Source organism: Lolium rigidum, chromosome 1, assembly GCF_022539505.1.
Source record: "Lolium rigidum isolate FL_2022 chromosome 1, APGP_CSIRO_Lrig_0.1, whole genome shotgun sequence".
In the NCBI taxonomy this organism is placed as follows: Eukaryota; Viridiplantae; Streptophyta; class Magnoliopsida; order Poales; family Poaceae; genus Lolium; species Lolium rigidum.
This window is the reverse complement of record NC_061508.1, coordinates 338,728,916-338,801,004: the sequence shown is the minus strand read 5'-3', so window position 1 is coordinate 338,801,004 and position 72,089 is coordinate 338,728,916. Positions and strand designations below refer to the sequence as shown.

Here is a 72,089-nt window from a genome sequence, read left to right as displayed (position 1 = left end):
GTCTTCTCCTTGTTATGCTTCATTGTTGGATCTTGTGAGCTGCCTAACATGATCAAGATCATCTATCTGTAATACTATATGTTGTGTTTGTCGGGATCCGATTGATAGAGAATACTATGCTATGGTAATTATCAAGTTATTACATATGTGTTGTTTAAGATCTTGCATGCTCTCCGTTATTAGTAGAGGCTCTGCCAAGTTTTTACTCTTAACTCCAAGAGGGAGTATTTATGCTCGATAGTGGGTTCATGCCTCCATTGAATGCGGGACGGTGACGAGAAAGTTCTAAGGTTGTGGATGTGCTTGTTGCCACTAGGGATAAAACATTGATTCTATGTCTAAGGATGTAGTTGTTGATTACATTACGCACCATACTTAATGCAATTGTCCGTTGCTTAGCAACTTAATACCGGAGGGGTTCGGATGATAACTCTGAAGGTGGACTTTTTAGGCATAGATGCGGTTGGATGGCGGTCTATGTACTTTGTCGTAATGCCCAATTAAATCTCACTATATTTACCATGTCATGTATGTGCATCGCGGTGCCCTCTCTATTTGTCAATTGCCCGACTGTAATTTGTTCACCCAACATGCTTTTATCTTATGGGAGAGACACCTCTAGTGAGCTGTGGACCCCGGTCCAATTCTCTTTACTTGAAATACAATCTACTGCAATACTTGTGTTTTACTTGTTTTCTTTGCAAACATCTTCCACTCGATACGTTTAATCCTTTGTTACAGCAAGCCGGTGAGATTGACAACCTCAACTGTTTCGTTGGGACAAAGTACTTGGTTTGTGTTGTGCGGGTTCCTAGTTGGCGCCGGAATCCCTGGTGTTGCGCCGCATCACATTTCGCGACCATCAACCTTCAACGTGCTTCTTGGCTCCTCCTGGTTCGATAAACCTTGGTTTCTTTCTGAGGGAAAACTTGCCGCTGTGCGCATCATACCTTCCTCTTGGGGTTCCCAACGGACGTGTACATCTACGCGCATCAAGCAACTTTTTACGGCGCCGTTGCCGGGGAGATCAAGACACGCTGCAAGGGAGTCTCCACTTCTCAATCTCTTTACTTTGTTTTTGTCTTGCTTTATTTTATTTACTACTTTGTTTGCTGCACCTAAACAAAACACACAAAAAATTAGTTGCTAGTTTTACCTTATTTACTGTCTTGCTCTCTATATCGAAAACACACAAAAAATTAGTTACTTGCATTTACTTTATCTAGTTTGTTTTATTTACTGTTGCTAAAATGGCCAACCATGAGAACACTAAGTTGTGTGACTTCACAACCACAAATAATAATGATTTCCTATGCACACCTATTGCTCCACCTGCTACTACAGCAGAATTCTTTGAAATTAAACCTGCTTTACTAAATCTTGTCATGAGAGATCAATTTTACGGTATTAGTTACGATGATGCTTGCTGCCCATCTCAATAATTTTGTTGAACTTTGTGAAATGCAAAAGTATAAAGATGTAGATGGTGATATTATTAAATTGAAATTGTTTCCTTTCTCATTAAGAGGAAGAGCTAAAGATTGGTTGCTATCTTTGCCTAAGAATAGTATTGATTCATGGACTAAATGCAAGGATGCTTTTATTGGTAGATATTATCCTCCCGCTAAAATTATATCTTTGAGAAGTACCATAATGAATTTTAAGCAATTAGATACTGAACATGTTGCTCAAGCATGGGAGAGAATGAAATCTTTGGTAAAGAATTGCCCAACCCATGGACTGACTACTTGGATGATCATCCAAACCTTCTATGCAGGACTAAATTTTTCTTCGCGGAATTTATTGGATTCAGCTGCTGGAGGTACCTTTATGTCCATCACTTTGGGGGCGGTGATGACCCACAAGTATAGGGGATCGCAACAGTCTTCGAGGGAAGTAAAACCCAAATTTATTGATTCGACACAAGGGGAGGTAAAGAATACTTATAAGCCTTAACAACTGAGTTGTCAATTCAGCTGCACCTGGAAAAGCACTAGTAACAGGGGTGATGTGAAAGTAACAGTAATATGAGAGCAATAGTAACAGTAACACAGCAGCAGTAGTAGCAATATGAGAGCAATGGTACCAGAAAATAGTTGACATGTAGAACGAGTATATGATGATGAAAGATGGACCGGGGTTCCCAGCTATCTACACTAGTGGTAACTCTCCAATAAGTGACAAGTGTTGGGTGAACAAATTACAGTTGGGCAATTGATAGGAATCAAAGCATTAAGATAGAACATCAAGATTATTAATCATGTAGGCATGTTTTCCGTATATAGTCGTACGTGCTCGCAATGAGAAACTTGCACAACATCTTTTGTCCTACCAGCCGGTGGCAGCCGGGCCTCAAGGGAAACTACTGGATATTAAGGTACTCCTTTTAATAGAGTACCGGAGCAAAGCATTAACACTCCGTGAAAACATGTGATCCTCACATCACCGCCATCCCCTCCGGTTGTCCCGATTCTTCTCACTTCGGGGCCTTTGGTTCCGGACAGTGACATGTGCATACAACTTGTAGATAGAATCTAAGCAATAAGTATAGAGCTCAAATCTAAGATCATGCCACTCGGGCCCTAGTGACAAGCATTAAGCATAACAAGATTGCAGCAACAATAACTTCACAAACTTTATAGATAGACTAATCATAATGTATCATCCATCGGATCCCAACAAACACAACACCGATTACATCAGATGAATCTCAATCATGTAAGGCAGCTCATGAGATCATTGTATTGAAGTACATGGGGGAGAGAATACCAACTAGCTACAGCTAGAACCCGTAGTCCATGGGGGAACTACTCACGGAGCATGATGGAGGCGGTGGCGTTGATGGAGATGGCTTCGGGGCACTTCCCCGTCCCGGCAGGGTGCCGGGACGGAGACTTCGTCCCCCGGAGTGGAGTTTCGCGATGGTGGCGGCGCCCCGGAGTCTTTCCGGAGTTTCGTCAAGTGGTACGGTGTTTTTAGGTCGAAAGGGCTTAAATAGGCGAAGAGGCGGCGTCAGAGGGGCACCAGGGCGCCCTCCTCATAGGCCGGCGCGGCCAAGGGCCTGCCCGCGCGGCCATGTGGTGTCGGGGCCCTGGGCCTCCTCTCCGTCTCCCCTTCGGTGTTCTGGAGCCTCCCGGGAAAAATAAGATCTTTGGCGTTGATTTCGTCCAATTCCGATAATATTGCCCGAACAGCCTTTCTGGAACCAAAAACGGCAGAAAACGAGAGCTGCACTTGTGGCATCTTGTTAATAGGTTAGTTCCGGAAAACGCATAAAAACATCATAAAGTGCAAGCAAAACATGTAAGTATTGTCATAAAACAAGCATGGAACGACAGAAATTATGGATACGTCGGGGACGTATCGGCATCCCCAAGCTTAGTTCTGCTCGTCCCGAGCAGGTAAACGATAAAAAGAATAATTTCTGTAGTGACATGCTACTTACATAACCTTGATCATACTATTACAAAGCATATGAAATGAATGAAGTGACTCAAGGCAATGATCTATAGTTGCTAACAAATAGATAACATATAGCAAAACTTTTCATGAAGAGTATTTTCAAGACAAGCATCAAAAGTCTTGCACAAGAGTTAACTCATAAAGCAATAAGTTCATAGTAAAGGCATCGAAGCAACACAAAGGAGGATATAAGTTTCAGCGGTTGCTTTCAACTTTCAACATGTATATCTCATGGATATTGTCAACATAGAGTAGTATGATGAATGCAAATATGCAAGTATGTAAGAATCGATGCACAGTTGACACAAGTGTTTGCTTCTAAGGTGGAAGGAATTAGGTAACTGACTCAACATAAAAGTAAAAGAATGGCCCTTCTACGAGGGAAGCATTGATTGCTATATTTGTGCTAGAGCTTTGGTTTTGAAAACATATAGAGAGCATAAAAGTAAAAGTTTTGAGAGGTGTTTGTTGTTGTCAACGAATGGTAGTGGGCACACTAACTACCTCATCAACCGGACTCCCAAGAGCGGCTCCCATTTTATTTATTTTTGGGTGGCACTCCTTCCAACCTTTCTTTCACAAACCATGGCTAACCGAATCCTCGGGTGCCTGCCAACAATCTCATACCATGAAGGAGTGCCTTTTTATTTAAGTTTTATTATGATGATGACACTCCCCCAACCTTTGCTTACACAAGCCATGGCTAGCCGAATCCTTCGGGTGCCGTCCAACAATCACAAACCATGGAGGAGTGTCTATTTAAATTAATTAATTCGGGATCGGGAATCCCATTGCCGGCTCTTTTTGCAAAATTATTGGATAAGCGGATGTGCCACTAGTCCATATGAGAGTCCGTCAAAAGTAAATGACAAGGTTGAAAGCTAAACACCACATACTTCCTCATGAGCTATGAAACATTAACACAAATTGAGAAGCATTTTGAATTATTTAAAGGTAGCACTCAAGCAATTTACTTTGGAATGGCAGGAAATACCACATAGTAGGTAGGTATGGTGGACACAAATGGCATAGGTTTTGGCTCAAGGTTTTTGGATGCACGAGAAGTATTCCCTCTCGAGTACAAGGTTTAGGCTAGCAAGGTTGTTTGAAGCAAACACAAGTATGAACCGGTACAGCAAAACTTACATAAGAACATATTGCAAGCATTATAATACTCTACACTGTCTTCCTTGTTGCTCAAACACTTTTACCAGAAAATATCTAGACCTTAAGAGAGATCAATTATGCAAACCAATTTTAACAAGCTTTACGGTAGTTCTCCACTAATAGGTTTAAACTACATGCAAAAACTTATGATCTACTTGAGAGCTCAAAACAATTGCCAAGTATCAAATTATCCAAGACATATGAGGCATTTTCTTTTCCCAACCAAATAAAGATAAATATTGTAGCTTCCAACTTTTATTCATTGAACATTAAAAGTAAAACGAAGAACAAGTGTTCATATGAAAAAGCGGAGCGTGTCTATCTCCCAAACAAGGATTGCTAGGATCCATCTTTATTCAAACACAAACAAAAATAAAAACACACAGACGCTCCAAGTAAAGCACATAAGATGTGACCGAATAAAAATATAGTTTCAATAGAAGAAACCTGATAAGTTGATGAAGAAGGGGATGTCTTGGGCATCCCCAAGCTTAGACGCTTGAGTCTTCTTGAAATATGCAGGGATGAACCACGGGGCATCCCCAAGCTTAGACTTTTCACTCTTCTTGATCATATATCATCCTCCTCTCTTGACCCTTGAAAACTTCCTTCACACCAAACTTCTCATAAACTTCATTAGAGGGGTTAGTACTCAAAAAACTTTAGTCCACCTTGGTCCTGTAGTGACACATTGCAAGAACTCAATAAAACATTAGCTACAGCTCTCCACGTCTAGAAAGCCTCACATAAAGTCCACAAGAGACAATGCAAAAAACAGAGACAGAATCTGCCAAAACAGAACAGCCAGTAAAGACGAATTTTAATAAAATACTTCTGTTGCTCAAATCAGAAAACTCAAAACTAATCAAAGTTGCGTACATATCTGAGGAACACGCACGTAAATTGGCATATTTTTCTGATTTTCCTACAGAGAAAACAGCCCAGATTCGTGACAGATAGAAATCTGTTTCTGCGCAGAAATCCAAATCTAGTATCACCCTTCGATTAGAGGCTTCACTTGGCACAACAAAACACAAAACTAAGATAAGGAGAGGTTGCTACAGTAGTAAACAACTTCCAAGACACAAATATAAAACAAAGTACTGTAGCAAAATAACACATGGGTTATCTCCCAAGAAGTTCTTTTCTTTATAGCCATTAAGATGGGCTCAGCAGTTTTAAATGATGCACTCGCAAGAAATAGTATTTGAAGCAAAAGAGAGCATCAAAAAGCAAATTCAAAACAAATTTAAGCCTAACATGCTTCCTATGAAAAGGAATCTTGTAAATAAACAAGTTCATGAAGAGCAAAGTAACAAGCAAAGGAAGATAGAACAAGTGTAGCTTCAAAAATTTCAGCACATAGAGAGGTGTATTAGTACCATAAAAATTTCTACAACCATATTTTCCTCTCTCATAATAATTTTCAGTAGCTTCATGAACAAACTCAACAATATAACTATCACATGCAGCATACTTCTCATGATTTCCAAACACATAATTTTTATCAATCTCAAGAATAGTGGAATTAAAACTTTCAAACTTACTTTTATTAATAATATAACAAGGTAAATGATCAATCTCAAGAGATATGGGACACATAGATAATGTCAAGGACTCTCCAATCCCATTTTTATTAGTAGTACAATTAATATTATCAAGTAACATAGGACCATCATCTAGAGCTTTATCATAAACATTTGCCAAGCAAAATTCTTTAGTACCATGCATTTCGACATCAGGCACAAACAAAGCATTATCATAAGATTTATCAAAGTAGCATGGATTATCATAAATAACAGTAGCATAATCATTCTCACAAGTATTACTCATAGGTACTATTTCAAGAGAATCCACAGGAACGTAACATTCAACCTCTTCCGGTAAGCATGGAGGACAATCAAATAGTGTAAGAGATAAAGAGTTACTCTCATTAGAAGGTTGACATGGGTAGCTAATCCATTCTTCCTCCTTTTGTTCGTCGCTCTCTTCCTCTTTTTCATCCAATGAGCTTTCAGGTTCATCAATTTCTTCTTCCACCGGTTCCTGCAAATTGTGAGTGCATTCTTGTGCATTAATGTGTCTCTCTTTATAATCAAGGATATAAGGATTCCTACTTGTAGCATTCTATGCAAGAATTAAGGATAGTAGAGACATAATCTTTAAGGTCCTTACAAATAGCACAAGTTTCATAATTCTCAACCATGAAGGATTCTATCTCGGAGGCTCCCATAAATAAGACAAATTGTTCTACCTCTTCGAACCCATAATGAATATAGCAATTCCGATTATAGTTCTTAATTAAAAATTCCTCACTAGAGCCACATTGAAATTTAAGATGTTCAGTATCCTGTTGAGAGCAACAGTTTATATCATGGCGTCTAAGCAAGTTTCTAGCCATTGTATTCAATTTTTCTATCATAGCACTCATTATTTTACCAGTTCTTGATTCTCTATAATTATTATAACATTCTATAAGATCCAAGTAGGTTGTAGGTTCTCCCATAACAGCAGTTTTTAATTTTTTGGTTTTTCAAATTTTTATGGATTTTTGGGTATATGAGGAAAATAAAACAAGACAAAAATAAACTAGACAAAAGTAAACTAAGCAAAGTAAAACTAGACAGAAATAAACTAAGCACAAATAAACTAGATAGAAATAAACTAGCAAGACAAAATAAAATAAAAGCAGAGAGAGAGGTAGAGTGTACTCCCCAGGTGAACTTATGAGTAGAGCTATGCCTCCCCGGCAACGGCGCCAGAAAATAGTCTTGATGACCCACAAGTATAGGGGATCGCAACGAGTCTTCGAGGGAAGTAAAACCCAAATTTATTGATTCGACACAAGGGGAGGTAAAGAATACTTATAAGCCTTAACAACTGAGTTGTCAATTCAGTTGCACCTGGAAAAGCACTAGTAACAGGGGTGATGTGAAAGTAACGATAATATGAGAGCAATAGTAACGAGTAACACGAGCAGCAGTAGTAGCAATATGAGAGCAATGGTACCAGAAAATAGTTGACATGTAGAACGAGTATATGATGATGAAAGATGGACCGGGGTTCCCAGCTATCTACACTAGTGGTAACTCTCCAATAAGTGACAAGTGTTGGGTGAACAAATTACAGTTGGGCAATTGATAGGAATCAAAGCATTAAGATAGAACATCAAGATTATTAATCATGTAGGCATGTTTTCCGTATATAGTCGTACGTGCTCGCAATGAGAAACTTGCACAACATCTTTTGTCCTACCAGCCGGTGGCAGCCGGGCCTCAAGGGAAACTACTGGATATTAAGGTACTCCTTTTAATAGAGTACCGGAGCAAAGCATTAACACTCCGTGAAAACATGTGATCCTCACATCACCGCCATCCCCTCCGGTTGTCCCGATTCTTCTCACTTCGGGGCCTTTGGTTCCGGACAGTGACATGTGCATACAACTTGTAGATAGAATCTAAGCAATAAGTATAGAGCTCAAATCTAAGATCATGCCACTCGGGCCCTAGTGACAAGCATTAAGCATAACAAGATTGCAGCAACAATAACTTCACAAACTTTATAGATAGACTAATCATAATGTATCATCCATCGGATCCCAACAAACACAACACCGATTACATCGGATGAATCTCAATCATGTAAGGCAGCTCATGAGATCATTGTATTGAAGTACATGGGGGAGAGAATACCAACTAGCTACAGCTAGAACCCGTAGTCCATGGGGGAACTACTCACGGAGCATGATGGAGGCGGTGGCGTTGATGGAGATGGCTTCGGGGGCACTTCCCCGTCCCGGCGAGGTGCCGGGACAGAGACTTCGTCCCCCGAATTGGAGTTTCGCGATGGTGGCGGCGCCCCTGGAGTCTTTCTGGAGTTTCGTCAAGTGGTACGGTGTTTTTAGGTCGAAAGGGATTAAATAGGCGAAGAGGCGGCGTCAGAGGGGCACCAGGGCGCCCTCCTCATAGGCCGGCGCGGCCAGGGGCCTGCCCGCGCGGCCTTGTGGTGTCGGTGACAAAGGATTAACTTGTCAATGCCTACAGATTGTAGACTAGAGTTTTGCTAGAAGTAGAGGGCAAGTAGATCTCGAAGGTTTAGGCGAAAAGTACTCGACGATTATGAAAACTAGGGTTCTGTTGACAATAGATTCGATCCTTTCTTTGTCCCTCGACTCCCCCTTATATAGGAGGTGGAGCCGAGGGTTTCGTTTTGTACAAGTTACAGAGTCCGGAACGGTTTCTAACTCATCCCGCCAGATTACAAATAACTCTTCCTATTACAACTCTAGCTTTCCTTAATATATCTTGGACTCTCGAATCTTCTTATTCTTCGGATAATGGGCCTTCAGTAAACTCCGGGTACTATCTTCAGCAGGCCCATTTGGGATGCCTATATATGTCAGTAGCCCCCGAGATTTTGCTTGAATCGTAGAGTCAGGGAAAATCTCGACTGTTTTATTCGAGAGCTTTTATTTATGCTTCTTCACATAAAATTCTATATTGTACAGGGATAATGGTAGTTGGGGTTAGTTCATCTGACGGATCAGGTACTAGTTAACTGCTCTAGTGGCAATCCGCAAAAACCTACTTCAAGATCACGTCCCTGGACATGATCTCGGGATACTGGTGTAAACTTCGACAGGTGCCGCTTAAGGTCTTACCATTCCGTCGAGTCCCAGTCAAATTTATCGGGTACCTAACGCGTCCGTTAGGATTCTTCTTCGTATCTGTTGATACGGATAAAAGTAGCAGAGCGCGAGTCTTTGGCGATGCCACGCCCAGCGAACGGATCCGGGGTCTTACCTTCGCAAATTTGCGGCATTCAGAAATTGATCGCAACTTTGGCGTTCGAGAATATATTGTCGAGTGCTTTTCGCCTTTGGAATAGCACATTTTATCGAGTCATATTTGATGACTTATTTTGTCTTCCCGATGGGAGTATATGTAGAGTTATCTGTGTAACTCGAAATATACTCACTTCTGTTTCTGTATTTTTTCAAAAAATTCATCGGGCACGCGAACAGCGTTCCCGATGGGAGTAGCCCCCGAGGCTACAGCCAAGAACTTGTGCTTGGGTGTAGGCTCCACAGATTAGTATCCTTTGCCGCTATATTTATAATCCTTCTCGATATTTTTATATTTATCGGGTGCGCGACCAGCGCTCCCGATGGGAGTAGCCCCGAGGCTATGAACAAATTCTTGAATTTGGTCATAGGCTCTCGCCATTTCTATATTGTCATACTCGAAATTTTCTATTTTTCCAAAGTAGCCCCCGAGCGTTTGGGCAAAAACTTGTATTTGATCAAAGGCTCCAAAAGTATTCAAATGATTTACCCTGTCGCCATTCTCTTTTTATTTTTCTTGTCGACATATTTTCCTTTGTCAAATTCTCTTCATCTCTATCAATAATTGGGATTTTTTCTGCCTTGTGGGTCCATTGTTCCCACCACGTTGACACGTCGTGCAAGTGGGGGACACACGTCCTCCGCTTTTCCTGGCGCACGTACAGTAATGCCTGTTCCATTCCTTCCCAGTAAAAATACCTTTTTACCCTTGTATGTACGAGATTCTTTTTCACCACACGATTTCTTCATCCAACGGTGCACTGCTTCGTCCGAATCCTATATAAACCTTTCTTCAACCTCGGTCCAGTCCTTCGCTTGCGCCGCACATCTGTTCCTCTCTGCAAAAACTTCCCCTGCGCCCAACTCTGTTTGATCTTCCGCACGCCCAACCATTGCGTTGTCCACTGCCGTTGATGCCACCACGCACGCGTCTCACTCGCCACAGCACTCCAGAATCTGAGATGGCCGCCGAAGATCTTGAGTGGGAGAGATCTAAAATCTGCAACCAAGACCTCAACATGATGAAGAAGCTTGGCCTGATGAAGAAGGAAGATGCCATCCGCTTTCCCAGCGAAGAAAGCTATCCCAACCCTCCAATGGAGTATCGGGTTAGTTTCGTCGATCACCTCATCCGCGGCCTTTCTGCCCCAATTCACGATTTCCTCCGTGGCCTTCTTTTTGTTTATGGGATTCAACTGCACCAATTGACCCCCAATTCCATCCTCCACATTTCCATTTTTATCACGCTGTGCGAATGTTTCCTTGGAATCCCTCCTAACTGGGCTCTTTGGAAACGTATTTTCCTTCTCCGCCGCAATGCCTCCCGCAATGCCACTTATAACATAGGCGGCGTTGTTATCTGTGTCCGAACTGACGTTGATTACTTCGATGTTAAATTTCCCGATTCTGTCCAAGGGTGGCGCAAAAAGTGGCTCTACATTCACGAAGAAAGTGCCAACTCTGTGGAACACAACATAATCCCCTTCGACGGAAATGCCAAAATTCAGCGCCGCCGTTCCTGGGATGCTGAAGCTTCCGAAGAAGAGAAAAAGGCGACAGAAGCACTTATGTCTCGTATTCGTCAGCTTCAAAATACTCGAGGCAAAGAGCTATCTGGTGTTCAAATCACTGCCTATTTTCTTAGAATTAGAGTGCAGCCTCTTCAGGCTCGCAAAAATCCCCTTTAGACATATCTTTGGTGGAAACGACGCCAATAGGCTCTCCAGTGATCTTTCTGCAAAGGACTTGGAGAAGCTGATTCGAAAAATTTCCCGTTTAAACAAGAAAGATCCTGTTCCTTCCTCCTGCCGCGTGGAACCATACAGCTCCACCAATCCTCTTCCCGAGGTATTTGTCTTCTCGAATTTTTATCTTGTTCCAAATGTTCCCTGCATCTCACTGTATTGATATCTCGCTAATTTTTCTTTTGTCGCTATTTTTTTGCAGAACCATCCTACTATGGCTTCTCTTCCTCCCCTTCCTGAGGATGGAGAAGTCGAAGAACAAGCTATTGTTGCCGAAGACAATCAAGGTTCTTCTCTTCATGAAAGTGAAGTCGCAGGTTCTCACAAATCTGCGGCTTCCCATGAAAAGGAAGTTGAATCTGAAGCCAGCGAGTCGACGCAATCCCTTCCTCCTGCTGTTTCCCCAAAGAACAAAAGGAAAAGGGATGACGCCGAAACTTCCGGCACCTCCAAACCCGAAGAAGCTGTTCCTTCTCATCCGAAGTCAGCTTATGATCCATACCTCGGAACTCTCATCAGTTCGTAAGTCCTTTTTCTATCTTTTTTTTTGTATTTGAACATTCGTGTCTATCTTGCTGTTTATATTGTCGACATTTTACTTGTAGTGATGAAGAAGAAGAAGTACCAGCCGCTGATGTGGCTGCTCGAACGAGTACGTCACATACATTAGTCGCCTCGGAGACGCCAGTTGAAGGAGAAGAAACTTCGCCTCCTCGACAGAACGTCGACACTGCTACTCCTCCAAGCCCCCGAGCCCCTTTGTCGAAAAGGGCGAGGACCGAGATCATCCCGGAGCCTACTCTCCAATTGAGTAGCTCCTCTAACCCTCTTTTGGAGGATGTAAGTTCTTAACTTCCTTGTCATTGTTTATGTCTTCTTTGTTGATTTCTATGTACCATTATGTTTTTCTCATACCGCCATTTCCTTCTATCCCCTTTTTTTAACAGCCTTTGATAAAGGATCTTCTTCGCATCGGTACCCAATTTGTCGGGTACCGTGAATATGCTAGTAAAGCTGAAGGTAATGCTTTACTCCTTTTGCTTCTTTTCTTTTGCTCCTTTGTTGTCGAGATTTTTAACTATATTTATCTTCCTTGGTAGAAAAACTGGCGGAAACCAATGAACGTGCCAACACACTTGCTCAACAATTAGAGCAAAGTGAAAAGGCTCGCAAAAAGGCTGAGTCGGATCTTGTTGGTGCTCGAGCAGAGGCTGATAAGGCCAAGGCTGATGCTGCTGGTGTCGAAGATCTCCGGAAGAGACTTCACGATGCCGAAACTTCGCTGAGTGAACATATAACTGCTCAATCTGCTCGCGAAGAGGCGATCCTTAAGCGCTTAAGGACACAAAGCCGCCGCTTCGTCGGTAAGTACCACTTATTATTTTTTGTATTTCCTTCTCTGCGCTCGTTTGTTGCTCAATAAGTTTCTTTTTTTTTTGACAGCTAGAACAGCTCAAGAGTTTCAACTTGAAGAACCCGCCAATGATCCTCTCCTTGACGCCCTGTCATTCCTCGAGGTTCATGGATCAGAGGCACGCGAAGGCATTGATCAGGCCAAAGCAGGGTTGTCGCGGCTTTTTCCTTATTTTTTCCCAAAGAAAGAGGAACCCGCAACTTTCCTTGACCCCGCCAAGAGCTTCAATTCAGCAGAAGACCTTGGACTGAAAATGCGCCAAGAGAACATGAAGGTTGCTGTCGAAAGTACTGTTGCCCTGGTTGCTGACAGCCGACAAACTGTTGATTGGATGAAGGTTGGCGACACCAATCAAATAGAACAGTCGAGGTGGAGGTCGCTGATTAAGGCAGCCAAACCCAACACGAAGAAAATCTTGGCATATCTCGGGATCAAGCCATCCTCGACTCCCAGCTCATCAAGGCCGGAGGTCTAGTTTCATATTCTTTTGCTTTGTTTTTAGTTTACCTCCTCCTTTTGGTACTGTCGCTGTAATGCCCCTGGCGATGATTAGGTCTTGTAGAGGTCCTTCTTTTGTAATAGATATGTATATACTACAAGAATGAATGGAAGTCGAACTTTGTCTCAATGATTGATGTCGACGTTTTTCTATTTTTCAGTTAATTTTTGACAATTATTCGTCAATTCCTGGTCCTCCCGAAGTTTTTCCTTCGTCCCGTTCGAAGAAGTCTTCTGTCCCTGTTAACCTTGATGATTCTTCGAGTATGGATCTGACAGTGGAATTGAAAGAACTTCGAGTACAACTCCAGTCCGTGAAGAAGCAGTCGCTTATACTTATGGAGCAGTCTCGAGAATCTTCTCAAAGGGAGAAAATTGCGCTCCAACAAGCTCAAGATGCCATGACTGAGAAGGACGCTGCTGTTGCTGAAGCTGCTGCAGCTACGTCTCGAGAAAATTCTATGCTCCAACTATTAATAGATGCTAGCTTGGATATGGCGGGTAAGTTTCATTGTCTTCGCCTTGCTTCTTCTTTTCCTTTTTTGCTTGCCTCTTTATTCCCCTCTGACTTGTTTTATGAAACAATAGGTGCTTTTTTGGATACTGCAACTGAAAATGAACGTGTCGAGGCTCGTTCCAATGTCCTTCTTCGGCTTGCACGTGAACATGGGTCGACTTTTTGGGGCACGCCTGATCGGACTCGCCAGATCGTGAAGTTTCAAGATCGCGCGCTTCAGGTTCGCGGGTATCTTGACTTTTGTACCAAGACCCTCTCTATGGTTTATAACTCTATGTTTCCTCGGAACATTCAACCAAAAACTCTTCCCGGGTTAATGGAGAAGTTTAAGGATGCCCACAGGATCCATCACTTTGTCAGAGCTCAACTGGTAGCTGGCGCCAGATTTGCCCTTATAATGCTTCAGATCTGCCACTCAAAACTTGATCTGACCCAAGTTGTTGAGAAAGTTCACGAGAAGGTACGGCGCCGAAAAGTTGGTATCGATCGTATTAACACGAAGGTTTCTCCTATAGCCGAAGAAATGATTGAAGATCTTCTTCGGATGGATGCCGACTTTTTTGCTGATGGTCATTATGCTGATTTTCTTGGCGCTGCTCCTGAAGAAAACAGAGTGACCCTCGATGATATATTGAATCAAGACTAATTATTTTCCTTTGGTAGATAATTCTCCTGTGTAAATCATGATTATGATTCTATTATGAAGCAAACAGCATATTTCTATATTTATCTAGCCCCCGAGTATTTTCGGTGGCTATTCGCTGTATTTGTATAATGCGAGGTTTTTAAACCAAGGCAAGATAATATACACTGTATACTATTTTTGTGGGTGTAAGCCCCCGAGTCTTTTGTTGATCACTATTTTGTCTGTATCTTTTTTTTTATTTTGGCGAGGTATTTTTACCACGGCAAGATGCTTCTTTTGCGTTTGTCGACACTGTGTTTATATATATATATTGTATCATGTAGGGGAGAACCCCTGATCTTGTCCAGAAAAAGATATATGATTCCACTATCTTTATTGTATTGCAGCACCGCGAGCCCGCCTCATTAAAAACCTTTCCCGGCCCCACTCGGTGCCCCGAAAAAGGAAAAGAGTGCGTCTGAAAACTCGCGGGCGTTTCAGTACATTGTAGCTTTACAAAGGAGGACTATATTTTCGACAAGTAGGCGTAGAAACGCCTGAGCTGTGCCACGTTCCAGGGATTTGGCTCGTCGATCCTCGTCTTCTTGTCTTTGATTACGTATGCTCCTCCTTCTATTACTTCTGTGACAATGTATGGTCCTAGCCACGGTGACTCGAGTTTTTCATGGCTTTTTTGATTGAGTCGTAAAACCAGGTCACCAACTTGGAAAGATCTTGGCCGCAATCGTCGACTGTGATAGTTTTTCAGGTCCTGTTGATATTTGGCGACTCGTGACAGGACTTCGTCTCGAGCTTCATCGAGTGTGTCGACATCATCTTCTAAAGCTTTTCTCGAAGTTTCTTCGTCATATTCTGCGACTCGTGGAGAATCGTGCTCTATTTCTATTGGCAAGACTGCTTCAGCTCCGTGGACCAAAAAGAACGGCGTTTCCTGCGTCGCTGTATTTGGTGTTGTTCGAATACTCCACAAAACACTTGGTAGCTCCTCTGGCCAAGTATGCCTAGCTTTTTCCAAAGGTCCTAGCAGGCGCTTCTTGATGCCATTGCAGATAATGCCATTGGCCTTCTCGACTTGACCGTTGGTCTGTGGATGTGCAACAGATGCAAAGCTCAATTTGATGCCCACTTCTGCACAGTATGCTTTGAACTCTTTTGACGTAAAATTACTGCCGTTGTCTGTGACAATGCTGTGAGGGACTCCAAAGCGAAAGACGATGCTCTTCACAAACTTTATTGCGGATGCTGCATCTGGTGAATTTATTGGCTTCGCCTCTATCCACTTGGTAAATTTGTCGACAGCCACCAGCAAGTACTCATATCCTCCTGGCAAAGCTTTGTGCAATTTGCCTACCATGTCGAGACCCCATTGAGCAAAAGGCCAAGACAGCGGGATTGGCATAAGCTCCGCTGCTGGTGAGTGGGGTCTTGCCGCAAATCTTTGACACGCGTCGCAAGTGCGCACTATTTCCTTTGCATCCTCTATTGCTGTGAGCCAATAAAATCCTGCTCTGAAAACCTTAGCCGCGATAGCTCTGCTACTCGCGTGATGCCCGCATATTCCTTCATGCACGTCCTTTAGGATGATCCTTCCTTCTTCGGGTGTAACACACTGTTGTAGCACACCCGAAATACTGCGTTTGTACAGCTCCCCTTTTACCACAGTAAAAGCTTTTGATCGCCTAATTATTCGCCTTGCTTCGACTGGGTCGTCGGGTATGGTTTTCCTTAGGATATATGATATGTAAGCCTGCATCCATGGAATTTGCACCATCATGACTAGCTCTTGCTCTTCTTCTTCTTCTGCTGTGTCTTTGGCGATACTCGAGGGTTTCTCTTTTTTCTCCTTCTTTGTTTTTGCTGGCTTTGTTGATCTCTCGCTAATCTCTTCCCCGAACACACCTGGAGGAATCGCGAGGCATTGTGACCCGATGTTTGCGAGAACGTCGGCTTCATCGTTGCTCATCCTGCTGATGTGGTTTACCTCACAACCATCGAATAACTTCTCCAGCTCATTGTACACCTCTTTGTATGCTATCATACTTTCGTTGACTGCATCGCATTGGTTCATGACTTGCTGTGCTACCAACTGTGAGTCGCCGAAATTTTTCAGTCGGGTTGCACCGCAAGCTTTCGCCATCTTCATCCCATGTATGAGAGCTTCATATTCTGCTTCATTGTTAGATGCGTTTGGGAACGTCATCCGCAGAACATACTTCAACTTGTCGCCTTCAGGTGATACTAATATCACGCCTACTCCGGCACCTTCCAATCTTTTGGACCCGTCGAAGTTCATGGTCCAAGTTCTCGATAAATCTGGGGGTCCCGTGTTTTGTAACTCCATCCACTCTGCAATGAAATCTGGTAAGACCTGCGATTTTATTGCTTTTCTTTTTTCATACGTGATGTCCCGAGGGGAAAGTTCTATTCCCCAAAGGGAGACACGACCCGTAGCTTCACGGGTTGTTCAGTATATTTGATAAGGGAGCCTCGTTGACCACTATTATCGGGTGCGCCGAAAAATAGTGTCGCAATTTTCTTGCTGTCGTGAATACTCCATATGCTAGCTATTGATATTGCGGGTACCGCTGTTTTGACGGCGACAGTACTTCGCTGATGAAATATACTGGCCTTTGAACTCCATGAAGCTTGCCTTCTTCTTCTCTCTCGACCACTAGGGCCGTGCTGACCACTTGAGGTGTAGCTGCGATATACAAGAGGAGGGGTTCTTTCTCTTTTGGCGCCACCAATATCGGTGGTGTCGAAATTGCTCGCTTGAGGTTCTCGAAGGCTCTGTCTGCTTCCTCGTTCCATTGAAATTTTTCCCCTTGTTTGATCAATGCATAGAACGGCGGCGTCTTTTCTCCTAACCCAGCGACGAATCTGCTTAAAGCTGCGACTCGCCCCGTTAGCTGTTGTATTTCTTTCAACTTTGTTGGCTTTCTCATAGTGACGATGGCCTGTATTTTTTCGGGATTAGCTTCAATCCCTCTTGCTGATACTAAGAACCCGAGAAGTTCTCCAGCAGGAACTCCAAAGGAGCATTTTGTCAGGTTCAGCTTGAGGCAAAACTTGTCGAGGTTGTCGAAGGTTTCCTTCAAATCTTCGATCAAAGTCGACCCTTTTTTTGATGTTATTACGACATCGTCGATGTAGACTTGTACATTTTTTCCAATCTGTGTTGCTAAGCACTTCTGCATCATCCGCTGATATGTTGCTCCCGCGTTTTTCAGACCAAAGGGCATTGTTTTGTAGCAAAACACGCCATAAGGTGTGATGAACGCTGTCTTGGCTTCATCTTCTTCTTTTAATCTTATCTGGTTATAACCAGAATATGCGTCCAGAAAGGAAAGACGTTCGCATCCTGCCGTGGAGTCGATTATTTGATCGATCCTTGGGAGGGAAAGTGATCCTTGGGACAATGTTTATTGAGACACGTGAAGTCGACGCACATGCGAAGGACTATTGTGTGTTTCTTCGGCACCATCACTCGGGTTAGCTACCCATGTGGCTTCGTAGATATTTCTCTGATGAAACCAGCATCTTTGAGTCGATCTATTTCAGATAACATGGCTTTGCGGCTAGGCTCCGAAAAACGCCGCAAAGGTTGCTTTACTGGTCGTGCGAGAGGATCCAAATTGAGGTGGTGCTCGGCAAGTTCCCTGGGTACTCCTGGCATGTTGGCTGGACACCATGCGAAGATTTTCCAGTGCTCACGGAGGAACTCGACGAGCGCGCTTTCCTATGCGACATCCATGTTTGCGGCAATGGACGTCGTTTTCTTTGGATCTGTCGGGTGGATCTGTACCTCTTTTGAATCCTTGGTTATATTGAAAGTTGGCTCCTTAGAAGATCTTCCTACCTCTGGTAACACGTCATAATCAGTGAACCGTGGCGCCGCATATTCTGCTTGCATCCCGAAAGTTTCTGACAGTCGATGAAAATCCTTGTCGCATTTATCAGATAACGCGAAACTTCCTTTGATTGTGATAGGTCCCTTAGGCCCAGGCAACCTCCACAACAGATATGTATAATGCGGTACTGCCATGAACCTGGCATACGCTGGTCGTCCCAACAAGGCGTGATATTGCGACGGGAAATCCACCACTTCGAACTCCAGATTCTCTATCCTGTAGTTTTCTCGGGTTCCGAACTGAACGTCGAGGTTGATCTTGCCCAATGGGTAACTTGGTTTCTCTGGTGTAATCCCGTGGAAACGTGTGTCAGTTGGTTTCAGATTTGCTAGGGATATGTTCATCTTTCTCAATGTATCTGTATACATGAGGTTTAAGCTGCTGCCGCCATCTATGAAAACTCTCGATACATCAAAACCAGCGATTACTGCGGGTAAGATGAGTGCTGATTGTCCTGGTCGAGGAACTTGCTGCGGATGATCTGCAATTGTGAAGCCGATGTCTTGCCCCGACCAATTTAAGTACTCGACTGTTGGTGGAGGCATCTTCTCTGCCATGAACACTTGTCGCGAGATTACCTTCTGCGCCCTGTTTGATGGCCTAGCTTTCTGAATCATCGAGACCGCACCGTTAGAGTTGGGGTCAACATATGGAGGTGGATGTGGTGCTGCCGCAATTCTAAGCTGGTGTCGATTTTCGTCGGTTATTGCGGGAGGAGGTGGAAGGTGGATCTCGCTCCTTGGCTCCCGAGGGTTTCTGTTATTTGCTTGGGCATTTGCAATTCCTGCGGCTCGCAACATTGCCTGAAAATTTCGGCAGTCTTTCTGGAGATGTCCTGACTGCCTCTTTCCATTGTTGTCGAGGTAAAAGTGCATTTGACACGGACCGTTCATCATCTCCTCGGGAGACACATAAGGTCTTTGAATCCTTGGTCCACTATTTTGCCTGTTGCCACGAAAGTCACCTCTATTGTCGCCTTGTTGCTCATTACTCCTTTGATAGTCATCTCGACTATTTCCTCCAGGATTTCCTCGGAAACCAGCCGATATATGGCCGGGAGCATCGTTGTTGTAAAACTGGCGAGAAAATCGCCTTCTATTTTGATAATTTCGACCACGATCCTCTTCTGGCGACCTGTGTCGCTTGTTGTATATTGCGTCTTCTCCATCTGCCCATTTATTGGCTATCTCCATGAGTGCTGATATGGTCTTAGGGTTAGTTCTCCCTAAGTCTTCGATGAAATCTGCTCGGCGGACTCTTGCCACGAACGCATCTATTGCCCTCTCGTCGGATATATCTTCTGCCGAGTTTTTTATAATGTTCCATCGCTGTATATACTTCCTCATCGACTCGTCGTGTTTTTGTCGGCATGCCCTCAGCTCTTCCAACGATGCGGGTTTCTTGCACGTGGATCGGAAGTTTTTCACGAAGATGTCCTCAAAGGTCTCCCAGCTGTCGATGGAATTTAAGGGGAGTTTCTTTATCCAAGATCTTGCGGCACCACTCAGGTAAACTTGGATACTTTGCATAGCTGTTGCTCTGGTTCCTCCTACCAGTTTTACCATCTCGAGATAATCCACGAGCCAATCCTCGGGATCTTGCAGGCCATCGAACTTCTTGAAATTCTCGGGTAACTTGAACCCTTTCGGTACTCGAGTTTTTCGAACTCTTCTCGTAAAACATGGGAGCCCACACATATCTTCGTCGGCAAGCTCTGGCGAGTGCTGACGCTCCCTTCTTTCTTGTCGCGCTCTGTCCACCCTTACTTGGACTGATGTGTCTCTTGCCCCACTTGTTCTTGGTGGGTCTTGAACTGCTGCGGTGGGTCGTGGACTATTTTGTCTAGGATTTTCTTCGGGAGGCGTTGTTGCAAACGCTGTTCCCATAACTCCTACTCCAGCCATCGCCATATTGAACAATGGTTCTCTCGGGTCCCCAGGAGGTGGTCTCGACGCAAGGATATACGCTTGTGTTGCCATGTAACCTGCCTCTGGCGTTTTTGGGATGATATTTCCCCTTTCATCGATCGACATAAAGGACATGTCGAGATTTTGGATTATGTTTCCCCTCTCTGCTTCGGGTATGTTTTGCAGCCGAGACATTGCTCTCCTCCGAGCTTCTCTATGACTGTCTCCCGAAGTTCTTGATTGTCGACTTAAATCTGCTCGGCGTCTGCTTGATGCGGAAGCTGCCTCTTTTCTTCTATTTAATGATGTTGTCTGTTTTTCCAACTCTCTGCTTACTCGAGCAAGTCTATATTGATATGCTTGAAGTTCTTGTACAGTAGCAGTGGTGGTCATAGGTTCTGAACCATCCATGGCTTTCGCAGCCCTATCACACGCTTCTTGCGGGAGCTGAACTCTTGCGCGAGTTGAGGATCCAGGATATTTAGTGCCTAAGCCATGTCTGAGATCAGCGGGATCGACGTATGGATTTCCCAATTCGTCGAAAGCCTCTGACGTTTGCGGGTCTGATGTGCCTGCCCCTTCTACCACATAGATCTGATGATATTTTGCGCTTTGATTTTTATCAGGATTGGTGACACCATCATATAGAGTGGTGAAGACCTTTCCGATGGCAACAGACTTGTCGATGAAGTTGAAGCTGTCGACGCTGTCGGAGTCGCTGCTTATAAAGGAGTCCGCAGACGACTCGAAGGATGTGTTGCTTGAAGATCTTGGCGAGCTTTCCGCTTGCCTTGTTGTCGATGAAGTATGGCGACGAAAACTCCTCGTCACTCGACGAAAAGTTAGAATCGACCGCTGAAAATTCCGACGAGATCGGAACTTCGAGACGGTAGGATCCTTCCTTGTTGACGCCAAATCGGAATTTTCTGAACGTCATGGTGATGGGCTCCTCCAGATAGGCACATGCATCCATACGGGAGGGCGGGTGAGGAATAAAATTGAATAGATCAGTTTTCCTTTGTTACCTCGATCCATCGCGTTGCTTGCTGTTGATGAAGTCGAAGATCTTGAACGTGCCATCGAGATCAGCTCCTTGCAACCTCTAATTCCCACAGACGGCGCCAATTGACAAAGGATTAACTTGTCAATGCCTACAGATTGTAGACTAGGGTTTTGCTAGAAGTAGAGGGCAAGTAGATCTCGAAGGTTTAGGCGAAAAGTACTCGACGATTATGAAAACTAGGGTTCTGTTGACAATAGATTCGATCCTTTCTTTGTCCCTCGACTCCCCCTTATATAGGAGGTGGAGCCGAGGGTTTCGTTTTGTACAAGTTACAGAGTCCGGAACGGTTTCTAACTCATCCCGCCAGATTACAAATAACTCTTCCTATTACAACTCTAGCTTTCCTTAATATATCTTGGACTCTCGAATCTTCTTATTCTTCGGATAATGGGCCTTCAGTAAACTCCGGGTACTATCTTCAGCAGGCCCATTTGGGATGCCTATGTCAGTCGGGGCCCTGGGCCTCCTCTCCGTCTCCCCTTCGGTGTTCTGGAGCCTCCCGGGAAAAATAAGATCTTTGGCGTTGATTTCGTCCAATTCCGAGAATATTGCCCGAACAGCCTTTCTGGAACCAAAAACAGCGAGAAAACGAGAACCGGCACTGTGGCATCTTGTTAATAGGTTAGTTCCGGAAAACGCATAAAAACATCATAAAGTGCAAGCAAAACATGTAAGTATTGTCATAAAACAAGCATGGAACGACAGAAATTATGGATACGTCGGGGACGTATCAGGCGGCTACAAAACTTCTTGATGACATGATGATAAATTACTCTGAATGGCACACTGAAAGAGCTCCACAAGGTAAGAAGGTAAATTCTGTTGAAGAATCATCCTCCTTGAGTGATAAAATTGATGTGATTATGTCTATGCTTGTGAATGATAGATCTAATGTTGATCCTAATAATGTTCCTTTAGCTTCATTGGTTGCTCAAGAAGAAAATGTTGATGTGAATTTCATTAAAAATAATAATTTCAACAACAATGCTTATCGGAACAATTCTAGTAGTAACTATAGGCCATATCCTTCTGCTAATGGTAATGGTTATGGTAATTCTTATGGTAATTCTTACAACAATAATAGGAGTGTACCCCCTGGTCTTGAAGCTATGCTTAAAGAATTTATTAGTACACAAACTGCTTTTAAAAAATCTGTTGAGGAAAAGCTTAATAAAATTGATATTCTTGCTTCTAGAGTTGATAGACTTGCCTCTGATGTTGATCTTTTAAAATTGAAAGTTATGCCTAATAATGATATTGATAATAAGATTACTACTACAACAAATGCCATCCAAGTTAGAATTAATGAGAATATAAGATTAATGGCTGAACTGCGTGCTAGGTGGGATAGAGAAGAAAATGAAAAACTAGCTAAAGAGAATAATGTAGCTAAAGTTTGGACTATTACCACCACTAGTAATGTTGATTCCTCACATGTTGCTGCACCTCCTACTATCAATGATAAAATAATTGGTGTTGGCAATGCTTCTACTCCTAGTGCAAAGCGTGCAAAACTGCCTGAAATTGCTAAAACTGCTGAAACTGCTTGTGATAAAGCTGCTGAAATTTTTTCCAACCTTGGGGTTGATGATCCCATTGCTGTAGCTCATAATGATTTAGATTTTGATGATTGCCACATCTCTGAAGTTATGAAGTTCTTGCAAAAACTTGCTAAAAGTCCTAATGCTAGTACTATAAATTTGGCTTTCACAAAACATATTACAAATGCTCTCATAAAAGCTAGAGAAGATAAACTAAAACGTGAGACTTCTATTCCTAGAAAGCTAGAAGATGGTTGGGAGCCCATCATTAAAATGAGGGTCAATGATTTTGATTGTAATGCTTTATGTGATCTTGGTGCAAGTATTTCTGTTATGCCCAAGAAAGTCTATGATATGCTTGACTTGCCACCATTAAAGAATTGTTATTTGGATGTTAATCTCGCTGATAATGCTAAAAAGAAACCTTTGGGGAGAGTTGATAATGTTCATATTGTGGTTAACAATAACCTTGTCCCCGTTGATTTTGTTGTCTTGGATATTGAATGCAATGCATCTTGTCCCATTATACTGGGAAGACCTTTTCTTCGAACCGTTGGTGCTACTATTGATATGAAGGAAGGTAATATTAAATATCAATTTCCTCTCAAGAAAGGTATGGAACACTTCCCTAGAAAAAGAATGAAGTTATCTTATGACTCTATTATTAGAGCAAATTATGATGTTGATGCTTCATCTCTTGATGTTACTTGATTACACTTTCTGCGCCTAGCTGAAAGGCGTTAAAGAAAAGCGCTTATGGGAGACAACCCATGTTTTTACCTACAGAAATTTTTTGTTTTGTTGAGTCTTGGAAGTTGTTTAATACTGTGGCAACCTCTCCTTATCATGTTTTTTGTGCCAAGTAAAGTCTCTATAGTAAGGTTCATACTAGATTTGGATTACTGCGCAGAGACAGATTTCTTTGCTGTCACGAATCTGGCTCTAATTCTCTGTAGGAAACTCAGAAAATTATGCCAATTTACGTGAGTGATCCCCAGATATGTACGCAACTTTCATTAGTTTTGAGTTTTTCCATTTGAGCAAGTCTGGTGCCATCTTAAAATTCGTCTTTACAAACTGTTCTGTTTTGACAGATTCTGCCTTTTATTTCGCATTGCCTCTTTTGCTATGTTGGATTCATTTCTTTGATCCATTAATGTCCAGTAGCTTTATGCAATGTCCAGAAGTGTAAAGAATGGTTGTGTCACCTCTGAACATGTAAATTTTTATTATGCACTAACTCTCTAATGAGTTTGCTTGAAGTTTGGTGTGAAGGAAGTTTTCAAGGATCAAGAGAGGAGTATGATATACTATGATCAAGAGGAGTGAAAGCTCTAAGCTTGGGGCTGCCCCGATGGTTCACCCCTGCATATTCTAAGAAGACTCAAGCGTCTAAGCTTGGGGATGCCCAAGGCATCCCCTTCTTCATCGACAACATCATCAGGTTCCTCCCCTGAAACTACATTTTTATTCCGTCACATCTTATGCACTTTGCTTGGAGCGTCGGTTTGTTTTTGTTTTTGTTTTGTTTGAATAAAGTTGGATCCTAGCATTCACTTTGTGGGAGAGAGACACGCTCCGCTGTTGCATATTGACAAATATGTCCTTAGGCTTTACTCATAATGTTCATGGCGAAGTTTCTTCTTCGTTAAATTGTTATATTGTTGGAATTGGAAAATGCTACATGTAGTAATTGCTATAATGTCTTGGATAATGTGATACTTGGCAATTGTTGTGCTCATGTTTAAGCTCTTGCATCATATGCTTTGCACCCATTAATGAAGAAATACATAGAGCTTGCTAAAATTTGGGTTGCATATTTGGTTTCTCTAGAGTCTAGATAATATCTAGTATTGAGTTTGAACAACAAGGAAGACGGTGTAGAGTCTTATAATGTTTACAATATGTCTCTTATGTGAGTTTTGCTGTACCATTCATCCTTGAGTTTGCTTCAAATAACCTTGCTAGCCTAAACCTTGTATCGAGAGGGAATACTTCTCATGCATCCAAAATCCTTGAGCCAACTACTATGCCATTTGTGTCCACCATACCTACCTACTACATGGTATTTTCCGCCATTCCAAAGTAAATTGCTTGAGTGCTACCTTTAAAATTCCATCATTCGCCTTTACAATATATAGCTCATGGGACAAAATAGCCTTAAAAACTATCGTAGTATTGAATATGTACTTATGCACTTTATCTTTTATTAAGTTGCTTGTTGCGCGATAACCATGTTCCTGGGGACGCCATCAACTACTCCTTGTTGAATATCATGTGAGTTGCTATGCATGTTCGTCTTGTCTGAAGTAAGGGAGATCTACCACCATATGGTTAAGCATGCATATTGTTAGAGAAGAACATTGGGCCGCTAACTAAAGCCATGAATCATGGTGGAAGTTTCAGTTTTGGACACATATCCTCAATCTCCAGTAAGAATAATAATTGTTGTTACATGCTTATGCATTAAAGAGGAGTCCATTATCTCGTTGTTCATGTTGTCCCGGTATGGGTGTCTAAGTTGAAGAATGATCAAAAGCGAGAAATCCAATGCGAACTTTCTCCTTAGACCCTTGTACAGGCGGCATGGAGGTACCCCATTGTGACACTTGGTTGAAACATGTGCATTGTGATGATTCGGTAGTCCAAGCTAAGTAGGACAAGGTGCGGGCACTATTAGTATACTATGCATGAGGCTTGCAACTTGTAAGATATAATTTACATAACTCATATGCTTTATTACTACCGTTGACAAAATTGTTTCATGTTTTCAAAATAAAAGCTCTAGCACAAATACAGCAATCGATGCTTTCCTCTTTAAAGGATCATTCTTTTACTTTTATGTTGAGTCAGTTCACCTATTTCTCTCCACCTCAAGAAGCAAACACTTGTGTGAACTGTGCATTGATTCCTACATACTTGCATATTGCACTTGTTATATTACTTTGTGTTGACAATATCCATGAGATATACATGTTACAAGTTGAAAGCAACCGCTGAAACTTAATCTTCTTTTGTGTTGCTTCAACACCTTTACTTTGATTTATTGCTTTATGAGTTAACTCTTATGCAAGACTTATTGATGCTTGTCTTGAAGTACTATTCATGAAAAGTCTTTGCTATATGATTCAGTTGTTTACTCATGTCATTACCTTTGTTTTGATCGCTGCATTCATTACATATGTTTACAAATAGTATGATCAAGATTATGATGGCATGTCACTTCAGAAATTATCTTTGTTATCGTTTTACCTGCTCGGGACGAGCAGAACTAAGCTTGGGGATGCTGATACGTCTCCAACGTATCGATAATTTCTTATGTTCCATGCCACATTATTGATGTTACCTACATGTTTTATGCACATTATATGTCATATTTATGCATTTTCTGGAACTAACCTATTAACAAGATGCCGAAGAGCCGATTCTTGTTTTCTGCTGTTTTTGGTTTCAGAAATCCTAGTAAGGAAATATTCTCGGAATTGGACGAAATCAACGCCCAGGGTCCTATTTTGCCACGAAGCTTCCAGAAGTCCGAAGATGAGACGAAGAGGGGCCACGAGGGGGCCACACCCTAGGGCGGCGCCCCCCCCCCCTTGGCCGCGCGGCCCTGTGGTGTGGGGCCCTCGTGCCGCCTCTTGACCTACCCTTCCGCCTACTTAAAGCCTCCGTGACGAAACCCCCAGTACCGAGAGCCACGATACGGAAAACCTTCCAGAGACGCAGCCGCCGCCGATCCCATCTCGGGGGATCCAGGAGATCGCCTCCGGCACCCTGCCGGAGAGGGGATTCATCTCCCGGAGGACTCTACACCGCCATGGTCGCCTCCGGAGTGATGAGTGAGTAGTTCACCCCTGGACTATGGGTCCATAGCAGTAGCTAGATGGTTGTCTTCTCCTTGTTGTGCTTCATTGTTGGATCTTGTGAGCTGCCTAACATGATCAAGATCATCTATCTGTAATACTATATGTTGTGTTTGTCGGGATCCGATTGATAGAGAATACTATGCTATGGTAATTATCAAGTTATTACATATGTGTTGTTTAAGATCTTGCATGCTCTCCGTTATTAGTAGAGGCTCTGGCCAAGTTTTTACTCTTAACTCCAAGAGGGAGTATTTATGCTCGATAGTGGGTTCATGCCTCCATTGAATCTGGGACGGTGACGGAAAGTTCTAAGGTTGTGGATGTGCTTGTTGCCACTAGGGATAAAACATTGATTCTATGTCTAAGGATGTAGTTGTTGATTACATTACGCACCATACTTAATGCAATTGTCTGTTGCTTAGCAACTTAATACCGGAGGGGTTCGGATGATAACTCGAAGGTGGACTTTTTAGGCATAGATGCAGTTGGATGGCGGTCTATGTACTTTGTCGTAATGCCCAATTAAATCTCACTATATTTACCATGTCATGTATGTGCATCGCGGTGCCCTCTCTATTTGTCAATTGCCCGACCGTAATTTGTTCACCCAACATGCTTTTATCTTATGGGAGAGACACCTCTAGTGAACTGTGGACCCCGGTCCAATTCTCTTTACTCGAAATACAATCTACTGCAATACTTGTGTTTTACTTGTTTTCTTTGCAAACATCTTCCACTCGATACGTTTAATCCTTTGTTACGGCAAGCCGGTGAGATTGACAACCTCACTCGTTTCGTTGGGACAAAGTACTTGGTTTGTGTTGTGCGGGTTCCTAGTTGGCGCCGGAATCCCTGGTGTTGCGCCGCATCACATTTCGCGACCATCAACCTTCAACGTGCTTCTTGGCTCCTCCTGGTTCGATAAACCTTGGTTTCTTTCTGAGGGAAAACTTGCCGCTGTGCGCATCATACCTTCCTCTTGGGGTTCCCAGCGGACGTGTACATCTACGCGCATCAGCCGCCCACGACCTGTTCGGTCAATTGCGTCGGTAGGTTTCTTCTCCTGTTTTCGGCGCTATTGCGCGGCCATTCATCCACAGTTCGTACCACGCAGATGGACATTTGGCATATGGTGGAGAAGTTCCGCGCGGAGGTTGTTGACTCCTCTTTTGACGAGGAGTCCGATCAGTCGACGCAGACATTGACAACTACTGCGGCCTCCATGACCACGAGTTCACCTCAAACCCGGGGCAGGTGCATCGGGGGTCTGTCAAGGGGCGCTCCAAAAACCTGCCGCGCAACAGAGTGGAAGGGCAGCTCTGGCTCCACAAGGACTACTTCCACCTCACCAATACGGTGTTCCCGGAAAAATTGTTCTGGCACCGGTACAGGATGTCAAGGGACCTGTTCTTGGTCATTCTAAGGGGCGTCAGAAACTATGACCCCTACTTCCAATGCAGGTGCGATGCAGCAGGTGCGATGCAACAGGTGCGGTAGGCTTCACCTCCTACCAAAAATGCTCCGCGGCTATTCGCATGCTCTCATATGAAATGGCTGCTGATATATTCGATGAGTATCTTCGAATGGGTGAGAGCACCTGTCTTGAGGCCATGTACAGGTTTTGCCGAGCCGTGATTGCCGTGTTCGGACAGTATTATTGTAGGGAGCCAAATGTTGAGGATACAAGGCGGCTCATGTCTATCAACGAGTCTAGAGGGTTCCCAGGAATGATTGGCAGCATATATTGCATGCACTAGGAGTGGAAGAACTGTCAATTTGGATGGCCGGTTCAGTACAGCGGGCATGAGGAGGGACGGACTGTCATTTTTGAAGCTGTCATATCTCAAGATTTATGGATTTGGCATTCATTCTTTGGCATGGCCGGTTCCAACAATGACAACAATGTGTTGCACCGAGCACCAATTTTCAACAGGCTCATGCAAGGCAAAGCTCCCGGGTGAGCTACGAGATCAATGGAAATGAATATGACAAGCCATATTATCTTACTGACGGCATCTACCCTGACTGGGCCACACTGTTGAAGACTGTCTGTAATCCAAATTCCGAGAAGACGAGGAGGTTTACCAAGATGCAAGAGGTTTGTAGGAAAGATGTGGAGCGTGGATTTGGTGTGCTCCAAGCTCGGTGAGCAATTGTCCGTCACCCGGAAAGAACATGGTCGCTGAAGACCATGCATGAGGTGATGACATGTTGCGTGATCATGCACAACATGATCGTTGAGAACGAGCGTCCTGATGGCCGCAATGAGAACCACTGGGAATTCCAAGGTGAGCTAGTTGCGCCACTTCCTGGAGCTTTATCTTGGGAGAACTATATACATATGAATGTAGAAGTCACTGACGAGAACGTGTACAAACGGCTGCAGACAGATCTGATTGAGCATCAGTGGACATTGGCTGGCCATGAAGACCATGCCTAGAGGAATACTATCTTATTTGCATGTAGACTTTTCAAAATTTGAATCTAATAACTATGACTTCGTTGAAACTCTTTATTTTATTGTTTGCAAACTTCATAATTCATGCAAACGCGGAAATACGTCGGGCCGCTAGAGCCACCCCCAGACGCAAACGGACGCGCGGATAGAAACGTTTTTTCTCGCGTCCACCACGCGACGAAAACGGACGCTCGCGGACACAAAAATGCATCGGGCCGCCGAAGATACCCTAAGAGGACATCAAAATACCAACCTAGTAGCCTAGCTCAAACGAACCGTCGAGTGCGGATCAAGCCATTTTAGGCCTAAATTTGGAACACAACGAAACTTGTTGAAACACAGTACACTAGCTTGCATGGTAGAAAGTCATTTCTCAGAGGGCCCTTGATAAAATAACTGCAAATAAAACTTTGTAAACATAATCGCGTCGCGGGATGGGTCTCTCGAGCTGTGAAGGAGAGAAAACAAAGACATCTCAGTTTGACAGTTTAGCATCGTTTTGTCTGCTAGGTGGTCGCGTTGGCGCGTAGTAGAGTGCAATCAAGCGCCGAATAGTTTTGTGCCTTGCTGGACTTATCTGAGTGGGACACAAACAATTGCGCTTTGGTTTTAATCTATATCAGAACAAAAACATTTTCTCACAGATGGTCCCATGGTCTAGTGGTTAGGACACAAGACTCTGAATCTTGTAACCCGAGTTCAAGTCTCGGTGGGACCTTTTTTTTCGACGAATCGATTGTTCTTTTTTTTTTTCGGAGCTTTCTCTGTAAAAAGGCAGAGCAGTTTTCTGCCTTCTCTCTAATTTTTTTCATACGCATAACAGACGGGCTAGGTAGAGAACTGCATATTATAGTTTTCTTCGCCAAGAGCAAGCAAGTGCTTCAGGCCGGGTACAACAACTCTTTTTGAACCTAGCCAATAGCTTTTTTATTGATTAAATCGAAAAAGAAGTTGAACAGTTTATAAGGGAAACCGTCCGTCTGAACTGCCTTCTCCCTCGTGCACTGTGATTTACACCTTTGGATCATCCTCTACACCGCTGATTTACCTGCTACGTTCCAGAAATCATACGGCGGTAATGAAATGTCAAAACAGTAAGTGAAACCATGTTTACTTTGCGGCGACGCTCTACCTGAAATCTGCGGCCCTGCACAATCTTGCTTTGCACAGCGACGTGCATTCGCTATGATGCTAAGATTTTCCGGATTCACGTGGTAGTACAGTTTCATAGTTTCGTACAGAAACTACTACAGGAACGGCACACGACAACGTATTAAGCACAAAAAGGCTAGTGAAAAAATGAATCTAAATTTGGTTCTTAGGTCCATGTATTAACACAGAGCACGCGGCACAGCCTGGCAAATCATATAGCTCAACTTAAACATATCATATATTCTCGAAAAGCACATGCTAAAGTACAGTGGTATTGAGGCCCAGTTCTTTTCGGCTACGGCTTGTGCATAAGCCACTCTGGCTTGAGCTGTCCACATAAACGGTTGTGAAAATAAGCTCAGCAGAAACTGACCTCCAGTTCTTTTGGGCTTTCATTGTCTCGGCTTAATATCTAAGTTGTCTGGTAAAAGTTCTGTAATGCCCCTGAATATTTTGTACTCAACTATTTAGCCTAAAACTACAGGGGAAAATTGAACACTCCAAAAACTAACAAAAAATCTCAATTGCATACATCTGATGCGCAAATACAAATGTTGGTTGTCATACAATAGTTGAACAGATCATCACAACAGGAGCCGTGCGTACATACAACTACGACCTAAGCTGAATTTATCCAATTTCTGAATTACAACCTAAGCTGGCATGTTGCTTGACCCTGCTCGATAAGTGCAGAGAAGGACGGACGGAGGAGGTAGCGCTGGTGGACAGCATCAGTACATCACTACATGGCCACCTGGCCGGCGAGCTCGACCTCGCCTGGATCCAGGCCAACGAGGTGAGGCGGGACTCCGGCTTGAGGAGGACGGACGAGGGAGCAGCAGCGAGGGGCCGGAGTCGCAGCGTCCTAGGCCGCAGCGGAGGGAGGGTCGGCCGGCGAGCTCGAGCTCCGCTCGATGGGCCGAAGAACGCACAGGGGGTTGCCGCAGGATAGCTTTGCTCCATGGAATGGATGCGGGGAGAGATGGGGATCTACTTGGCGACGGACGGCGTGCGGAGGCGGCAGGCCGGAGCAGCCAGGTCCGGCGGCGGCGGAGATGCGTGGGAGGCTGTTGCGAGTGGGAGGTCGATGGGGCGTGCGGTCCTGCGCGGTTTGGATGTATACAGAGATAAAGATAACCTTTCGCTCCAGCGTGGTGGCATTTTGACGTAAATAGAGTAGCAAATAGGGGTATACTTATATAACGATTTGGTGGAGCTCGGGAAGCTGTGAAAAGCTGGGGTAGGGTGGCTTTCCCCCACTACACAGGAATGGCCGAAGCCGGCTGTTCCCCACAACGGCTTAAAATCGAGTTCTTTTGGGCTTTAGCTTATTTTCACCTCTAAGCCATTGAGAAGCTCCAAAAGAACTGGGCCTGAGTACAAGTAAGTGCGGCCATCTCGTACGCTAAAAGACCCATCTGCCATGGAAAAGGACCTCTGTGGTCTGTGCCGCGCAAAAAAAGACCCCTTTGGACTTGTACTACTGTGTCGTCCATTTGTACTGCACGTACTGCACGCGAGCGACAAGAAAAGAATGCCGAACTTTGGTACTCCACCTCCTGAACCCTGTTTTCTTTTCCGTCCCTCTCTTTTTTTTTTAGATAAAAGGCACTAAAGTGCCCAGCTTTAAATTAATAAAGCCACAGTCGGCCAGAGTCTGATACAAGAATGCTGAAAATAGCTTACAAGACCACAAAACAGCACAAGCGCAAGAATAGGAAAAAAAGAACAGCTTGTCGAAGTCGAAGTCCTCCACGCGAAGACCCCATGGAGTAGGCAATGCAGCGTCGAAGGAGCTGCCGGCCGCCTCGAGGAAAGACCAACATGCCTGCAGGTTGGGGAAGAGGTAGAACCATCCTTGTCCGACGCCGAAGAGGGACCCTTCCCTCTCGTCCTGGCTCGAAGGACGCCGCACCGTCAGGCGCCGGAAGCGCTCACCCCGAGCTGTGGAGGGTACCGCCCACACCCAAAGCAGAAACCGGGGCTACCTCACCGAAGCCAACACACCAAGATGAACATGAACTGCCACCTCCGAGGAGCGTAAGCCGGAGTCGCGATCGCCGAAGAAGGAGCGAGACACCAACTAGAACGGCGAGGGCGAGCGAGAACCGACGGCGGCGCTAAAGCTCGATCCTTCCACACCCGCGGGCGATCGCGTTGCAGGGGAGGGGAACCCTTTTCCCCTCCCGCCCAGGATCGAGGGCGCCGACCCCGCCGGCGAACAGCAGCACAAGGCGGTGCAGAGAACACTCCCACAGGGATACGGCCACTGATACGTCTCCAACGTATCGATAATTTCTTATGTTCCATGCTACTTTATTGATAATACCTACATGTTTTATACACATTATATGTCATATTTATGCGTTTTCTGGAACTAACCTATTAACAAGATGCCGAAGTGCCAGTTCCGTTTTCTGCTGTTTTTGGTTTCGAAATCCTAGTAACGAAATATTCTCGGAATTGGACGAAATCAACGCCCGGGTTCCTATTTTGCCCGGAAGCATCCGGAACACCCGAGAGCCGCCGGAGGGGGCCCTGTGGGCCCGGATGATAGGGTGGCGCGGCCGGGCTGGGCCCGCGCCACCCTATGGTGTGGTCGCCCCTTCGCCCCTCCGACGCTGCCCTTTCGCCTATATAAAGCCCCTGCATCGAAAACCCTTACGGGGGGAAGCCACGATACGAGAAAAGTTCCAGAGCCGCCGCCATCGCGAAGCCAAGATCTGGGGGACAGGAGTCTCTGTTCCGGCACCCTGCCGGAGCGGGGAAGTGCCCCCGGAAGGCTTCTCCATCGACACCGCTGCCATCTCCACCGCCATCTTCATCAACGCTGCTTGCTCCCATGAGGAGGGAGTAGTTCTCCATCGAGGCTTGGGGCTGTACCGGTAGCTATGTGGTTAATCTCTCTCCTATGTACTTCAATACAATGATCTCATGAGCTGCTTTACATGATTGAGATCCATATGATGAGCTTTGTATCGCTACTAGTTGTGTGCTACTCATGTGATGTTATTAAAGTAGTCTATTCCTCCTGCATGGTGTAAAGGTGATTAGTGCGTGCACCGTGTGGTTCTTGTCGTAGGCTATGATCATGATCTCTTGTAGATCGTGGAGTTAATTGTTATTATGATAGTATTGATGTGATCTATTCCTCCTTCATAGTGTAATGTGGACAGTGCGTGCGCTATGTTAGTTCTTGGTTTATTTTGCAATGATCTATTATGCTCTAAGGTTACTTAAACATGAATATCGAATGTTGTGGAGCTTGTTAACTCCGGCATTGAGGGTTCGTGTAATCCTACGCAACGAATGATGTTCATTATCAAACAAGAGTGTATGTAGCACATATGAGAAGAAGTATTTATTATGCGATCAATGTTGAGAGTGCCCACTAGTGAAAGTATGATCCCTAGGCCTTGTTTCCAATACGCAAACACCGTTTACTTATCGTTACTGTTGCATGTTTACTCGCTGCCATATTTTATTCAGATTGCTATTACCACTCATATACATCCATATTACTTGTATTTCACTATCTCTTCGCCGAACTAGTGCACCTATACACCGACAAGTGTATTTGGTGTGTTGGGGACACAAGAGACTTCTTGCTTTGCGATTACGGGGTTGCTTGAGAGGGATATCTTTGACCTCTTCCTCCCCGAGTTCGATAAACCTTGGGTAATCCACTTAAGGGAAACTTGCTCGCTGTTCTACAAACCTCTGCTCTTGGAGGCCCAACACTGTCTACAAGAATAGAAGCTCCCGTAGACATCAAGCACTTTTCTGGCGCCGTTGCCGGGGAGGAAAGGTAAAAGGTACTCACACTTCGGTTCCAGGTAACAGTACTTTTCTGGCGCCATTGTGTTTGTGCTCGAAGCTATTTCCTTTAGACTCTGCAATTGCGACATTTGGTTTCTTGTTTACACTAGTTAGGCATAATGGACAACAATGACCTTTTTATTCTATTTCCTGATTTAAGACATGGATGGTTTGATGCGAAAATTAAAAAACCCATGGAACATATTAATATGAATGCTTTGAACACCATTGTTGTTAATGATATGGAAAATTCTAAGCTTGGGGAAGCTGGCTTTGATGAGCATGATATTTTTAGTCCCCCAAGCATTGAGGAGAAAATTTACTTTGATGATACTTTGCCTCCTATTTATGATGATTATAATGATAGTAGTCTTTTGTTACCACCTGTTATGGAGGATAAATTTGATTATGATTACAATATACCTCCTATATTTGATAGCTACTTTGTTGAATTTGCTCCCACTACAATTAATAAGAATGACTATGCTTATGTTGGGAGTAGTAATTATTCTATGCATGAGACTCATGATAAGAATGCTTTATGTGATAGTTATATTGTTGAGTTTGCTCATGTTGCTACTGAAAGTTATTATGAGAGAGGAAAATATGGTTGTAAAAATTTTCATGTTACTAAAACACCTCTCTATGTGCTGAAATTTTTGAAGCTACACTTGTTTTATCTTTCTATGCTTGTTACTTTGCTCTTCATGAACTTGTTTATTTACAATATTCCTATGCATAGGAAGCATGTTAGACTTAAATGTATTTTGAATTTGCCTCTTGATGCTCTCTTTTGCTTCAACTTCTATTTCTTGCGAGTGCATCATTAAAACTGATGAGCCCATCTTAATGGCTATAAAGAAAGAAATTCTTGGGAGATAACCCATGTGTTTATTTTACTACAGCAATTTTTGTTTTGTTGAGTCTTGGAAGTTGTTTACTACTGTAGCAACCTCTTCTTATCATGTTTTTGTGCCAAGTAAAGTTTCTATGTTAAAGTTGATGTTATATTTGGGATCGCTGCGCAGAAACAGCATTGCTGTCTGTCACGAATCTGGGCACAGTTCTCTGTAGAAAATTCAAAAAAATCTGCCAATTTACGAGCGTGATCCTCAGATATGTACGCAACTTTCATTAGTTTTGAGTTTTTCCATTTGAGCAAGTCTGGTGCCAGCTTTAAATTCGTCTTTACGGACTGTTCTGTTTTTGACAGATTCTGTCTTTTATTTCGCATTGCTTCTTTTGCTATGTTGGATTCATTTCTTTGATCCATTAATGTCCAGTAGCTTTATGCAATGTCCAGAAGTGAAAAAAATGTTTGTGTCACCTCTGAACATGTGAATTTTTGATTATGCACTAACCCTCTAATGAGTTTGCTTGAAGTTTGGTGTGAAGGAAGGGTCAAGAGAGGAGGATGATATACTACGATCAAGAAGAATGAAAAGTCTAAGCTTGGGGATGCCCCGGTGGTTCATCCCTGCATATTTCAAGAAGAATCAAGCATCTAAGCTTGGGGATGCCCAAGGCATCCCCTTCTTCATCGACAAAGTATCAGGTTCCTTCTCTTGAAACTATATTTTTATTCGGTCACATCTTATGTACTTTACTTGGAGCGTCTGTGTGCTTTTATTTTTGTTTTTGTTTTGTTATCTTAGTTCTCTGAATAAGTTCATCCTTGTGTGGGAGAGAGACACGCTCCGCTGGTTCGTATGAACACATGTGTTCTTAGCTCATAATATTCATGGCAAAGTTTCCTCTTCGTTATATTGTTATATGGTTGGAATTGGAAAAATGCTACATGTAGTAATTGGTAAAATGTCTTGGATAATGTGATACTTAGCAATTGTTGTGCTCATGTTTAAGCTCTTGCATCATATACTTTGCACCTATTAATGAAGAAATACATAGAGCTTGCTAAAATTTGGTTTGCATAATTGGTCTCTCTAAGGTCTAGATAATTTCTAGTATTGAGTTTTGAACAACAAGGAAGACGGTGTAAAGTCTTATAATGTTTACAATATGTCTTTTATGTGAGTTTTGCTGCACCGGTTCATCCTTGAGTTTGCTTCAAATAACCATGCTAGCCTAAACCTTGTATCGAGAGGGAATACTTCTCATGCATCCAAATACTTGAGCCAATATTCATGCCATTTGTGTCCACCATACCTACCTACTACATGGTATTTCTCCGCCATTCCAAAGTAAATTGCTTGAGTGCTACCTTTAAACAATTCAAAATGTATCACCTCAGATTTGTGTCAATGTTTTATAGCTCATGAGAAAGTATGTGGTGTTTATCTTTCAATCTTGTTGGGCAACTTTCACCAATGGACTAGTGGCTTCATCCGCTTATCCAATAACTTTGCAAAAAGAGCTGGCAATGGGATTCCCGAGTCCCAAATTAATTAACAAAAATAGACACTCCTCTATGGTATGTGATTGTTGGACGGCACCCGAAGGATTCGGTTAGCCATGGCTTGAGAAAGCAAAGGTGGGGAGGAGTGTCATCATAATAAAACTAAAATAAAAAGGCACTCCTTCATGGTATGAGATTGTTGGCAGGCACCCGAGGATTCGGTTAGCCATGGTTTGTGAAAGAAAGGTTGGAAGGAGTGCCACCTAAAAATAAAATAAAATGGGAGCCGCTCTTTGAAGGTTTGTTTGGCAAGGGGGTTAGAGTACCCGCTACCATTCGTTGACAACAACAAACACCTCTCAAAACTTTACTTTTATGCTCTCTATATGTTTTCAAAATCAAAGCTCTAGCACAAATATAGCAATCGATGCTTTCCTCTTTGAAGGACCATTCTTTTACTTTTATTGTTGAGTCAGTTTACCTATCTCTCTCCACCTTAAGAAGCAAACACTTGTGTGAACTATGCATTGATTCCTACATACTTGCATATTGCACTTGTTATATTACTTTATGTTGACAATATCCATGAGATATACATGTTATAAGTTGAAAGCAGCCGCTGAAACTTAATCTTCCTTTGTGTTGCTTCAATACCTTTACTTTGATTTATTGATTTATGAGTTAACTCTTATGCAAGACTTATTGATGCTTGTCTTGAAAGTACTATTCATGAAAAGTCTTTGCTTTATGATTCATTTGTTTACTCATGTCATTACCATTGTTTTGATCGCTGCATTCATTACATATGCTTACAATAGTATGATCAAGGTTATGATGGCATGTCACTTCAGAAATTATCTTTGTTATCGTTTTACCTGCTCGGGACGAGCAGAACTAAGCTTGGGGATGCTGATACGTCTCCAACGTATCGATAATTTCTTATGTTCCATGCTACTTTATTGATAATACCTACATGTTTTATACACATTATATGTCATATTTATGCGTTTTCTGGAACTAACCTATTAACAAGATGCCGAAGTGCCAGTTCTCGTTTTCTGCTGTTTTTGGTTTCGAAATCCTAGTAACGAAATATTCTCGGAATTGGACGAAATCAACGCCCAGGTTCCTATTTTGCCCGGAAGCATCCAGAACACCCGAGAGCCGCCGGGGGGGGCCCTGTGGGCCCCAGATGATAGGGTGGCGCGGCCAGGGCTGGGCCCGCGCCACCCTATGGTGTGGTCGCCCCTTCGCCCCTCCGACGCTGCCCTTTCGCCTATATAAAGCCCCTGCATCGAAAACCCTTACGGGGGGAAGCCACGATACGAGAAAAGTTCCAGAGCCGCCGCCATCGCGAAGCCAAGATCTGGGGGACAGGAGTCTCTGTTCCGGCACCCTGCCGGAGCGGGGAAGTGCCCCCGAAAGGCTTCTCCATCGACACCGCTGCCATCTCCACCGCCATCTTCATCAACGCTGCTGCTCCCATGAGGAGGGAGTAGTTCTCCATCGAGGCTTGGGGCTGTACCGGTAGCTATGTGGTTAATCTCTCTCCTATGTACTTCAATACAATGATCTCATGAGCTGCTTTACATGATTGAGATCCATATGATGAGCTTTGTATCGCTACTAGTTGTGTGCTACTCATGTGATGTTATTAAAGTAGTCTATTCCTCCTGCATGGTGTAAAGGTGATTAGTGCGTGCACCGTGTGGTTCTTGTCGTAGGCTATGATCATGATCTCTTGTATCGTGGAGTTAATTGTTATTATGATAGTATTGATGTGATCTATTCCTCCTTCATAGTGTAATGTGGACAGTGCGTGCGCTATGTTAGTTCTTGGTTTATTTTGCAATGATCTATTATGCTCTAAGGTTACTTAAACATGAATATCGAATGTTGTGGAGCTTGTTAACTCCGGCATTGAGGGTTCGTGTAATCCTACGCAACGAATGATGTTCATTATCAAACAAGAGTGTATGTAGCACATATGAGAAGAAGTATTTATTATGCGATCAATGTTGAGAGTGTCCACTAGTGAAAGTATGATCCCTAGGCCTTGTTTCCAATACCGCAAACACCGTTTACTTATCGTTCCGTTGCATGTTTACTCGCTGCCATATTTTATTCAGATTGCTATTACCACTCATATACATCCATATTACTTGTATTTCACTATCTCTTCGCCGAACTAGTGCACCTATACACCTGACAAGTGTATTTGGTGTGTTGGGGACACAAGAGACTTCTTGCTTTGCGATTACAGGGTTGCTTGAGAGGGATATCTTTGACCTCTTCCTCCCTGAGTTCGATAAACCTTGGGTAATCCACTTAAGGGAAACTTGCTGCTGTTCTACAAACCTCTGCTCTTGGAGGCCCAACACTGTCTACAAGAATAGAAGCTCCCGTAGACATCAGCCACGGACCCATCACCTCGCCGGAGTCGGCACCACTTGTAACACCACCACCAGCCACCTACCCACCTTCAAGGCTCTCAACCAGCCACCTGCGTTCCCCAGGCAACGCCTCCAAGGAGGAAGCGACGCCCATGACGCCGCCGCTGCCCAATCCGACGGATTTTGGGTTTTCACCCGGGAACAAGGGCCAGGGTGGGGAAATCAGGACCTCAACGGTGCCTCAAGAGGGAGCGCGGCGCCCGAGAGCGTCGCCACCGCCGTGGTCAGGCCAGCCGGCCAGGGGTTTCTCCCGGTCCTGATCTCGCACCACCAGCACCCCACCACCACCGGAGCCAGCACCCCAAGGACATCGGCGACCGGATCTGGGTGGGGGAGAAAGCAAAAAAAGGGGGGAAAGGAGGCTGACCTTCAGATCTGACGAGGATAGTGCCGGAGCAGCCACCACGCCACGACCGCCACCCTCCGCCACCTCGCTGCCCCTGCAGCCGAGGACGACGGCAAGCATCCGCGGACGCCACTAGCCGACCTAGTCGACGCCGCCTCTCCTCCCGAGGCCGCCGCCTTGGCTTCCGAAAACCCCCCACCAGAGCAGTAGGGCGGCAGATCCTCGCCGCCACCTTCACCGGAGACGACCTGGGCTTTGCCCAGCGACCTCCTCGGGTAGCGGCGAGACGAGGGGAGGGTGGGAGAGGAGGCTGGCGGCGGAAACCCTAGTCGCCCTCGAGTCGCCCTGGAGCGGACGACGCGAGGGCCGAACTGAAAGGGGTCCCTCTCTTCCTGTCGGCGGCGGCTATCGGAAGTACCATGACGAGCCTGCAGCCGGCGGCGGGGAACGGCGAGCGGTGGTCAGTGCGGCCTCCCCCATGCCCGTCGGCAAAGCTACGCCTCACCCACCTCACCGCTTTTGCCGTCGTCGCCCTCTACCTCCCCGGCCTCATGGCCTTCGCAAGGGTGATTTTGTCCTGCTAGGGTGCCGCGGTGATGAGGCGGTGGTAGATGGGAGCCATGGCGGAGGCGGAGCACGAGGGCTGCATGGAGAACCAGGCGGCATCGAGCTCCTCGGCCTCGGAAGGGAGCAGCCAATAGATGTCCCGATTCTGGATTGTAGTGCTACATTTTTTTGTTTCTTGGCGTATATTTTCGGCCTTGGATCTTATGCTGACCAGTTCTAGGAATTTGGTTCTAGGATTCAGATGTGGAAACTCAGAGATGGCCGCACAAAAGCAGATTGACCTTGTCAAGGTAGCTATCAACGTTCATCCAACGCCCGGGCTCCTCCTCAGCTGCAGCCAAAGAGGTACAACGATATCTGGTACCTTTATCTGATTGTAGAAGATTAGCTTGGCTGCAGTAATGTTTCAGTTCTTGCGTTTGCCGTGTGATCTCCAGCTCTCCAGCTATGGAGCAAATTGAATAATGGGGAAAGGTGATTTGAAACAGCAATCCAGTGTGAGTGTTACATTGGATCAGAGTTTATTTCATTATAACCATGGATATGAGTTCATTTTCTGAATTTGTTCTTCGCACCGACTTTCCCTATGTTTTTCTTAAATATGGTTAGAAAGGAGCAATAGAGGCAATCTCTCGTGTCGCTGGCAAGATAACTGTTTCATCACCAGATTTGGGGTGGATCTAGGCAAAGCTGTAAGGCCACTGTCCATGGTGCATGGGTTATTCCATGAGTTTTTTTTGTCAGTATAATGTACTACCTGTCACATGTTCGGCGAGTAACTAACCTTTGTATGAAATGGAAACTGACAACTTCAGTTTAGTTTGTTCTATTTGCATCTAAAAATTATTTGATCGCTTGTTTGTTGTTGACATTAAATTTTCTCCTTAATATTTCAGGAGTATCTGGTGAAAAAGAATGATAGAATTGACTTAATGGCAATGGTGGGAGTGTTTGGATCAGTTTTCAGTGGCATACAGATGTATCCTTGGAATAAATCCAATGATATTCTATTAAAATGATCCCATCTTACACCATTTGCATGACTTTCCATCGATTTTGATATGCACTGCATTATGTTTTCTTTTTGAGATTCCATATTATTCTCCTTCACGTTAGCACAGAAGTATTCTTGAGTGAGAAGAACTTCATTCTATTAAATGGAATGTTGATCCGTAAGTCCCTCACTGTTGCCAAATTTCCCCAAACTTTTGTACACATAGAACATTTGTAATGAAAAATATATACGGTGCACCCTAGAGAAAGTATACTCCTGAATAACAAGGCAAGTTTGGTGTAGGCGTGTAGCTAATTGATGTACATCCATGTCTCCAGTTGTGTATAAATTTGTTTCACTATTCTAGATTGTAAAGATCACATCATTTTCTGTGGCAGAGAAGTTGTTTTGAAAATCAAATAAAATAGAGTAAAGCTAGACATGCTGCAATGGGTAAGAAGGTTAAATTTGCCAAGGGTAAGGGGGGTGGTGACGAGTATTCGTATGAAGTTTCCTTGGATGAATATTTACTGACTTCTTTAGAATATAGGGATGCCACCTTCTTCTGGAATGGTATGATCCTTAAAATTTTCTTCAATTGTTTTTTCTCGTGGTGTAATTTTATATCTGACAAGTTTTCACTCAACTATTTGTCATTTATTATTAAATTATGTGGCTTGTGCGAAATAATTGTGTGGAACCTTTGAATAGGGCCTTGGCATCGACAGGCTAGCAATGTTGGCGAACTCTGCTTTAGCAATAGGACCTTTGCTCGGGGTAAGAAGAGATGCAATTTTGACAATGCTGGTAAGAAATTCTGCCAGTAGATCTTTTATACCATTATATAGATATTGCCTATTGCTTCATTGGTAATGGATGGTTAGGAGGGCCAAGACTCCAGTCTGGATTTTTTCTTAGGAAAAATAGTCGATAGGTCCCAGCACTGGTATTAAAAATGATTCACATTATTCTGGTTTCCTACAACCATCTCGCTAATGCAGGAATGCCATGGATGTGTTGTTTTGACCCACTTTCGTGCTGACTAAATGACCTCTTGCTATGCTTTCAGGGGATTTGACAATTTGCCACCCTTTTTTTCTACAATTTGATTATGTTTCCAGAGCTGCAAAAATCATCGGATTAGCTAATTAAAAATGTCCACTTGCAATCAGCTTGATTTGTAACTATTTCTTAAGAAAAAGATTATAATCTTTCTTCCATCGGGGAATGACAGTGCATCATCTTCCCGATCACAAAGATCCACCCTTCCTTGTTGCCTAGAAAAACCTGGTTAGCTGCATACAGGTCATGGCTTTTGGTAGTCGTCAAACATGGGTTATACACACACGCCCAAATATATTTATTTCACTTGTAAATGCCTTTTTCTTTCAGTAGAAAAAAGATTTGTTTTAATGCTTTCTTGGTTAAGAGTGCAGATTCGTACTAATTAACAGGAGGCAAAATCTCCAGTTATTGGCAGAGCTAGACTTGAGTGACACACTTGGAGCCTGGAGATGCCACCATCGGTGATTCTCTCCATTGACAAGTGAGGACAGGATCTTTTGCCTTACCAGGTATCTTATATATGCGGCAATGGATATCTTCATTTAGTTACTAAAGATCTTTCAAGGCAGTCAGAATGTCCGAATGGTATCATTAGATCCCAATCCTATTTGGAATTTGCAAATACTTGCCCGCAAAAAAAAAAAAAAGGAATTTGCAAATACTTAGCTTGCTCTTTGTATCATCGACCAATGCATCCAAACTCCCGTGTAACCTGTAGTACTTTGTGCGTTGACCTTGGCCTCTGTTTTCTCTCCACTTAGTATGATATGACTGCAGTTCTAGAGTGACAATATATCTATGTGCATAAACAAATTTATTCCTATGATACCAGGAGCCATGCTTTGGAAAACAAATTGGGATTTGCACGGCTAAGATTTACATAAACAAACAAAGAGATTTTTCTAGGCAGTGCCACGAAAAGCATTGAGCTCATCATTAGGATGACACGAAAAGAAGTCGGCGTAGCTTCATCTGAACACTGGATTTTCCTATGACGAGGTTTCTACCTGGTTGTGAGTTAAGGACTGTTTTTTTTCAAGCATCGTTTCAAATTTGTATGTAAAGTGAACCGTGTAATGATCCTTACATGTATCAGTCACCTTTTGTATTTTCGTCAAGAAAAATCAAATGTGCACGGTTGTTTTCTGGTACTCATTGCTATAAACGAGTTTTTTAAGTTACATATTATGGAAATCAATCAGAAACCAAGCGCAGCCTCAATCTCAGTTATTGGTGAGGTAGGAAAAACACGTTGATTTGAGATTGTTGTGTGTCCAAGATGACTTGAGTTGACCGGAACTAAATGAAAAGATTTGGCCGTTAATTGGACTGCACCTGACCGGTGAGGAGGCGCCCCATGGGGCGCCCCAACCACTAGTGTTATTAACTTGTCCATCCTGGAGCTGCATTCCAGTTTTCTCTTCCTTTCTCTACAAACATTCAAGGAATTCACCCATCCAATCTGTTATAAAGGCAACAGGAAAATAAAGAAGAACGAATAAAATCAATCTCAGGGGACACAAGGATTTTAACAGGGAACGAATGAATCGGTCATAGTGGACACTAGAGTTGACCGTTCCACCATTGCAAAACTATTAGATTATCTTTTGAATGGAATGCAAACTATCAGATATAAATCAGCACCGAGTATCCTTGTATTTTAACCCGGTCAAGCAGGTCAGGGACAACAAAACCGACCGCGCGGATTTTCTCCTATTCCCCTTCTTTGCTGCCCTAGTGCGCCGCCGCCACCTCAACCCCACCCTGTCGTACCGCCGTAGTACACGCCGTCTGTTTGGGTCTCGCCGGGCCGGAGAACATGATCGGAGTCGGGGTAGATTCTTGGCCGCATCTATCGCGTCTTTGGGAGCTAAACATCTGCCGGTTGCGCTGGACGGTCTCACCGTTCAGGACATGTTTGGTCAATTGCGCTGGTAGGTTTCTAATTCATTTTTTGGGTGCTATTGTGGGCAACCATTGATCCTTAGTTGCTACCCACGCATATGGACATGAGGAAGTCGCTCGAAAAGTTCCGCAATGAGGCCATTGACTCCTCTTCCGACGACGAGTCCGAGACGATGACGTAGACCATGGCTTATTCTGCGGCCTCCATCCTCCACCAACACAATGCCAGGCAGACGCCGGTATACTGGGCTATGTGAAGGGCCGCTCAAAAAACCTGCCACGCAACATGAGTGGAATGGCACCTCCGGCTCCGCAAGGACTACTTCGACCGCACCGATCTGGTGTTCCCGGAAAAATTGTTCCGACGGCGGCACATGATGTCAAGGGACCTGTTTATGGTTATTCTACGGGCATCAAAGACTATGACCCGTACTTACAATGCATGCCCGATGTCACAGGTACGCTAGGCTTCACTTCTTACTAAAAATGTTCCGCAACTATTTAAATACTATCGTATGGAATGGTTGCTGATATATTCGATGAGTATCTTCGAATGGGTGAGAGCACCTGCCATGAAGCCATGTACTGATTTTTCCGAGCTGTGATTGCCGTGTTCGAATAATATTACTTGAGGAGCCAACAGTTGAGGACACAATGCGACTATTGTGTATCAACGAGTCTAGAGGGTTCGGAGGCATGATTGGTTGCATAGATTGCATGCACTGGGAGTGGAGGAACTTCACATTTGGATGGCAGGGTTAGTACAGCGACCATGCGGAGGGATGCAATGTAATTCTTGAAGCAGTGATATCTCAAGATTTATGGATTTGGCATTCATTCTTTGGCATGACCGATTCCAACAATGACATCAATATGTTGCATCGCTCTCCTGTTTTCAACAGGTTTATGCAAGGCAAAACTCCTCAGGTGAGCTACGAGATCAATGGAAATAAATATGACACGCCATATTATCTTGTTCATGACATCTATCCTAACTAGGCCACACTGGTGATGACTGTCCGTAATCCAAACACAAAAAAACAAAGAGGTTTGTCACGATGCAAGAAGCTGCTAGGAAAGATGTGTAGCAGGGATTTTGGTGTGCTCCAACCTCGGTGGAAAATTGTCCGTCACCCGGCAAGAATATGGTCGCAGAAGACCATGCATGAGGTAATGACATGTGATCATGCATAACATGATCGTTGAGGACGAGCGTTCTAATGGCCGCAATGCTCTGGGGCATCAATCTAGCCGCAGTATTTGCATATGAATGTTGAAATCACTGACGAGAATATATCCAAGCGCCTCCAAAAAGATTTGATTGAGCATCAGTGAGCATTGGCTGGCCATGAAGACATTGCGTAATCGTCAATATCACCTCATTTTCATGCAGATATTTAGATGTAATAACTGAGTACTTTGAACCTGTTTATTTTTTCCTATTTAAACATCAAATTCGTGTCCGCGGGCCAAATGCATCAGCTCGTTGGGTGTACCCCAGGTGCAAACAGACACGCGGTAAAAAACAACCATTTTTATGTCCGTGAGCCGACGAAACGAACGCGCGATCACTTTCAGCGTCGGACGTGCGTCGCCCCATTAAAGATGCTTCTACACACATGTAGCAGCCCTAAGAGTGCAGGCCCCATAAATAGTAAAGTATTTAAATAACCATTATATGATTATCTATTATCACTGTCTCCTAGGTTGTGGTTTTGTTGATGGGACTACCAAGTTTGTTATTAGTACGTGATATACATGGTTTGCAGTCAGAACGGCCCCCCGCAAACCAAATAAATAAGGTTTTAGACATTTAATACTTAAGTATTTATTAGGCTGTTAGTCTCTCTCCCGTGGGACCCTGTCTACTAGTTGTATTGAAAGATAGATAACTAAAATTTATGTTTTTAATATTGTGTGTCGATTTTTATTTGATAAATTGACATGCGAATTGTGTACAACATATGATAGCAAAAGTATTTCGGTGAGCCTAACAAATCAAATTGTGTGTACACGCAAGTTTAGAATAGATTTTTTATGATGGTTGGTGGTTAGTTTAAGTATAGAATGTATGATTTGTTGGATTGCTACTGGACACAATATAACTAGTAATACACACCTGATCACACAAAAATCTAGGGAGCCAATCTAAAGGTTCAATTTATACACTAGAAGTTTCCATGATTTTGTTGACATAATAATACATTGGAAGCCGCTACTATGATAATTGTTAGACTATAGTAAATATATATGTATCCTAAAATATTAAAGATAATTAAAACTTAATGCAACTGCAAAAATTGGAGGCAATACATAAGAAAATAACATAGTTTTTTTACAAGGCATGTTTAAATTCAACACGGTAAATGTATTTTAATGTGCATTAAAATCAAAAGGCTACACTTATTATTAATATTAGATTTATTTAGTTAACCATGCAAAGTACATATTGGAAAGATACACTTATTAAGATGGTGATATAATAAAATAAGATCTATGGAAGTATAAGAGTTCAGTGTAAATTATATTGGTTTAATTCGCAACGCTTCCTCCCCATATTGCAACAATGAAGTACCTAATTTGTCAACTTGACCAACCCAAGACTAATCATAGAAACGGTTTTGTATCAGAAGAGAACTCATAATGTGAAACAACAAACATAACTTGTAATAGCATTCTGTTGCGGAACTAAGAACAATGTGAGTTAGTACTAGCCCAAGTGTACGACAATACAGACTTTGTCCATTGACTACTCGAAACTGTGAGAAGAAACCATATCTACCCAAGCCTAAGACAACTGCGGGCTCGGAACAGCCTCAAGGGTTAACCACCCTCTGCAAGTGAGACCTCGCATCCTTATGTTCGGGACTTCAACTTCATCCGGAAGATCCAAAACCTGGAAGACCCTTTTGGCTGAGCTATGAATTTGGTGGGAGAATTGGAAATCTCAACTTTGACCCATTTTGTTGCTGCTGCCTCGGGAGGGGAGGCGACGAGAGATTTTTTGACATGGTTTCGATTGATCGGTTCGCTGATGTCTAATTGACAGAATTCGGTTTGGGATCAATCCACGTCTAACCGAGCGGTTCCATCGGTGGGGCCGAACAACACCGAAAGCCATGTTGGGCTGGGCTGGTTGCTCCTATTTTCGATTTTTCCAAATGTTCCATTAATTCATTCTAAAAAAATGGTCATTAATTCTATACAATGTCTCCATGGTTGTTTTCCTTTTGGCCTGAGCTGAAGGAAAATAGTAAAATACATCAAGGGTCACCCAATTCGTCACCCTATCCTGCCACCATCACCATACATAGAAATACCCATTCTACAGTCACTAAATACGACGCATGGGGCACGTCACCGCTGAGGGCTGCGTAGCGTATTTTGCTGACGTGGCCCACATATGACCCCATTTGTCACCCACCTACCGCCTAGGGAAATTATCGTTGAAGTATAAAAAAACTAAAAGAGCTAAATTGAAAACTTGACAAAGAAAAAGGGATCTCGCCGGTGCCCCTGTCCTCTTGCCGCCGGGCACATCGGAGCTCTTGCCGCCGGGCCTGTGCTCAATCTACCCGCTGCCCACAGATGGGGTTCACTATGAGCCTCTTATCCGTATTTTGTGACCATAAAATGCGTATTTCTATGTACGGTGATGAAGGCGGGCTAGGGAGTCAAGTTCAATGACCCATGATGTATTTTACTCAAAGGAAAAGGTCCATTTCAAACCTCAAATTCGTAGGGGCTTGGCGGTTTGAACACTGAAATTGAAATCACTGTCATTCGTACCATAAACTATTAATAATACACGCATAAAGCTAGTGAGAAAAAGAATAACTTCAATCATCAAGACCATCTCGTAACAAATCACAGATCACAAGCACAGCCTGACAAACAATATATAGTTGGTCAACTTAATCATGTCATATTCTCGAAAGCACGGGCTAGAACACAGCCGGATGTTCTAAACAGTGTTGTCACATGGGTCCTAACTGGTATAAATGACACGATTAAGTGATTAATCTCAACCTTTCACAAAATGTGCTCATGTCTTGCCGCATAAGTATAACTCCAATGACCATAACATGACTGGGCAGACCACCTGCCCAGCAACCAGAGTCTGAGACACCATCTGGTTCTAATCTGAGTAAACAAAAACAGATGTTGTTCCTTTGTTCGACCTCGGTTTTCAGTTTCAACAGGTGCTAATCTTAGCAGAGAGGAGATAATCTTTCTTTTTGACCGAAAGAGGAGAGTTAATCTCCATGGATGAAAATTGCTCAAGTATTTGCTTGCCCTATCGCTTCCTTGATCGCCTAGGTGCTGCTTCCTCATCACTCTCACTGTCGTCGTCTCGGAAGGCGCTCCTGCCGTACCTGTCCCCAGACTGGGACCTGGCACCATCCGCTCCAGAATTACCAGCGTTGTTGTCATGGCCCCTGCTTCCCTGGTCTGACCCTGTCTCATACCTGTCGCCCCTGTCACCGCCTGGCCTTCTCTGCTCCCGTTTCGCGGGACGAGGAGGTGGCGGCGGCATGAAGGGAGCCATGCCGATGGGGCGGTTTGGCCTCCCAGGCCCGCCCATTCCCATGCCTCCCATGAGTGGTCCGCGGCCTGGGCCCATCATCATCTCAAGGCCCATGGGGAAGAGGCCACCGGGCTGCGGAGGCCTTCCAGGGAAGACCATGCCAGGCATAGGACCTCTGGGGAAGTCGCCAGGAAACCTTGGGCCACCAAACGGTGGGAAACCGCGTGGCATGCCAAAAGGATCGGGCATACCGAAGCCGCCGCCAAAACCAAAGCCGTCGCCCATCATGTTGGGAGGGAAGCCACGCCCTCCCATCATTGGTCCGCGTGGCATTGGCATTTGAGGCGGCCACATCATTCCTCTTCCCCTCCCCCTTCCTTGAGATTCTTGGCCATTGTTTTCCTCTTCCTCCTCACTTTCCTCTTCCTCATCTTCTTCATTTTCATCATACAGCACAATATCCTGATTGTCATTTGCATCGTCAGCACTAACTCCCTTTGCCTTCTCCTCTTCTCTCTTTGCCTCTGCTGCAACTAGCATAGCCTGAAAAAACATGTTCAAATATCAGCCAGTGCAACATGACATCACCTCAAGCAATGCAGCATGTGTTTGCCAAAATGTTCAAACATGCAAATCAAAAAGTGGGTTACACCTTTTAGGGAAGGAGCCAGCCAGATTTCATTGTATAATACACAATTGTTCACTTTTACCAGAAAATATTTCCAAGAAAAAATAGTATTGATCACCACAAAATACTGTATGCAAACCATACCCCTTATACAATCTGAAAAAGAGTGCTTCACGTCGATACTAACTTCAGTTAATTCCAAAACTGCAAATTTCTTACCTTTCCTTTAACATTATGTTTACCTAGTCCTTGCTGCAAGGAAATAATATAAATGTTGGTGGTATATTCCACCTCCTTCCCAAATCACCCTGCCAGCTAAAATCTTATGTGTGCACTTGTGCAGATTTTAAAATGTGGTTATTGGTCCCTTCATGATTTAAGTATTTAACTGGTAACTAACAGAACATCAGTCTATCTCCAAGCGCTGAATGAAAATGGTTAAGGTATACATGTAAATTTGACTAGATCAAAAGGTGATGCATAGTGGTGGATGGTACTTCTACAGTCTAAATCACATCCAGTGAACAGTAATCCTACCCCAGAACAAAGTATTTGTATTCCACAATGGAACATTGGTACTTGTGATTAGTTTAGCTAACATGTCCACTAGTAAGATACAAGCAAATGGCAATGCCAACAACACGACAAATAGATAAGAAATGTGTGGCCTACCGTAAGCTCGCTGTCCGGTTCCAGATAAAGCAGAGAAGCCAATTGCTCACCAATGAAAGGTTCTAATTCTTGGCAATCTCGACTGATCTGCAACATTCAATGGTGAATTAACCAGCAAGGAATACAGGATACTTTGAAACAGCCAAGGGCGAGATGCATTTTGGGACAGGGTGACGTGCTGTACCTTGACAGGAAGATTGTCATTGTATGGGTTGCGAAGATGATGAGTTTTTTGAAATGACAATTCACAAAGCTGCAGTACAAAAACTGTTGTAAGTAGACAAATCAAGATGGTTGAAAACAGACTGGGCAAAAGTTAACATCAAATATTTCCATGTGGCATGGTGCTAGTTCATAACTATATATTGCACTTGGAAGCTCTAAGGTCTGGAAGAGGACCAAGCTACAAAATTGGATGAGAGCAAAATGGATAAGAAACACATGTACCTTCAGCCACTGTAAAGAGAAGTTCCGACCGTAATGTGCTGTTCCATTAGCAGATTTCCAATTTCCACCACCAATGTAGCCACCAATCCTAGAAGTCATCTTTGCACAGCCCTGGAAAAGCATAACATAATTAGAGCTAAATATGTGTCTCTTATTGAATGACTTCAAAGTAGTATCCAACGACGAGTTCATTGATGAAAAAATACCATAGTCAGCATTTATAGCAAATACTGGATCTCCATTTTACCTGAAAATTACGGGTTCTATTGATTGAGAATATTAAAATAACATTCTCCATGGATTCAAAAGCATCATTTAGTTTAGCCTCATTACTCCTTTGAGTAGCCCAGATGCCCTGCTGAACTGATATTTCCAGGTTCTCCCTATTGCAACTCTTAACAATGAAGTACCTGATTTTTCAAATTTACCAACCCAAGACTGATTAGAAAACCATTATAGTATCTGAAGACACCTCATAATATGAAACAACAAACAGAACTTCTAAGAGAAGAAGTATTCTGTTGTGGGTGATGGAGATGGAAAATACGAATAAGCCCTTAACCATAACAAAAGATCAGATAATAAATACTGAAATCATTCATCCATATAAGATATGTATATTTATTGAATAAAAAATGTATTGGCTTTGCAATTATAATATCATAACTACATGAAATAGTGGCTCCTTAAATATTATAACATCATCTAGAGACAGAAAAGACTAACTAATAGACAATATTTGGTCAAATAATGTAATCGACAAGACAATACAAGTTATTCACAGAAAGCATTCAAAATAAGTCAAAAGAGATAAACATTTGAGTTATATGTAAACTGTACATTGCATATGTCAATTATCGTACGTATTCCATATGACAACCAAGTACACCTTATTATCAAATGTCAGAACATATAATATAATATGTCTGTTGTATGATATATGCTATTGTATCTAAAACTATGTATATTGTTTTGACAGAGTATGCTTAAAGCTTTACAAGATTGACTAGAAACTCCACACACACCTAGATGTCCCTTGCGGAAGGGGTGTTGCAGGTCTGGTAGTTTGATTGGACAAGCCACTTGGAACACCTTGAACCGGGTCATTTGTATTTGGCTTCTGCTGCAGCTTCTGTGGGGGCTGTTGATTCAGTGTTTGAACTTGTTGCGCAGCAGCTGGTTGCATTGTTGTGGTGGTAGCATTTTCTGTCGAATTCTGGTTAGGTAAGCCTGAACCTTGTGAAGGTCGAGGCCTCTCCCCCTGATGATTAAAGTTATTGTTCCTGTTCTGATTAAACTTGTTGAAATTGAAATTGCGCATCTGCAAAAGCTTTGCGACAACTTCCTCAGGAGGAGGAGGTGGTCCAGGTAGCTTGACATGCTTGTACCGGCAGTTTGGGCCATTAGGGCAAAATCCCATCTTGTACCTGCAAACGGCCATGAGATACTGAAGTCAGATAGGACGAAGACGAATGTCTATACCTGCAAACGGCCATGAGATACTGTCATTTTCTGTAGCAACAATTGTCATGTACAATGCATTCCGCGATGTTATGTGAGTAGGTTCAATCAGTGGCAATCAAAACCAAGTTTCCCTAAACTGAATGAACTATAGGATAACAATCGAAGATTGAGACTAATCCAGGGAGTTAAGAACAGAGCAACCTCAAGGCCTAAATTACCCAATCACCAAAGGCAATGGGCACCCAACTCAGTAGCTATCCAAGTTAACAAATCGTAATCGCCAAATTCGACCAAAATTGAACGGGCATACATCTCCAAGAGCTAGAACCAACCCATCAGACTAACAAAAATTAACTGCTTCCCAACCAAATGCAAAATTTAGCTTGTGGGGGTATCATAGCGAATTGGGGATCTCACATGTTGCACTCCTTGACGTCGTCGTAGGAATGCTTGTAGGCGCAGTCGGCCTCGCGACACTCGCCGAAGTCGCGGAAGAAGCGGCACACCGGCATGCGCGCCTTGTCGAACTGGTGCAGGAACCCGCAGGCGTCCCCCTTCATGCACAGCCCCCGCAGCCAGTGCCGGCACACCGTCTGCCTGTAGCTCCCGCGCCCGCGGCCCCGCCCGTGCCCGCCACCATCCGCGCCGCCGCCCCCGCCGATAGCGCCGGGGTCGGCCGAGGACGACCCTAGCCCGCCAACCGCCGGGGCCGCGTCGAGGGCGCCCTCGAAGTCGAAGCTGAGGCCGCCGTCGCCGTCGTCCATGAGGAGAGGTTAGGGTTTGAGGTTTTTTCCTCAGGTAGAGAGAAAGATTTCTTCAGAATTTGGCACCAGAAGTGTTTAAGACTAGGATATTTGATCTTGTAATCCTAAGCCGTCTGATCTTTGTCTAGATTTTTAGGATGATTGCGTAAAACCGTACGATCTGCGGCTAGGGTTTCATATTTGCGGCTAGGAATTTTCGGTACCATAAGTTTCTACCCGTTTGAGAAGGTTTGGCGGAGAAATCGAGGTTCGGCGGACAAACCGAGGTTTGACGGAGAAACCGAGGCTCACATGTCAATGCCTACGTGGATAGGCATGTGCCCCACCTACCATGAGCTCCTCTTCCCCTCCTCTCTAGGACAATATACTCATGTTCTACATCCTTGCTAACCACCTCATCTGATGCTATGATGAGTGCCACTATCTCAAGGGTTTCTTTGTTTATCAAACACAACATTAGGAGATGGCATGATTGTCGCCATTCATATTTAATTCCGAAAGATGGCCTCAACGGATCCTTCTTAGGAACCTGCGAAAGTAATACATTTAAAACGTATTTATGAATTTTATAGATTATTGTGTTATATTCCATCATATTTGCATCATATATGTAGTTATTTTCTTGAATTTTAATGGGTTTCGAGATTTTCCAAAAGATCACTTTATTTTGGCTATAACTCTGCATAATAGAAAATTCATGTTTTGTGTAAAAAAAATTGACTTTCAAAAACCTTCATGTGCTCAAAAAGACCTGAAATTATTTCCATTGAAGTTTTTCACCAGAAATGGACTGCCCTAAAAGGAGAGAAGAAAATAGCCCAGAAGCCTTTGCTTCATGTTTTACCTTATGATTTTTTTGCATTGGTAGTGTTAGAATTTTAGCATTTTACTGTGCTAGTGCACACCTTGTGTCACCATGACCTTTAACTAACAAGGTTGGTAGGCAAATCAATTAAAACAAACATTTTTTAACATGAATATGTTGATTGGAAGCAGTAACTTCCTTTCATACAGCTACGATACCCACGCACCTGGAGATCAAGCCATGGAGTAAACCCACGCAAATGCAACTTTTGGGTGCTCAACTACCAACGGTACGTTGGGACCCACACGTACCATCCCGCCATACCATACGGTTGAATAAGTACTTTCACATGGTACAATCGGATCACATATTTGACACGTAGAGAAACCAAAAACAATGACAAAACCTCACATCACCTTTGAAAGGGATCTAAGGGAACTCGCCGAAGGGCATCCATTTCAATCACAGCTCGGATCTTGGAGGCTTCCGCATCAATCATCATCAACCCTCCATCCATCTCGTTGTAATTCTAAACTTTAGTGCAAATTTTGCATGTGTAATTGTTTCATTATTCATACTACATTCGTATAATCATGATGTTGTTGTTTGTCTCTATGCATGAGTAGTTCATTCGGTTCTTGGAGAATGGAGAAACTCTAGCACATATATGAATCGAATAATGATTATGGTATATCTTCTCTTATGAGTGTTTAGTAGCTTTGCCCAATGGTGTTGTGTGAATTTCGACCACACAGTGCTTTTCCCTTTGGGATATTTGCGATGTATCATTGTGTGTGGTATGTGGGACGTGGGCGAGAGTGACTAGAATACACCACCTCCATTATCGTATACTAACAAGTGATAAATATAAGATCAATAGAGAGGACATCAATAACCATGGGGAGACCCTAATCACTAGAGCCTCTGGCTAATGGCTTATGAACCATGACTAATGGTGAATATGTTGTATGGTCACACCCATGTATGGGACTCCTACCCATGTGCACGAATAGAACCAAGACATGTTACATCTTATTTACATTCTACAAATGCTAGTGGTGAATGCATATTTCCCCTAAAACGTCTTTAGCCCTATTGAAGTTTCATAATCTTTACATCAGTCATTCTGTGCTAGTACTTCCTTTTATTATTGTTTTGCTCTCAACACAAACACCCAAAACACTTTTCACGCACCCTTGCTTAGGATATTTAATAACTTGTGATACTTGCATTTTGTATCATCATAATAGCCGTATATAGGACTAGTTTATATTGTTATTTGCATCAAATCACCATCGTTTCACACATTTCTAAATGATTTATGAAACTTTTCTACAAAGTTCCTTGTTTTGGTATTTAATTTCTAGGAGGCAGAAAACCTCCTTTTTCGTATTTTTTTATTTTAGGGACTTTCTGGACACCCAAGGAAAAATACTATGGAAAATTTCATCATGAGAAGGACCTTGGGTACTAGAATCATAAGAGAAGAGCCATGAGGCCCAAACGAGGCCAGGTGACGCGGCCACCTTGCTAGGCCACGCTACCAGGGCCCATTTGGGCCTCGAGCATCGCCGCGGCTCTCTCTTTTTTACATGACAACGTTTCAACCAAAAACCTACGCCATATTTTTTCCACGATTTACAAAGGTGACAACAGAGGTGAAAGTGCTTTCCTACTCCGGGAGAGGGCAGATCCTGCTATTCCGGAGCATCCGGTGAGGGTAAATCCATCCTCATCACCACTCCTCCTTGGCTTATGGGGAGGGCTCTCCATCACCATCTCCATCGTCCCCGACATTAGCACCATCACCATTTGAATATCCACATCCTTTCCATTATAGTTTTGATAAGATTGAACCCTAGATATTGTTTTAGTGCCTTGTGCATGATTGTTCTTGGTAACTTGTCATTACTTGGTGGTCCATTTATATTTTCAGATTGTGTTCTATACCATATGCCACTGATGCATATCATGTTTCACCCTTGTGAGTAGTTCCCCGTGTTCTAGAGGGCATAGGATGCAATGGGTATTTGGTTAAGTTTTAATCTTTTATGTGGTTTTTATGATGGTGATATGCGAACGTCAACTGCATATTACTTCACCTATATGTGCTCATAGGGCTACACCTTATGAAGAGAGTAGGGAGGGACGAAATGCCAAAAAACGTGTCCTGAGACTTTGAGTTGTCACATATAAGAACACATACTTGAGCATGTCATCTTGTTGCATAGTGCATTGGGCTCTTATTTAGAGTATTTACTTATTGTAACTTACTTCCAGTAATTTATTTACTACAAACTATAAATCCAAAAACACAAAACCCTCGCAACGTTTATTGTTTTACTTATAAAATTTGATAACCAATACCTTCAGATCCTCGTGGGTTCAACAATCTTTTCTTTATGAAAGATACTACAATAGATCTCCTGCACTTGTGCGACATCACAACTTGAAAGTATGTTTGGTAAAAGGTAAAGAGAGACATAAAGATCTCCACCAATAGCTCCACCAGGTTTGATACTCTTACTTTTGAAACTAGCTACTTTCCATCAGTGCACCGGCAATTTAGTACATATGTAGCCATGGTGTTTGCCAAGAGGCTGATAGATTTGCACCTTGATAGTATATTGTAAGTTCTTGCGCATTCAAGTTCATGCCTTTACTGTATCCTGTGTTGATCGATATTTTACTTGTATGTTGATCATCTAGTTCATGAAGGAGCTAGACCTAGCTTGTGGTTGTTTCACATCCATAGGAGAGTGGTATTTGTAGATATTAACTTACAAGTGTGGTCTTAGTATTGGTGGTTAGATAATGTTGGTAATCCACGACAATTTTCTCCCTAAGATCAACAATAGGCTTGTGAAGACGCGTCGTATAGGTGTAAGCAGCATTGTGCCGACCTTGTTGTGCCAAGCTGGAAGCTTTGGGGTGTCATATTTAGACTTATCTTGCACGAAAAAGCAACATAACCACCGTGAACACCGTTAGAGGTGGCGACACAACGCTCTTTCCGCGCGTCGGTTGGTGACATAGGGATGGTTGTGGTAGGTGAGAGGTAAGACCACCATGTGGACAAGAACTGACAATAACAACCTAGGCCCTGCTCGCTCCTTGGCCAAAAAAAAAGCTTCATGGCCTACCAAACGAAGTGGACAAGATGGCCCAAGTATCATTTTAGACTCGCCTTGCCCCAAGGCCTGCCCTCGGGATCCCCAAAATGGGCGTGGGCCACCAAACACACTAATAGGGCTTTTTTCGGAAATGAGCACCAATTTTAGCAGATATCACCAACAAGGGAATAGAAAGATATGAGGCTTGATGTAGCTATCAAGGGGAGAGGGACGGCGACATACCAATAAAAACGATGTACCGCCTGATGACCCACAAGTATAGGGGGTGTATCGTAGTACTTTCGATAAATAAGAGTGTCGAACCCAACGAGGAGCAGAAGGTGTTGACAAGCAGTTTCGATGAAGGATTCACTGTAAATGCTCACAGACAAGTATTCGGGGGTTTTGATATTGCGGATAAATAAAGTACAAGTAAATAAAATGCGAGAGAAATAATTGCAGCGAGTGGCCCAATCCTTTTTAGCACAAAGGACAAGCCGGTTTGTTTACTTATAATGACCAAACGTTCTTGAGGACACACGGGGATTTTAGTCTAGTGCTTTCGCTTCATACGGCTGATTAATCTTCATTGTTTTGATAAGTGTTGTGTGGGTGAACCTATGCTAATGCACCGCCCTTCCTAGGACTAATACATACTTGTGATTATACCCCTTGCAAGCATCCGCAAATACAAGAAAGTAATTAAGATAAATCTAACCACAGCCTTAAACTCTGAGATCCTGCTATCCCTCCTGCACCGATATACTAACGGGGGTTTAGGTTGTTGTCACTCCGGCAACCCCACAATTAGCAAACGAATACAAGATGCACTCCCCTAGGCCCATAAAGGTGAAGTATCATGTAGTCGACGTTCACATGACACCACTAGAAGAGTAACACCACAACTTAAATATCATAACATTGAATACTACTCAACAATAATTCACTACTAACATTTAGACTTCACCCATGTCCTCAAGAACTAAACGAACTACTCACGAGACATCATATGGAACATGATCAGAGGTGATATGATGATGAATAACAATCTGAACATAAACCTTGGTTCAATGGTTTCACTCAATAGCATCAATAACAAGTAGTAATCAACACCGGGAGAGTTTCCCCTATCAAACAATCAAGATCCAACCCAAATCGTTACAGCGGTGACGAGATGCAGCGGTGGAGATGGCGGTGTAGATGATGGAGATGATGATGATGATGATGATGGAGATGATGTCCAGCTCGATGACGATGGCGATGGCGTCGATTTCCCCCTCCGGGAGGGAATTTCCCCGGCGGATTCCTGCCCGCCGGAGAGCTCTTTTCTCTCTCGTGTTTCTCCGCCCCGCAGAGGCGGCTCTGTCAATTCTCCGTAACTCTCTGGGTCTTAGGTTTTCAGGACGAAGAAGTACGCGAAGGAGAGGCGGCCAGAGGGGGCTGTGGGCCCCCTCCCCACAAGGCGGCGCGGCTAGGCCAGGGCCCGCGCCGGCCTATGGGGGGGCCAATGGCGGCCCCTCTCGGCCCCTCCTTTTGGCTCCCTTCGTCTTCTGGAAAAATAGGAATTTTCGTATAATTGCCGTCAATTGTTGATCTTCAGAAATATGGTACCCTGACGGTGCTTTTTCCAGCGAGAATCCCGACTCCGGTGAATAATTCTCCAATGATCATGAAACATGCAAAATAGATGAAATAACATAAGTATCATCTCTAAATATGAAATATATCAATGAATAACAAGCAAATTATGATATAAAATAGTGATGCAAAATGGATGTATCAACTCCCCCCAAGCTTAGACCTCGCTTGTCCCCAAGCGAAACTGAGCTCGATAAACAAGACCACATGTTTATGGAGTGAAGAGTCGATAAATAAAATACGGACAAGAAGCATCATATTGATTCACACAAGATATTCTAGTAAACATCTTCCTCATATAACTCAACTTGAAATAAGCAAAGAGAAATCACAAATAGAGGTGCATAAGAAATCATAAACGGTTATGGCAAACTTTGTTCTTGGTCAGGGAACTATTAACATATTGTACTTATCTTCTAATAATCATTTATATGGCAGGGCTTCAATCTCCTCATAATCATTGATAACTTTCAAAGTCATATTCAATCAGATAAAATTTGTACTAAACAAGAAAGCATAAAAGACATGATTAACTGAATCATAACATAAATGGTTAGTTCACAACAACTCAATTGCTTGCTTAAGATAGAGGGAAATAGGTTTACTGACTCAACATATAAGTAAAAGATAGGCCCTTCGCAGAGGGAAGCAGGGATTAAATCATGTGCTAGAGCTTTTCAAGTTTTGAAATCATATGAAGAACATAAAAGTAAGATTTTGAGTGGTGTTTGTTGTTGTCAACGAATGGTAGCGGGCACTCTAAGTCTCTAACCCCCTTGCCAAACAGACCTTCCAAGAGTGGCTCCCATGGAGGACGACATCTCTACCAGCAAGGTAGATCATCCCCCTTCTCTTTTGTTTACACATGTATTTTAGTTTTATTATGGATGACACTCCCCCCAACCTTTGCTTTCACAAGCCATGGCTAACCGAATCCTCGGGTGCCTTCCAACATTCACATACCATGGAGGAGTGTCCATTGCAAGATTAAGTTGCTTACTGATAAATCAGGGCAAAACATGTGAAGAGAATTATTAATGAAGGTTATTAATTTGGGGCTGGGAACCCCGTTGTCAGCACTTTTTGCAAAATTATTGGATAAGTGGATGTGCCACTAGTCCATTGGTGAAAGTCTGCCCAACAAGATTGAAAGATAAAACACCACATACTTCCTCATGAGCTATAAAACATTGACACAAATAAGGAGTAATATAGTTTGAATTATTTAAAGGTAGCACATGAAGTATTTACTTGGAGTGGCGCAAAATACCACATAGTAGGTAGTTATGGTGGACACAAATGGCATGGGTTTGGTCTAAGGTTATGGATGTATGAGAAGCATTCCCTCTCAATACAGGTTTTTGGCTAGCAAGTTTTGATAGCAAGCATAAAGGTTGAGGGAAACAAACAAATATACATGTGATAGAAACAATCATGCATCTTTCTTGTAAGCACAAGCAATTTTAACTTCAGAATACTAACTCATTAGCATAAAGATAATAGAGTAATGTGTCTACATGTATTTCCCTTTTTTACTTAAACATCATGGTGTTGTTGCTATTGACCAATGCCAAGTTTGCCAAAACCAAATAGATTTACTTGATGCTCCCAAAGTGATATCAATACTCATGTCAAGAGTAATCATATAAAAGAAACTGCAAACTAAAATAAGGTGTGCAAAAAGTAAATGATAAGACTTCTCATTAATATTCTATAACGATAACTCACACCAACGGATACATAGATAACCAACTAAGAGAGAGATACTTCCACACTGCAAACTATTCTATATGATAACTTCCCTACTCATGATATGACACTACTTGATAGTAAAAGATAAAGATAGTGATGATGTGATACCGCGGCACTCCCCCAAGCTTGGAACAAACCAAGGGGATGCCAATACCGATGATGAATTACTCCTTCGATGGTGATGGTGATGGATTTTTCTCGTCATCAGACTTCCAGGGAAGAGGCTCTCCATCAACAAACGATGTCTTGGTCTCTGGAATCCTGAAACTAGCAGCATCGCTAATGCGTTTAAACTTGTTTTCATACTCACAGTTTTGATTCCAAGCATCATAAAGTTGCGCCTGAAGTTGGTTGGTGGTGTTGTGAAGTGAGAGGATATCGCTCCACAGCCTTGCAGTCTCCTTCTCGTGTTCACCAATGAGCTCGGACACAATTCTGTGGAAGATGTCCACTTCACGCTCAACTATCTTCTTGTAGGTGAAGACTTCTTGTTCTAGTTTCTCCATCCTGTCCTCCAAGCTTCCTTCTCCCTTAGGTCCCTGAACATCTTCTACCTGCAACTCTCCATCTACGAGGAGCAATTCTTTGGGATGCATCTTCAACTCGCTTATGTACGGGTTGACGACGTTCTCAAAGAAGTTGTCCTTCGGAGGCTCCGACGAAGACATGGTGGCTCTAGATCTGAAAACAATATCTGGCAGAAAACAGCTCGAAACAAAACACGACGAGAAAACGATATTCGGACCTCCAGGGGTCCGGGGGATTATATAGCAAATATTTTTACGACAAAAGGAAGGTTCCAGGCTGAAAACGAGTCGAAACGGGACGCCGAGGGGCTGTCACCATAGGGCGGCGCGGCCAGGGTGGGGCCCGCGCCGGCCTATGGTGACGGGCCCTCGCGCGTCTCCTCCACTCCGTTTCGATCCCGTAATTTTTCATATTTTCCAAAAACAGCAGAAATATTGTTCGGAAAGCTAAACGCGGACTTTTCATTACTAAAACTGTTACCTATTCAAAGTCGGACTCTGCAGAACTGTCAATTTGATCTTTGATGAAAGCTTCCGGAGTTATCACTTGAATAATATCAATATCTTCATTATAAGAATCTCCAGAAATATAATGCTTGAGTCTTTGTCCATTCACTACTTGTGTGGCGTTACTTTCCAAAGAGCTAATTTTTATTGCTCCTGAACGATATACCTCATCAATAACATATGGTCCTTCCCATTTTGAGAGTAATTTCCCTGCAAAAAATCTGAGACGAGACCGATACAATAGGACTTTGTCTCCAACATTAAATTCTCTTTTAATAATTCTTCTATCATGCCACTTCTTAACTTTCTCCTTAAAAAGTTTAGCATTTTCATAAGCTTCACTTCTCCATTCATCTAAAGAACTCAATTGTAGCAACCTCTTCTTACCGGCAAGTTTAAAATCTTTATTAAGTTCTCTTACAGACCCAATAAGCTTTGTGCTCTAGTTCTAAAGGTAAATGACAAGCTTTTCCATAAACCATTTTATAAGGAGACATTCCCATAGGATTTTTATAAGCAGTTCTATAGGCCCACAATGCTTCCTTTAACTTACTAGCCCAATTCTTTCTAGATTTATTAACAGTCTTTCCCAAAATAGCTTTAATTTCTCTATTTGATAATTCTACCTGCCCACTAGTTTGAGGATGATAAGCTGAAGCAATTCTATGATTAATACCATATTTGGCAAGAGTTTTTCTAAAACCACCATGAATAAAATGAGAACCTCCATCAGTCATAATATATCTAGGTACTCCAAATCTAGGAAATATAATATCTACAAACATTTTTATAGAGGTCTCACCATCAGCACTTTTTGTAGGTATAGCTTCTACCCATTTAGTAACATAATCAACAGCGACAAGTATATGAGTGTTACCTTCTGAAGAAGGAAAAGGACCCATGAAGTCGAATCCCCAACAATCAAATGGTTCAATAACAAGAGTATAATTCATAGGCATTTCATTGCGTCTAGAGATATAACCAACTCTTTGACATTCATCACAAGATAAGATAAACTTCCTTGCATCCTTGAAAAGTGTTGGCCAATAAAAACCTGATTGTAGAACCTTTTGTGCGGTTCTATCTCCGACGTGATGTCCTCCATAAACACTACCATGGCATTTACTCAATATCTCTTGTTGTTCATATTCTGGGACACATCTTCGCATAATATCATCCACTCCTTCTTTATATAAGTGTGGGTCATCCCAAAAATAATGCCTCAAATCATAAAAGAATTTCCTCCTTTGCTGAGCTGAAAAGGTTGGAGGCAAGTACTTCGAAACAATAAAGTTAGCATAATCAGCATACCAAGGGCTATCTCGCGAGCTCACCTTTATTACAGCCAATTGTTCATTTGGAAAACTATCATTAACAGGAACAGGATCATAAGTAATATTTTCCAATCTAGACAAATTATCAGCAACAGGATTATCAGCACCTTTCCTATCTACAATATGTAAATCAAATTCTTGCAAAAGAAGAACCCATCTAATAAGCCTTGGCTTAGCATCTTTCTTTTCCATAAGGTACCTAATTGCAGCATGATCAGTATGAATTGTAACTTTTGAATCAACAATATAAGGTCTAAACTTGTCACATGCAAAAACTACTGCTAATAATTCTTTCTCAGTTGTAGCATAATTTCTTTGAGCAGCATCTAGGGTTTTACTAGCATAATGAATAACATTCAATTTTTTATCTACTCACTGTCCAAGGACAGCACCTACAGCAAAATCTATAGCATCACACATAATTTCAAAAGGTAAATTCCAATCAGGCGGTTCAACTATAGGAGCAGTTGTTAATGCTTTCTTTAGAGTTTCAAAAGCTTCCTTACAATCATCATAAAAAACGAAAGGTACATCTTTTTGTAGAAGATTGGTAAGAGGCTTTGAAATTTTAGAGAAATCTTTAATAAACCTCCTATAAAAACCAGCATGACCAAGAATACTACGAATACCTTTAACATCCCTAGGATAGGGCATCTTCTCAATTGCTTCAACTTTAGCTCTATCAACTTCAATACCTCTTTCAGAAATTTTATGTCCCAATACAATTCCTTCATTAACCATAAAGTGGCATTTCTCCCAATTAAGAACAATGTTAGTTTCTTCGCATCTCTGCAAAACTTTATCAAGGTTTCGCAAGCAATTATCAAAAGAATTCCCATGGACAGAAAAATCATCCATGAATACCTCAACAATCTTTTCACAAAAGCCATGAAAAATTGCAGACATGCATCTTTGAAAAGTAGCAGGAGCATTACACATACCAAAAGGCATACGCCTATAAGCGTAAGTTCCATAGGGACAAGTGAAAGTGGTTTTCTCTTGATCTTTAGCTCTAACAGCAATTTGTGAAAACCCAGAATATCCATCAAGAAAACAGAAATGAGTATTTTTAGACAACCTTTCTAACATTTGATCAATAAAAGGTAAAGGGTAATGATCTTTCTTAGTAACTTTATTAACTTTTCGAAAATCAATGCACATTCTATACCCTACAACTACTCTTTGAGGAATAAGCTCATCATTATCATTAGGCACAACAGTTATACCTCCTTTTTTAGGAACACAATGCACAGGACTAACCCATCTACTATCAGCAATAGGATATATAATACCTGCTTCAAGAAGTTTTAATACCTCATTTCTTACCACATCCTTCATCTTGGGAATTAGACGACGCTGATGTTCAACAACAGTTTTTGCACCATCTTCTATATTAATAGCATGTTGGCAAATAGCGGGAGAAATCCCCTTCAAATCGTCAAGAGTATAGCCAATAGCTCCTCGGTGCTTCTTCAGTATTTCCAATAACCTTTCTTCCTCAATATCTGAAAGCTTAGCACTAATGATAACATGATATGTTTTCTTCTCATCAATATAAGCATACTTAAGATTATCAGGTAATGGTTTCAAATCAAATACAGGATCTTCCTTTGGTGGTGGTGTTACACCTAAATCTTCAACCGGTAAGTCATGTTTAAGAATAGGTTGACGAAGGAAAATTTCATCAAGCTCATCCCTTTCTTCCCTAAAAACTTCACTCTCACTATTCTCCAAATGCTGCTGCAAAGGATTACTAGGAGCAAGAGCAATAGATGCACACTGTTCAATTCTAAAATCATCAATAGGCAAATCAGCTTTATAAGGAGTTTTGGCAAATTTAAAGAAGTTAAACTCATAAGATTCACCAGCAAATTTAGTAACAATTTTCTCTTTCTTGCAATCTATAATAGCTCCACATGTATTTAGAAAAGGTCTACCAAAAATAATAGGACAAAACTTACTAGCAGCAGAACCAAGTACCAAAAAGTCAGCAGGATATTTAATCTTACCACATAGAACTTCAACATCTCGAACAATACCAATGGGAGAGATAGTTTCTCTATTAGCTAGCCGAATAACCACATCAATATCTTCAAGTTCACAAGAACCAATTTCATGCATAATTTCCGTGTAGAGCTCATAAGGAATGGCACTAATACTCGCACCAATGTCGCATAAACCATAATAGCAATGATCACCAATTCGAACAGAGAGCACAGGAACACTGGATTTCATAGACTTATTAGGATGCGAAACAATATTAGAAGCATCTTCACAAAAATAATATGACCATCTTCCACATTTTCAGTAACAAGATCTTTAACTATTGCAACGACGAGGTTCAACTTTTATTTGTTCTTCGGGTTCTATGGGTTTCTTTGCACTTTTATTAACTACACTAGTTATAACAGAATACTCCTTCATTTTAGCAGGGAAAGGAGTTTTTTCAATATAAGCTTCGGGAAGAACATGATCAACGAGTTTTAATTTCAATACATTTACCTTTAGGTGAATCAACTTTATCTTTATATGGTTCATGATACTTATCAAAATTCTTCCTAGGCAATTCAAAATGAGAGGCAAAGGCTTTATAAATATTTGCAACAACTTGAGAGTCAAGACCATATATAGCACTCATATTACGATATTCATCAGTATCCATAAAAGTTTCAATGCATTCATAATTATAATTTATACCTGACACTCTACCTTTGTCGTTCTCCCAACCTTCAGTATTTTCTTGGATTCGATCAAGAAGATCCCATTTAAACTCTTCTTTATTGCGCGTGAATGATCCAGAACAAGCAGTATCCAGCAAGGTTTTAACTTAAAAAGAAAGTCTTGCATATAAATTATCAATAATAATATTACCAGGAAGCTCATGAATGGGGCATTTGAGCATTAAAGACTTCAATCTCCCCCACGCTTGGGCAATACTCTCTCCATCATGAGGCCAGAAGTTATATATACGGTTGCGGTCTTTATGAATTTCACTTGGAGGATAAAATTTAGAGTAAAATAGAGGCACAATATCCTTCCAATCAAGAGAACGCCCATCCTTCAGCAGTTTATACCAATGCGCCGCTTTACCAGATAGCGACATATATAACAAATAATTTCTTCCTAACTTCATCCATTGAAATACCTGCACATTTGAATAACCCGCATAATTCATGTAAAAACAGTAAATGATCTCCAGGATGAACAGTTCCATCCCCTTCATAGCGGTTATCCACAACACGTTCAATAATTTTCATAGGTATTTTATATGGTATCACTTCCTCACCTGACGCCTCATCCACTACCGTTGCAGTAGTAGTAGATTTCCCAAATAGAAATTCAAGGGAGGATCTCTCCATAATGACTTATAGCAGCAAGCAGAAACAAAATCAGCACGTACAGTAAAAGTTTTTTCTTACCAATTCCACTTACCAATAGCGCTTCACTCCTCGGCAACGGCGCCAGAAAATAGTCTTGATGACCCACAAGTATAGGGGGTGTATCGTAGTACTTTCGATAAATAAGAGTGTCGAACCCAACGAGGAGCAGAAGGTGTTGACAAGCAGTTCCGATGAAGGATTCACTGTAAATGCTCACAGACAAGTATTCGGGGGTTTTGATATTGCAGATAAATAAAGTACAAGTAAATAAAATGCGAGAGAAATAATTGCAGCGAGTGGCCCAATCCTTTTTAGCACAAAGGACAAGTCGGTTTGTTTACTTATAATGACCAAACGTTCTTGAGGACACACGGGGATTTTAGTCTAGTGCTTTCGCTTCATACGACTGATTAATCTTCATTGTTTTGATAAGTGTTGTGTGGGTGAACCTATGCTAATGCACCGCCCTTCCTAGGACTAATACATACTTTTGATTATACCCCTTGCAAGCATCCGCAAATACAAGAAAGTAATTAAGATAAATCTAACCACAACCTTAAACTCTGAAATCCTGCTATCCCTCCTGCACCGATATACTAACGGGGGTTTAGGTTGCTGTCACTCCGGCAACCCCACAATTAGCAAACGAATACAAGATGCACTCCCCTAGGCCCATAAAGTTGAAGTATCATGTAGTCGACGTTCACATGACACCACTAGAAGAGTAACACCACAACTTAAATATCATAACATTGAATACTACTCAACAATAATTCACTACTAACATTTAGACTTCACCCATGTCCTCAAGAACTAAACGAACTACTCACGAGACATCATATGGAACATGATCGGAGGTGATATGATGATGAATAACAATCTGAACATAAACCTTGGTTCAATGGTTTCACTCAATAGCATCAATAACAAGTAGTAATCAACACCGGTAGAGTTTCCCCTATCAAACAATCAAGATCCAACCCAAATCGTTACAGTGGTGACGAGATGCAGCGGTGGAGATGGCGGTGTAGATGATGGATATGATGATGGAGATGATGTCCAGCTCGATGACGATGGCGTCGATTTCCCCCTCCGGGAGGGAATTTCCCCGGCGGATTCCTGCCCGCCGGAGAGCTCTTTTCTCTCTGGTGTTTCTCCGCCCCGCAGAGGCGGCTCTGTCAATTCTCCGTAACTCTCTGGGTCTTAGGTTTTCGGGACGAAGAAGTACGCGAAGGAGAGGCGGCCAGAGGGGGCTGTGGGCCCCCTCCCCACAAGGCGGCGCGGCCAGGGCAGGGCCTGCGCCGGCCTATGGGGGGGGCCCATGGCGGCCCCTCTCGGCCCCTCCTTTTGGCTCCCTTCGTCTTCTGGAAAAATCATAATTTTCGTATAATTGCCGTCAATTGTTGATCTTCAGAAATATGGTACCCTGACGGTGCTTTTTGCAGCAGAATCCTGACTCCGGTGAATAATTCTTCAATGATCATGAAACATGCAAAATAGATGAAATAACATAAGTATCATCTCTAAATATGAAATATATCAATGAATAACAGCAAATTATGATATAAAATAGTGATGCAAAATGGACGTATCACCGCCCAGCTGTGTTTTAAACTTTTAACAACACGTAAAGATAGATAAAGCTATCGTAAGAGCGGAGGAAAAAAGGACTCCCATCACACCATGCTTGTGACCCCTACACCTCTGAGTAATATATTTTTCTAAATCATAGAGAACAAAAAATGATCACATTTGCTCCAACATGAACATTTGTCAAAGAGGTTACATCACAGATGGACGTGATGCTATATTTCTAAACCATAGTAAAAAAGGATGGGGTACCAAACATGTTTTTTTTCTAAATTAATATAATTGGAAGGAAAAAAGAGATGATTAAATTCTAAATTAATATCATTGGGAAAAGAAGACATGTCTTTTGAATTAACATGATAGTTTACTGTGAGAAAAATATCGAAAAAGAAGACATGTCCTTTTTAATTGACATCATAGATGAATGTGAAAACAATAGTAAAAAATACAGGGTACCAAACATGTTTGTTCCAAGTTAATATAATTGAAGCAAAAAAAGACATGATTAAATTTCAAATTAATATCATTGTGCAATGAAGTCATGTTTTTTAAATCGAAAATCCATTTTTGATCTAGGGTGCATATGCTCCTGCTATTAGAAAACACATTTTAAAATGTCAAAAAAATCCGAATAAAATTTCGCGCATACATGTCGATATTCTATATGTGCACGCCAAGTTTCGTGGAAAATCGACATTTTCTATGTGTTGTGTAAAAAAGATAAGATAATGTCCTTGTGAAGAGCTTTTCTAACACCAAAATTTATCTTTGTTACACATGACACAAAAAATGTCATTTTTTGTGAAACAACTTCGCGAGCGCATAGAACATTGAGATGCATGTGTGACAATTTTTGTTGAATTTTTTCAGGATTTTGAAATATGTTTAAAAGTCATTTTCAAAATCGAGACCATGTGCTCCTGGGAGCAAAAATGCCACGTCCCTTTTAAATTGGCATCGTAGATGGACGAGAGTTTGTGGCAGATGGGTGCTATGCGCCTTATAAACCTCAAAATTATTCGTGGTAATTTCAAATATTGAAAAAAATCTAAACCTCATGAAGACAAAAGATGATCAAGTATTGTACTCGTGTAAAATTGTTTGGGCTCGAAATGATTTCCATGTTATCCTAGAAAAAAAAGTTTATGACGAATATAGCGTGAATAGTACATAGATATGAAGCTTGTTCGATTTTGTCTTTTCCTGCAGTGGCGGAGACCGGGCAACAACCCGGGATGGCCTCCAAGACCCTCGGCCAGTGATGTATTGGATGCTTGACCCCATGAGCATGGATGTGATGCATTTTTTTCCCATCATACTCCGTAGATGAGTGTGAGAAAATAAAAAGAGACCGACATCACACCACACTTCCAACCCCCTGCACCCTACTAGAGGAGACTTAGGGTGATAGGCCGACAGGACAGGCCCGGCCACAAGTATGTAGTGACTGCTCTTTACCTCAGCAGAGCTGGTGCACCAGCTATGCCTCACTGGCGGTACGTTCATCAGCACCCGGCTATTTAACCAGCCAAACATGTCTCCAGCCGAGCGGTGTGGTACTAAACAGCCTTTTTTTAGACAACTAAACAGCCTATATGCGGTTTGCTCGTGACAGAGATCGGCCCACCACCAAGTTAATATAATTGAAGTAAAAAAAGACATGATTAAATTTCAAATTAATATCATTGTGCAATGAAGTCATGTTTTTTAAATCGAAAATCCATTTTTGATCTAGGGTGTATATGCTCCTGCTATTAGAAAACACATTTTAAAATGTCAAAAAAAATCCGAATAAAATTTCGCGCATACATGTTGATATTCTATATGTGCACGCCAAGTTTCGCGGAAAATCGACATTTTCTATGTGTTGTGTAAAAAAGATAAGAAAATGTCCTTGTGAAGAGCTTTTCTAACACCAAAATTTATCTTTGTTACACATGACACAAAAAATGTCATGTTTTTGTGAAACAACTTCGCGAGCGCATAGAACATTGAGATGCATGTGCGATAATTTTTGTTGGATTTTTCAGGATTTTGAAATATGTTTAAAAGTCATTTTAAAAATCGAGAGCATGTGCTCCCGGGAGCAAAAATGCCACGTCCCTTTTAAATTGGCATCATAGATGGACGCGAATTTGTGCCAGATGGGTGCTATGCACCTTATAAACCTCAAAATTATTCGTGGCAATATCAAATATTGAAAAAAATCGAAACCTCCTGAAAACAAAAGATGATCAAGTATTGTACTCGTCTAAATATGTTTGGGTTCGAAACGATTTCCATGTTATCTTAGGCAAAAAAAAAGAGATAAGTTTATGACGAATATAGCGTGAATAGTACATAGATATGAGGCTTGTTCGATTTGTCTTTTTTATCTAGGATGCAATGATAGTAATTTCCTCGTGAAATATTTTGTACAAGTACAATACTTGATCATTTTTGGTTCCCAAAAAAGGATTTAGATTTTTCTACTCCTACTAACCTTTTCTTAATTACCACGATTTTTTCCCATCATAGATGAGTGTGAGAAGAGAAAAAAGAGACCGACATCACACCAAACTTCCAACCCCCTGCACCCTACTAGAGGAGACTTAGGGTGATAGGCCGACAGGACAGGCCCAGCCAGAAGTATGTAGTGATTGCTCTTTAGAGCATCTCCACTCGTCCCCCCGAACAGGCCCCCGGCGAGCGTTTTTTACATCCGGACGGCGTAAATCGGTCCAGTCGCGCCCCCGGTTCCTCGTTTTCGTCCGGAATTGGGCCTAGTTTCATCCGGCGATCCCACGCCATCCCCGGCCCCCCGGGGAGCGCTCGGGGACTCCGGACGAAACGAAAGCGCGGGAAATACCGAGGAACCTTCCCGCGCGTCCGGTGGCCCCAACTTGTCGGCGAGAGAAACCGATCGTCGTCCTCATCGCATCGTCTTCCGCGCGCTGTAAAAGCCTGCCGCCGGTCCGCATTCGCCGTCCACGCGGCGAGTTAATGTCGTCGTCTTCCGCGCACGCATCGTCTTCCGCGCGCACTAAAGGCTGCCGCCGGTCGGCTCGCCGCGGACGCGTCGCACTCCACGCGGCATTTTAATCCCCCGCGCCAGCCGCACATATATACGCCGCTCCGCTCGCCGCGAGGTGTACCCCGTGATCCACTCTCCCTCCACTCTCCCTCTACATCTCCGACGATGGTGTTCTCCGACGACGACGGCGCAGCCAACAACGGCTTCCCCCGCCGCTCGCTCCACGCGTGGGAGGGGCACCTCCTCCACCAGGCGGGGTACCCCTGCCCGCCGGACACGAGGCCGCCCGGCGGTGGGTGGCGGCTGAGCCGTGGCGGCGTGCCAATCCCGCCGCCGCCTCGGGGCAACCTCCTCGACATCGAGATCGAGGAGGCGCGGATGAAGATGACGGATGAGGAGCGCGCCGAACCACGCCACCACCCCGACAACTACACGGCGTGGAACTCATACTTCCTGCGCCGGTGGGAGCGGGAGCTCGCCGCGTACGACGGCCCGCCGCCTCCGCCTCCGCGCAACAACTCGGCGGGCCGCAAACGTTGGTGGAGCGCGCCGGGCCGGAGCCTCGAGGCCGTCATCGAGCACATCCAAGGCGGCAACTTCCCGGTGCTGACGATGCCCGCTCCATCGAGGGCGTCGGCGAGCCGCCGCCGGGGAAACGTCTGGCAGCCACGGCGCATGGCTGCCAGCTCGTCGTCTTCGGATCGGCGCCGAGGTCATCCTTGGCGCCGGTGAAGAGGAGGAGGCGACGTCGCCTTCGACGCCGGTGCGCGTCAAGAAGGAGCCGGCGTCTCCGCCGCCGACCGTAGGGCGCAGCAGCGGCGCCCTCGTCATCCGCGACCGGCCTTCCGCGCCGCGAGCGGCCGGAAGAGGACGAAGAAAGAGGCCGCCGCACTCCGGCTCGCCGAGGAGGAGGCGAAGCGCGCGGAGGACGCCGCGATGGCGGAGGCGATCGCCGGGTCGGCCGAAGGACTAGGAGGAGGAGAAGCGCGAGGAGGACGCCGCGCCGGAATGGGCCGAGCGCGACCGGGAGCGGCGAGAGGAGGAGCAGCGGCGGCGGCCGCCGGACTCGGCCGCCGCACACCAACGCGCCGCCCGCGCCGCCCGCGGCGCCACAACCGCCAACGACGATGCCGCGCGCTTCCGCCGTCCCGCGACACCTCCTTCCGGCGTCGTTGTCCCCGTCGTCGACCTCGAGTCCTCCGACGACGACATGTACAAGCCATCCCCGGGTGGTGGGGAGACGCCGGCCGGGCGGCAGCAGCCGGTGCCGCGCAGCCGAAGGACGACGGCTCCGACGACGACGACGCGGTGTTCTACCGCCATTTAGGCATGTAGATCGCCGTGTTTTAGAATTAGCATTTGAATTCCCCTAGCCGAATTCGAAATATAGTCGAATTCGGCCTCTATGTATGAACTCCGCCCGTTATATGATAAATATCATTAAATTTAGTCTATATTCACCCGTTTTTAGCCGTAGTTTGTCAAGTTTCCGTTTTTCAAATTCGCCTCGTCGACTTCGCCTGGGCACGCGGCTGGGAAACTACTACTCCCCACGCCAAATCTTCCTCCAATCCGGACGAAAAATTCGCTGGATTTGGGCGTGGGGAGCGCCAACGAGTGGGGATGCTCTTACCTCAGCAGAGCTGGTGCACCAGCTATGCCTCACTGCCGGTACGTTGATCGGCACCCGGCTATTTAACCAGCCTAACATGTCTCCAGCCGAGCGGTGTGGTACTAAAAACAGAGCCTATGTACGGTTAATTTGGTCGTGACAGAGATCGGCCCACCAGATAAGCCGGCCCACCAGATTAAAATTTGTGCTGCGGCGGCGGCGCGCAGGGACACCGGGTGCGGGCTCACGGCGAGGGCACGGCCGGGGAAGCCGGAGCGTGGTGGGTGCGGTGGCTGAGGACGCCGTCGCCGCTGCTACCGCCATGTTCAGCTGCAAGTTCGTCACGCTGGAAGATCACAGTTTTGCTTCAGGAACACCTTCAGTTCTTCAGTCCATACCATTGCAGACTGACGATCGACCCCACTCAGTCCCTTGTGATGGCAGCACTAGGGCGTAAGCCAGGAACGTCCATCACTCTGGAGCCGATTCAGGGAAATGTCATTGTTCAGCTTCTAATGAATGGCAATGGCGATGCTGGGGATATGGATGCTGTCAGACTTTTTTTTCAGAGGCTGCTGTGCTATCCAGCAAAATCCCGATCAGCCGGCAGGCCAGCACGA

General features: G+C 43.3%; 1 protein-coding gene and 1 non-coding gene across 2 annotated transcripts; one reads left to right on the top strand and one right to left on the bottom strand.

Annotated features, from left to right (window-relative positions):
- Positions 1-29,684: 29,684 nt before the first annotated feature.
- TRNAQ-CUG lies at positions 29,685-29,756 on the top strand. The gene has a single exon. It is a non-coding gene; the product is annotated as a tRNA-Gln (tRNA).
- Positions 29,757-47,529: 17,773 nt separating this feature from the next.
- Positions 47,530-52,221, bottom strand: LOC124700731 (zinc finger CCCH domain-containing protein 45). Its single transcript, XM_047232817.1, has 7 exons — positions 51,852-52,221; positions 50,996-51,397; positions 50,218-50,380; positions 49,971-50,081; positions 49,708-49,776; positions 49,524-49,610; positions 47,530-48,766 (listed from the first exon to the last, which is right to left on the bottom strand). Exons 1-7 carry the CDS (start codon positions 52,196-52,198, stop codon positions 47,993-47,995), a joined length of 1,953 nt encoding a protein of 650 aa, XP_047088773.1. The 5' UTR covers positions 52,199-52,221; the 3' UTR covers positions 47,530-47,992.
- Positions 52,222-72,089: the final 19,868 nt, after the last annotated feature.

Excerpts from the sequence above, each read along its gene's own strand:
- LOC124700731 (XM_047232817.1), bottom strand. The coding sequence starts at position 52,198 with ATGGACGACGGCGACGGCGGCCTCAGCTTCGACTTCGAGGGCGCCCTC. Across the intron at positions 49,611-49,707 it reads ATGACAATCTTCCTGTCAAG|ATCAGTCGAGATTGCCAAGA; the intron begins GTACAGCACGTC and ends TGAATGTTGCAG. Across the intron at positions 48,767-49,523 it reads AACCGGACAGCGAGCTTACG|GCTATGCTAGTTGCAGCAGA; the intron begins GTAGGCCACACA and ends ATGTTTTTTCAG.